The 72,089-nt window shown below is 41.8% G+C and overlaps 1 protein-coding gene across 1 annotated transcript; it reads right to left on the reverse strand.

The window, feature by feature from the left end:
• Positions 1–26,608: 26,608 nt before the first annotated feature.
• Positions 26,609–52,413, reverse strand: SLC5A7 (solute carrier family 5 member 7). The gene is made up of 9 exons (XM_074964463.1): positions 52,230–52,413; positions 50,619–50,841; positions 43,914–44,027; positions 42,007–42,162; positions 39,339–39,487; positions 36,960–37,094; positions 34,235–34,388; positions 32,585–32,802; positions 26,609–31,854 (listed from the first exon to the last, which is right to left on the reverse strand). The coding sequence occupies exons 2-9, from the start codon at positions 50,794–50,796 to the stop codon at positions 31,213–31,215; spliced, it is 1,746 nt and encodes a 581-aa protein (XP_074820564.1). The 5' UTR covers positions 50,797–50,841; positions 52,230–52,413; the 3' UTR covers positions 26,609–31,212.
• Positions 52,414–72,089: the final 19,676 nt, after the last annotated feature.

The following is a 72,089-nucleotide window of genomic DNA, read 5'->3' on the forward strand; positions in this document are numbered from 1 at the left end:
ACATGTCCAATAAAAATCCAGGCTTGGATATGTCCACACAGTCTGTCCCTAGCAATTTTCCAAGCAAACTGACTAATGCATAGATGATTGCTACTCTGCCTTCCCCGATTTATAGCACTTCTAGCAATTAAGGTTACCAATAAAGCAGTCACGGTTCCCCAGACACTCTCAACCTAACCCCAGCATTACAAAACAGCAAAGCTTTTGCCAGTAGTCCTTGCGACCTTCCCTTCCTACCCTCTCCCAAGTCCAATAAGCAAACCCTAGCTGTCACGTAACTCACTATTCAAATCACACCACTACTGTTTTGACGTGGGAGGGGTGAAACAAAACCAAAACACCCCAACAACCCACCAAACAAAAAGTCCCCCAAGATGAAAAATATCAGGGGCTCCCTTATTTACTTTAGATCAATTACACAAAAGAGAGTTAAAGTGACTTACGGCAACCTTATTATACAAGCTTGCCAGCAAATAAACAACCTCCAGTCTCCTCAGCAGTACAGAATAGTTCCACTAGAGTAAGTTGGTTTCTCATAGATTCAGTTTCTCTCAATCTACCTCCCTTTGATACTCCTGTATTATTCAAAGCAGAAAGCACATTGGACCATCACCTAATTCTCCTTCCTCAGACAATACTGCTCCTGAAACCAAGACCATAGGTTCTTACTAGTTGCTTGATCTGCAGCCCCGACTTAAGAGAGTAGTCTCAATAACGTCAGTGTCCCATTGGCTTCTTTACTCAAAGCCAGATTCTGACCATCCCATATCAGGTGTGCGTTAAAGGTGATGCCAGGAGTTCCTCCTCCTTGTGCCCCTGCTCAGGAGCTGGTCAGAATCCCATTGAGCAGCATAAGCCTTACTCCCCGTTGCTATCTCCATTATTTTCAGCTGTCTAAAAACGGACCAGGAGGGAAGAATGTGGGGCTACAGTTTTGCCCCTGCCTTTCCAATAGCCAGTTCTGTTGGCTGGCAGGAGGAATGCCACACTCTCTCTAGGGAGATTATGGATGACTCAGCCAGAATTCTTCCTGGAGATCCCATTTACAACATCGCTTCTGGACATCGTCTCCAGCACATCTGAGGGCAACTAGAGCAGAATCTCTCCATCATAGCTTAATCCTTCCTCAGGCAAAAGTCACATTAGCCAGGGAAGCTAATGATCCAACCAGCGGACTAAATTCAGTGATGAATCCTGGTCATGTGGCACCTGAGGCACATAGCGCATACGCTAAGAAGATGATCTGTGCTTTTGATTGGGGTCCATCTTAATTCTATATATTCTAACATAAATCAAGAGTAGCGGGGGTGACTAGATGAGGCAGACTCAGGGTAGATGGGAGGGAGACCCAGGCCTAGATTTTCAGAGATGCACTCCTATTTGTAGTTGCGCTTCACGAATTGCGGTTGTACAAAGTGCAACCTCAAGTATTTAGGCCACAATAGATTAGATGAGAAGAATGCATGTGGATAGGGCAGATGACTGAGTCCAGCTAGAGTGAGGTTGGGGAACACAGCTGGGTCAAGCCTGAGGCCAAGATATTAAGAGAGAACTGGCTGGTCAAGCCCATGGATGGTTGAGTCCTTTCCTTATTGTCTTGTCTTGGAAGAGCCAAGAATAAATTCAAAATTAAACTATTAGTTAAACCTAGGAAATATTGTAGTAAACGAGTGTTGAAATTTTAGGCAAACACGTAAACCTAAAAACAAGAGCATCAAGAGGTCTGAGGCACCAAGCCTCCATCTAACCTCTCTGCTTTGAATGGAAGTTTCCTGTGTGCTATTTCTGCACCTCATTTTATTGCTCAGGGAGGCAATAAGAGCTGGCAGGAAAGAGCAGTTACGCTTTTATGTGAATGTCTTATTGTTTTACAGTTATCATTGAAGGTCTCACTCTCCTGGGTGGTTTAACAAATTGCAGGATAGCAAGGAGATGGAAGGATGGGAGGCAATTTGTATTTTAGTTTAATTAAACCTGGAAGATGATGCACCTGGAAATAGCCAGTGCACACTGGCTGAAGTGTAGCCTGGAGATAAAGAGCAGAAAAAACATAGTAAATGCTATATTGGAACAGACTCTGGGTCTGTCTGGGTTATCCCGTGTCTTGCAATGCGAGGGCAGATAGTTCCTGAGGTTTTTTTATAGGCTTCTTAAGAGTAATTTTCCAGAGCCTGGAATGGAATCCACATCTCATGACTGACTCTCCATGGGTTGTCTCTTTTAAGATGCCAGAATCTGAAATAAATCCTGAAGTCCAATCACCCTTGATTTTTTTACTTGAGTATGAAAGCTAGATGACAAATTCCATTCTAATGTCACACTGCACTTTGATCGGTTCACTTCCTAGTGAAGATTAAAAGTTATTGTACTAATCATATTCATGTGTTTCAGGATATGTCCCTATTAGTCCTTTCTCTTCATGCTTCCATTAGGTTTAGTGTGTTTTTTCTAGCTCACCAAGAGACCATAAATACTCTACAGAAGCTGTACATGATGACAGCTTGCTGTATTAGGCAGCCTTGTCATTCATCTTATTCACTGTTTGCCTCGGATCCATTTTAGAAGCTAATTCTGAGTCCTGCTTGCTCTTTTAGTTAATTAAAATCCAGGAGATCTTGTAATTTTTTCCAGCAACACTTTTGGAAGGTCTATTAATACCAGTTGTGGGTAATGGATGTTGGGAGTAGACACCTATTTATACAGCAGTAAAGCGGGGGCGTCTTCGGAGCTATACCATGAGCCATGTTTTAGTATATGTGTATATTTCAATACAGCAAAAATATAGCAACTATTCAGCATTCAAAGGTACATGAGTGTAGAGATGTAATGGACTGACTTTTAAAAAGTCTAGGAATAGCTCACCCTCTGTAATAAAGATGTGATACACAGGGGTGCTAGGAAGACACTAGACTTTATTTTCTGGTCCCAATCATCCAGCCTGGGTCAGGGTTACAAAGCTTAATGCACAGAGTAGTCTACCTCTCCTTTAGCAGCTGTGAGTGAATATCTCCACTACTCTACTCATCCCTATTCCTTCACTCCAGTTCTGAACAGCGGTTCTGGAGACTGTCCCCAGACAGCAGAGTGAAATTGACTTGTCTCTTATTAGTTTCACTGCTGTTCACAGGATGCTGAATAGCACCAGCAAACACTAAAAAGACTGGTTGGTTTTCACTCTTTTGCAACTTGGGAAAGCTCTGAGCACAAGCAGCAACCCTGGAACTGTCCATCGGACACCACAATATAGGTTACATTAGGCTCATATTTGGAAGGTTGTAGTCACTACACTTTTTTTTTAAATAACATAAAAGCTTACATTTTGCAGCAGCTAATGCCACTCACATGGGAAAATTATTAAACTTATCATAGGCGAGTGGCTTTTTCAAGCCCCGTTTATCCACCACAACGCATACCAGCAATTTCACAGGTTACTATCGCAAGCTTAGATATAGGAAGTACATTACTAAAAGGAGTACAATTGCAATACTAAGAGAACTGAATACTAATAAAATATTATCTGATAAACTAACACTAAAGTCAAGTGATGGAAACATTTCATTTTTATATGGGATATTGGAGATCTGCTCTAATAAGTATTGTGTCAAGATCAAAATGGAATAATTAAAGAAATGTCTGTATAAGGCACTATAAATCATAGCAAGTGTGATGTTGTCTAATTAAAATATGAACATGCAAATCATTATTGCTATCACTGTTATATAATTGCAACAAACCTTATACAAAGTGTAACACAATGCCAGAAAGGGTTAAGCATCCTGTAGGCTAATTAACCCAGAGTCAACCTGTGGAGACGTGTTAGAAAGGGTAATTAGGGCCATTCCCTAGTAAATAGGCTAGAACTTTGAAATGCAAACCTATGTTGTTAGAAGTAATATTACTTGTATGTGTGTATTCATAAATGTTAGCCATGTAAATAGACAGCTATTGATTCAAAGATCAAAAGGGAATATTAACATTTAGATGAATCTTGGGTGCAGTAATGTCATTGTCTATATGTCTCTTTAAAGTTTGTGATAATATAATTTATCCATTGAGCAGTTTATGTTAATCCATGTAGTTAATTACCAGTGAGGTTTAGGAAACAGAAGGTTACATCAAAAGCCTATTGTTCACCCAGGACTGTGATCCTGTCATCTCAGATCTGCTTAAACTTCATCAGGGGAAGTTTGAGTCGCAAGATTGAGATCCCAGTCCTAAACTGGAACATCCTGAATATAATATTGGACATTGGACTGTAACCTATGGACTAAATTTTAAAAGAACTCTTTGCAACTATAAAGCTCACCATCTCTGCTATGAATCCGAACCTCAAGAATTGAACTCATGTCTGTATGTATACTGATCTTTTAATCAACTCTCTCTCTTTTCTTTTTTAATAAATTTTAGTTTTGTTAATAAGAATAGGCTGTAAGTGTGTATTTGGGTAATGCATGGAATATTGATTATCTGGGAAGTAATGTGTCCAATCCTTTGGGACTGGAAGAACTTTTTTGTATGATGCATATTATTTTCAGTAATCTTCATCATTTTTGACTTAGGTGTCTAGGTGGAGGCCTGAGACTGGGTTACTTTAAGGGAACTGTGTTGTTGGCTTCTGGGCAACCAGTGAGGTAATTTAGAAGCTGTTTTGTGCTGGCTTGGTAATTCTAAGTATTGGAATATCCACCAGCTTTGAGGATTGTCTGCCCCATTTGTTGCAGTTCACCCTAATTGAGTGATCTCAGTTGGCTCCCCTTGGGAATCCAGTCATAGCAAGTAGTACTTGAAATCATTCATAGGTAGGCTATTTATAAAATACTAGCCTCTTTACATTTTTGGGGAGCTATTGGCATTTGTTTTCAAATGTCATGTACAGAGCACTGCTGAAGGGTCTTACAGAGAAACTGTATTGCTGGATGGAAATAAGAGAGACACTGTAGCTAGGTTTGCACGATGGAGAAAATCTGATAATGTTGTACTTCTACCACTTATCAGAGTCTCATGTGTGCAGAATAATGGCTCAGTGAGGCATATTGCCAGCTCTGTCTCAGAAGTGCTAGATACCAGAGGCCAAGAGTTAATCTCCTTTCCCAGAAGCTCCACACACTCGAAGATTCCAAGAAAGCTCTCTCTATTGCATGCTAAACCATAGTCTCTTTCTTCAGTCTTTTTTTACTTTCTCCAATATAGGAATTTATTTTCCTGTGTTCTTCAGGCAGGGCATTATCTTAGTAGGATTCTGGGCTGAGAGGGTATCATCTGATGAGGGAAGAGATTACAATGAGCAACAGTGTAGCTTTCATTAGATTTGACATTGCAGAAATGCCCATTATGCAGAAATGCGCATCGCAGATATGGGCATTAAATTTTCTTTTTCATAGCCCAGCTAGACTGGCCTGACATTCAGGAGTTGGAGCCCTGACAACACAACAGTAATACGGATGTCTTTTATGATTACAGATTTGGACGGCTAAAATTAGGCATCCAGGTTTGTACCTCTATAAAATGTTGACTAAAATGTCCAAACACCCAACTCTGCTTCCATAAGTTAGACGTAACATCATGTGATATCACTGCTGAAACTTATGCACATGACAGAGTTAAGGACTGACGCCAAATGCTCATCTCATACACTAACTCTTCTCTACAAAATTAAGTACCTTGCACTTACACTCACTTTTAAGCCCTGTCACTTACTACTGGGTGGTGCCACCTTCTGGCTATTCTGGGGATTAGCTCCATTCAGCACCCTCTTTCTTCTCTTTAACCAGTGCTGCCTCTCCTCCTGCTTACAGGGTAGCAGTACGGCTGCTTCGTGACTCAGCCCTCCAGCCAGATCACACTGCGATTTCCCCTTTCGGGGGAGTCTTTCAAAGTTTTTCTGCACAAGTAGCATTAGGCAGTCCTCAGGCCTGTTGCCCTGACTAGGTCATTCCCATGGTGACGTAGGCAGTCTTCCTGTTCACTGCTTCCAGCAATACCACTCTGCAGTGGAGAATAGGGGAACCCAGGCCTTCCCTCTATTCTAGGTTCCAGTCCAGGGCCCTACAGCAAGCATTTAAGGTCTGCAGCTACATTTACCTTACTGCTCTCATCTCTCATACTTCCTACCATGCTTCTCTAAGCTTTTCATTCTCCAGCCCTCCTAATCAGACCCCTGTCTCTTAGGCCTACTAGGCAAACCCTTTCTCATAGGTGCCTTTCTCCCCTTCCTTCTCCCTTGCCTCAGGAAAGGAAACTGAAAGCTTTCTAGAAGCCATGCCTATTCCCTCACAGGTGAGCTTCCTTCTAATTAGTGCCTTCCGCACAGCCTAAATCTCCCCCATTTACTGGTTGATTGGGCCCACTTGGCTTAATTCAACTCCTCCAAGGCTGGTGTGGGGAGTACACCCCATAACACACCCTTTGGTAAAAAAGTGATGCATCAAAGAGTGGGGGTCGGCTTATAAACGGGTCTACACCAGAATTTGATGATTTTAAACTCTATGGAATGATTGAATTGAATATCTAATACATTGTCATTTTGTTTACCTGAAGCTTCTGCAGGCATGGAGCCCCTCAGCTCCCTGTGGCTGCGGTTCGCTGTTCTCAGCCAATGGGAGCTGTGGGAAGTGGCACGCAAACGGCAAACCGTGGCCACTGGGAGCTGAGGGGCTCCGTGCCTGTGAACGCTCCAGGTAAACAAAATGTCCCGACCCGCCAGCGGCTTACCCTGACAGGCTGGGAGCCAAAGTTTGCCAACCCCTGAAATATAGGGTCGGCTTATGAAAGGGGCATACAGTTTTTACTATTTTTACCTATCCATCTTGGGAGGTTGGCTTATAAATGAATGGGCTAATGAATGAGTATATACGGTATATCCAAAATTAACTAACTACGTTTCCTTGAGGCTTGAAAGCCTGTCAGATTATTTTTTTAATGTTAATGTTAACAGGCCACTTCACCTGGAATGGTCCCTTGAAATATGTGCTAATTACTTATGCTAAACAATCTGTTCCAGCTTGTATTTAGCAGTGACACTCTCGAGTACATTTCCCAGCCCTGAAAAAGAGCTCTGTGTAAGCTCAAAAGCTCGTCTCTCTCATTAACAGAAACTGGGCTAATAAAAGATACTACTTCACCTACATTGTCTCTCTAATATCCGGGGACTGACCCAGCTACAACAGCACTGCATGTGGATATTTTTTAATCATTATAAACGCTTTCATGACATGTGCTTTTACAAGCTTTTTTAAATAAAATTTCCAGCCCTACAAATCACTAGGGCAATAATAAGTATTCAAATACTTTGCCTAACCAGCTCTTTTTCTTTCCTGTGAAAGACACAGTGATCTGCAGAGTTGTATTTGAAAGAAGTCTGAAGTTGAGGTAAAGTGAACAAGAATACTTATCAAAAGGTGAAATCTAACCCCACATTCTGGGTTGCAGCGTCTTTGGTACATGAGAAAGGGAACATAACATGGCACTATCACTCTGATGCTATCAGATCCCCAAAGCCACTAGTTGTAAACAGTGTTTTCCATCTCTCACAATATAACATATACTAAATGTTAGAAGAAAAAGGGTTGGTGAAATTACCTTTCCCACTCAATAAATGTATTGGAGAGGAGATGTGCAGATTTGGGGACCACCAAATTACGGGTGAGGCTTTCTCAGCACACCCATTTTTTGCATGTTCTTTGTGTATATATTTATCTTCCTACTGTATTTTCCACTGCATGCATCCGATGCCCACGAAAGCTTATGCTCAGATAAATTTGTTAGTCTCTAAGGTGCCACAAGTGCTCCTCGTTCTTCAAGCAACCAAGTGATTTAGGAATGCAATTCTCATTAAAAGTCATGGTAAATTGCTCCTAAATCACTTGGACTCTTCTGAAAATCTCACCCTATTTATCTAATCTGTGGAGTGATGATTACATTTTATTATTTAGTTTTTACTTCTGTCGTAGAAGAAAGATATATTTTGCTAGGTATGTGGATCCCAGCTTTATAACTAGGTGGATTCTTTCTTTCTTAAGAGACAAAGAAAGATAAAAGGCTAGTTGTTGGTTTTGCAGCAAAATTTACATTCGGTTTTCTCCTGTTATATTCACACAAATAACTGCATAGTTGTGGTCCTATTTGTGAAAGTCCAATCCTTTTGTGGCTCATTTAATTTCTTTGGTGTCAGGGCTCTAGCCAAGGGAGGTCATGGAGCTGCTATGTATTTTCCATCACATACAATTATTATGGATATTTGTATTACAATAGCTCCCACAGGCCCCAGTTAGGATCAGAGCCCATACGCTGTACAAACAAGTGAAGACAATCCCTGCCTCAGAGAAATTAAGTTAAATGTATTGCTCATGAAAGGCGCCAGATTAGCAATACTGGATATGTCAGCCCTCTGCTCATCCCAGGAACCAGAATAACCTGGGCCTGGACAGTGAAATCTTCCTCACATTGTCCCAGCAGCTTGCCACCATTATGAACTGCAGGGACCATTCCTAAGGGCATGGTTTATCCTCTAGTCCATGGTCCTTAGCCTTTCTGCTGAGAGTGCCAACAGGGTGATGTTTTCTCATTCAAATCTTTTCCCTTTTAAGTCTTATTGAGCAGCAAATTTGGGCAGGTACTGCACAGTGTTTGTGGAATATCTGTTGGAATGTTCAAAGGAATGGACTTTGGTTGTGTTCAGACACTTTTGTGCTAGATGTCACAGTTTCAGGGCACCTACACCCGTTTTCTCCCTCTGTGGTTCACCAAGGGCACCCACTGAAAGGTTTCCAGCTCCCACCTGTCATCTTTCCTGGGGGGAGCTCTGTGCCTCACTCCCTCCTGGCTGGTGATTTTAAGGATGCACAGTTCCCTGTCCTACACTGGGTCCAGCAAGCTAGTGTGCCTAAAAAAACCCTATGCCTGCTCTATGCTTTCTTTCCAAAGGCTATGACCAGCATATTGCCTGCAGTTACAGGTTACCACACAGCTCTTTCTAAGCAAGCACATGTATTCTTAAGGTGAAAGCACTGCAGAGAAAACTTATAAAACCAGTAAGAGAACCTACACGCATGTTAAAAAGCTTTCCAGGGATCACCCCACTCCAACCTCAGTCTCTGGAAGGTGTTAGTATTTCAAAACGCCAGACTGGGTTTTCCCAGTGTTACAAGTTCATAACTGTCTCAAATTCAGAATCAGAACAATGGCTGGGCAGAGCAACCATTTCCTTATGTAGCTGGGGCCTTTGATCTTGGCTTTTGATAACAGCTTATCGTCAGACAAAGATCCTCTCCTCAGGGGAGAGGGGTAGCTTCAAAAGGCTGGGTTTTTGTATAACTGGAGTTGGATAATTTGCAGTAACCTCTCCCTAGGGAATCTCCAGGAAATCCACTGAACATTTATTGTCCAAAAAGTCCATACTTGTCTGGCACATTTTCGGTATAGTCTTTTGAACTCACAGTTCTCATATCTGTTATCACTCCCCCTCTTCCCCCCTGAGAGGTTACATGCGATCTTGGCCCACATTAATACATAAACATAATATATTGAGACCTTTCAAAGATGTTACAGGAAATTGACCTGTCTGTCACACTGGTTTTCCATAAATACTGAAGCAGTCAAGTTTTACTTGCACAGATACTCAAAAGTAGTGATTTTTTAATTCTTGGTTTGCAAACATTCAAACAAGAGATCTAATAATAAGAAATACGCTTGCCTGGTCAGGGAACAGAAATGCTACCATGTGACTTACAGTATGTGACCCACCAGTACATTGCTTGGATTCAGGTTTTGAATAGCAAAGCAGAGGAGAAATGTTTGTGGAAAATAATATAGAATACATTGAGAAAATTGCATTCTGTTCATGGTGACTAATTCTGGTGGCTTTAGGTGCTTCTCTTTAGCCACTGACTCTGCTTCCTTTTCCTGATCTGTAAAATAGGATCTCTGGGAGAGCATGAGCCAGAATGACCCCTGGCTATGCCTTTCCACAGGATATGCCACATTTTCCTCCCAGCCAAGTCATGGCCCTGGTCCCCTTTGGGAAAGCTAGTACTTCAATTAGTATTAGTTACAAGCCATCCTTAAGTACAGGGACTGGGGTTAAATCTGGCTTTTCTAGAGGGCACAAGGTGGAGAGGGTCTTGTGCACCTGCAAGGGATTATATTTTGTTTGGCCATATAGTTTGATGTATTAATGGATGGTACTAGAAGAGCTCATTAATTACCCCAAAGATCAGCCTCTCTTTCAGTTATTTACCTCAAGCTCACGTTCCGATTGCAAGAAACTAAAAGCGTGCCAGGGCTAATTGAATGGAAGTGTCAGTTTCCCGAAGCATTCATTTCAAAACCTAAATTGGAAAACAGGCATCCTGGGCAGACTTTCAGAACATTCCTTTTTGCAGTTCGCCACAAAGAGTTCCTTTCTACTGGGACCGGCACCACTGCTTAGTGCCAGTATCCTTCACAATTCATCCATCATAGTAACGACTCCACCCGGGAAAATAATATAAACCAAACCTATTTCTCCCCTTTGAGGCTCTCTCTTTCCACAATGAGTATCAAGTTTAATTCAACAAAACCCAGAAGAATAACACTGTGTTTATACAAAATTTGAGAGAGAGGCGGGAAATGAATATTTTTAGAAACGTTGTTCCTTTGGCCAATTGTATCTACAGACGTTAGTAGGTAAATAAGTAAGCAGTGATTGCCTTGGAAAGTTTAACCACTGGCAGAAACGCAATAGGATTTTTTGGCGGACATTGTTATTGCTAGAGACTAGTAGGATAAGAGGAAAAGTACCCCCAAAAGAAGCAGAAAATCTCCTTTGGAAGAGTTTGCATTCTTGTCCATTTCAAAAGTAACTACAGACTAAGATGTCATTTTGGGCTAATGTAATCTTTGTCTTACTCAGGCTTGCTTTAGTGCACATTCTATTGTGTGGTAGCAATCACAAAATGAGCTTAGCCAGAGTCTTAGAAGGATATACTTGAAGAGAAACATAACCACATGATGTCTTTCCCATTTACTTGTCTGTCCCTGGGCAAGCATTCAGCTTTTATAAGTGATGAGCTTATTAAGGTTTTGCTTCTTAAAAGCCCCCCAGGGAGACATTTGTCTCTTCGTCATTCTGTATTTACAATTTGTAACTGCAAAAATTGTAGTAATGTCCTCTTTCAGCTATAAGCATACTATCAATACCTTGGATATATACTAATATTCACAGCTTTCTGTGGACAGTTAGACCCTGGTTAATGAATCACTATTGGAAATCATACAGAAATAATTACATTTATTCTTTTATAGTATAGATGCTTTTCATTGCATAACATTTGATTTGCTTTTGAAAATACAACCATCTCTCAACTCTTCAAATGTAAGCTTTCAGAATGCACTGAGGTAAGTAGGCATATACATGGCCTAGTATTCAGAGTGGCTGAGCACCCACAACTCTCTCCGGAGTCAGTGGGAGTTGGGAGCATTCCGCACCTCTTAGAATTAAGGCCTAGTTGCCTTGGGCCAGGCACACAAAAATTAGAGCACCCAAAATCAGCAACCACTTTTGAAAATTCCATCTCCAGTTTGCTGGGCAAGAAGCTATCTAAAAGGGAGAAGCAAAGTGACTTTCAGCACCAGGTTTTGCTAGAATTGATTTTAGAATAATTCTGTTCCCTGTTCTAATTTTAGTACACTGTACTCAGCAAACCAATCCTGCGTGTACATACGACACCTGTAGCACTCCATTGCATTTGGATGTCAGAGTTCTTGGGGGGAGGAATCTCTTGTACCCTATGAGATTTCCACCAAACGTAGTTTCCTAAGAAACATAGGCAAAAACCTAGCCAAAAGCATTTCACATACAGCTCCTCCTGTCTTCCTGTTATGTTTAATAATACTGTTTTATTTGTAGAGGAATCCCAAAGTGCTTTAAAACTGACACACTTCAGCGTTCATAGGAGTCACTTCACCACAACTGAGGCACTGCAGTGGCTTACGCAGCCCAATATGCTTCAGTCTTGTAGCCATTTCAGAATATACAGATACTATACAACTACCAATACAGTGACTTATAATAAACCAGACAGTGAAAGCACACCTTCTCATCAGGAATACTAAGGGGAAAACTTAACAGGAGTTAGACTACTTACTTCTTGGAAGAGGAAGAGGCAGGAAGCCATAGCAGCTGCAAGCTGTAAAATGGCCATTTCAGGGCTGCAGCTGTGTGTCTCTGGCAAATTTAAAGGGCTAGCCTCCAGGGAGGTATCCTGGGATAAATGTTTCCATAAGTAGGCAACACTGCACTGGGAAGGGTCAGGACAGATAATGAGGTTGTGGGGAAAAGTATGCTGCTTTTGTAGATCACAAATGTATTTGTAATTTCCAGATGCAGAGCATTATAGCTCCACTATGGAATATTCCTGGTAACTTGGTAAATTCCTTTCAGCACATGAGGGTCAATTCCTTTCAACTGAGAGATCACAAAATTTCAAACCTCAGCATCAAATGAAGTTTAAAGTGTCTAACCTGATCTCCCCTCTGTCTCCTGTGAGCTGTCTGGCATGTGTAAATTTCAGCACTGCTTCTCTCCTCTAGTCCTATTTCTCCTATTGGTTAGGTCTGCTCTGTTTCTTCTCTGGGCAGGCTTAGTCCAGTTCCTTCCCCTTGGGTACATCTGGTTGGATTTTCCCCTCAGGCTTTGTCTAGTTCATATCCTCTTTTCCTTCCAGCACGGAACATTAGTATTTACTATTCACATTACAATAGTGCCTAGCAGCCCCAGCTAAAATTGGGACTTGACTGTACCACGTGCTGTTAAAACATATCATAGTTAGAAAGGGTTATAAGCAAACAAAAGTGAAAAGACACATCTAAAAGTCTAAAACTTAATCTAGCAAGATACAGGCTTTGTTCACAATGGCTTCCCACCGATAGTTTCCAGAGACTTGAACACCCTCTCCCCTTGGTTGAAGGACCCACTTTCTATCTTTGCTTATATCTTCCCAAGTTCAAATACCTTGTTTCAAGAGGCAGGATGCCATGTTGTTCTTTCCTTCCTGTGGGCCTTCCACCTCCCTTCCATTGTTTTGATTCCACCACGCTTAATTTGTATAGGAGACAGGTAAATAGCTACCTTCTATCCTGTCTGGGAGGGAACTTGTTTCTGCCAGTTTGGCCACACACTTTAAAGCATAATATTGTTAAGTATCCATATTTCCTCATATACATGATCCTGCAAATACTTACACACGTGCTTAACTTTATGCACTACGGGTAAGTGTACACTGCACACTCCTTTTGGCAGTGTGTAGGGTACATATACTGCACAGACTCCTAGCATAGGCATAAATAGCATCAACAGTGAGGCGCTGTTTAGAGTTGACTGTGATTAGAGTTAAGACGTGCCTGAGCCCTGTGAGTATGTATCCTACTTGTCCAAGCGGTGCCTCCCGCCTCTCCAGTGCTACTTTTAGCAGTATAGTGTCCCATTGCCTCCCCACTGCTGAAGTCTTTCCCTGCTGCCGGGAAAGCCCTCCTGAAAAACTTTTGTCAGTCTTCAGGCAGAAAGTGAAATTGACAAGAGCCTTCCGGGTGGATAGCTTAAGTGATCACTCTCCTTACAGTGTGTATGGTAACACCCATTGTTTCATGTTCTCTGTGTATATAAATCTCCCCACTGTATTTTCCACTGAATGCATCCGATGAAGTGAGCTGTAGCTCACAAAAGCTTATGCTCAAATAAATTGGTTAGTCTCTAAGGTGCCACAAGTCCTCCTTTTCTTTTTGCGGATACAGACTAAAACGGCTGCTACTCTGAAACCTACAGTATAGGAGAAGACTGATTGAAGACACAGAGTGGTATATAGCCATAGCTGGGATGCTTTACTAAAGTAACACATACATGACAGAAAATATATTCTACCTTCTTTATTTTTATAAGGTTGTTGCGTGTTGTTCATTTTAATTTTATGAATTAGATCCCAAATGGTAAATTACTATGATTTGTTTTAGAAGGTGTAATGGATTATTTTGTGACTACTTTGTAGGAAAAAGCTCAGTTTATATGTTAGATCTATACAAAACATGAACATCTGACACAATTGACTTACATTAATGCTGGTAAGACACTGGGGAAAGAAAACTGATAACCAAAGAAAAATCTCCTGAAGTGTTGGTGGTAGCAATTTAAAATGTTCTGCCATTCAAGGTACACTGAGAAGGCACCAATATACAGCTGGGAAGTTTATTTATTGAAAATGAGACCTTCAGTATATGAAATATCTCATTTTCCTCTCAGCATTGACCTTGCATTCGAGATTCTGACTGCCACAAGATCAGAATTGATGGAGATGACTTATATTTCCCTCTACCTTTCAGTTTCACTTGATGGCCACTGGAAATGATTGACTTGCAGAATATTTCATCTACTGATGAACATTTGGAAAGCAACAACCAGCCAGCAACATGCTCCTGCTTGAAGAGTATGAACTGTGTGCCATTCACATCACTATAGATTGCAGCAACAGGATTAGACATTTTAACTGTGTAAAATACTATATTGGCGTTTGTATCTCTTGAGTTACTATGAAGGTCTCTTTGGCACTTATGAAAGGCCATGACAGTCTTTAAGTAAAAGGCTCACTCATTGTCCTGTGGGATGAGGGAGATTTTTTTAATTTATATTGGAAGGAACCCCAATCTTTTGTTAAAATAACCGTCAAAAATGTAGATCAGTGTTTAAAAGTACATAAGAAAATTAAGGAAAATGAGCAAGAACAATGTAAAGTATTGTAATAATATCCTTATGTATGGCCAAATACAACATTTGTTCACTGCAATCACTTTTATATCTCATTATGCAGCATATGAAATATATTCCTGCCTGCATTTTAGTATATTTTCAGAATTATAGAAGGCTTTTTGATACAAGGCTATAAGGCTGATCATACTCACTGTTCAGCATAATACTAATAATGTAACTGCCCAATCCACATAATAAGTGCTAGAGTTGAAGACTGACATTGTCATGCCTAGGTGCCTAAAGTTATACTGATAGGACTGGCTTGATATGATTAATTGGACATAGGTGAGGCCTCATTTCTTGGGAGACAGGATTAAGGAGATAAAAGGATCAGCATGCTGGACACAGAATGTCTGTGCTAAAATAAGGGGGAACACCCACGGAACCACTTACAATGGACAAGATAACAATGGATAAGATAAGCCTGGAATATAAAAGGAGGTAAGGAGTGAAGCAGGTGCGAACAGTCATGGACAGAGCATGCTGTACAGGGATTGGGTCCTACAAAGTAACCAAGCCAATCCCAAAACGTGTAATGCAATGTATAGTAAATTCATTGTGATGTGTTACTGTATATAAAGAAAGAGGTTTGCTGTGTAACTTTGGACTTGCAGTATGCCCTATATCCATTCTTTGAGCTTGAGGCTGATCAACTCAGTGTAGCTTTGCTGATTGCCAAATGAAGGAACCTGAGTGACAAGACTGGGGGGTCGAACTGCGTTCTTGGAGAACTGAGTGGAAGAGTCTTGGGGGAACCCCAACAATGCTTAGCATCTTGCAAGACTGGGCCCCAATTTAGCAACTGGCATGTCTTCACCAGTCATGGGACTGGATGAAACACTGGTATTATTTCTTCCTCTCCCCTGCCCAGTATGGGAGATCAATATAAAGACAATTTTTGTTCTGAAAAGTTTACAGTCTAAGGCCCTGATTTAGAAAGGCACTTAAGCAGGTGTGTAACGAAGCATGTGAATAGTTCCATTGACTTCAAAGGGGCGACTCATTTGCTTTGAGTTACACAAATGCGTTAAGTGCCTTCCTTGGTCCGGGCCTAAAAGACCAACATAGTGAAGAAAAGATGCACTGTGTGATCCAGAGAAAGGGCAGGTTTCTAACAGAGGATTATTTTTAGCGGTTTGATACAGAAAGGGCCATACAAACTGGAAAAAAACCCATTCCAAAACGGAGTTTCAGTTCTGGTCGGTGTTGGGGTTTGTTCAAAGCTGACACACAAACCAAAACTCATTTTGGCCATGGACCTTTGTGAATTCCAACAGAACAAATGGTTTGCGCACAACCCCTTGCCATCCCTCTGCTCTCTACAGGCAGCCCTTATTTACCAGCAGTGACATCAGCTGAATGGGCGAGGTGCCTGTTATTCCTGTGTTTCTTTAGCAACATGCTTCAGAAAGAAAGGTCGATAGCATTTTAGAAAGAATATTTCTTCATTCCCAAAGCAAAGGCAATGGAGCTCAAATATTTGCAAGATTAGAAGTGCAGGGTAAAAGCCCTGGAGCTCAGCTAATGAAAATGCAGGTAAATTATAGAAACCAATAGCAAAATGCATAAAGAATTGACAGGCTAGAAAAGTGAGCACCTATACAGTGCATTGCCTGCTAACCCTACAGGCTTCAAAGACCATGACTGAAATTGGGATAGTGTGAGACATACAGGCATAGCACTGAAATTATAAAAAATTATGATGCTTATCATTTGCTTAACAAATACTAGAGAGGGTTTGCAATGTCCATGCGGGGGAAATGTTGTTCTTAAACAAAAATCCTTTTTTATTAAATTAACAATACTATAAAGTTGATGGCGAATCTCCTGATAAATCCAATGTCTGACTATGAGGGGTTGTCATTGCATAGCAGTCTGACAAATCATGTTATTTGAATAAAGATCTGTGTTATACGAAATTCCCATGCACGCTTAATTACTAGCATGTCATTGCATTCAAAAAAAGCTCATTTAAAACATGTCAGGCATTACATATAGCACAAGAGAGACAAAGAACAGCAGCAATTGGAATTAATGTTATTTGTGGTATTGTACTGGGGAAGCAACTGCCAGTGATTGCAGAAGTCCCTTGATGGAGTGACTGACCTTTCTGGTATTATTTATTATTTATGTTACAGTAGCACCTACATGCCCCAAGCAAGTTTAAGTCTCCTTGTACCAAGCACTGTACAGACACACAGTAAGAGACAGCCATTGCCCGGAAGAGCTTATAATCCAATTAGAGATGACAAACAAGGGGAAACCGAGGCATGGAAAGGTGAAGTGATTTGGCCAAGGTCAAACAGCAGGGTCGGTAGTAGAGCCATAAATAGAATCCTGTTCTCTGACACCATCCAGCCCCTTCCAGTCCAGTGCCCTGTCCACTGGACAACAAGGCCTAGCCTTACAGTGCTTTGGACGTCACTCTCCAGTGCCGTGCACACTGTATAGTCATTTACACCTGTGCAAAATTGGTAATCACTGCTAATAGACGATGCTACAAAATCAGAATGGTAGCACTGAACAACCATTTAACAGTACAGAGGTGTAAATGACATCACAAGGTGCAGGGCTGTGGGCAATTTAGGGGCAAGTGATGATTGCTGAGATTTATTACTTGATTTTAAAAACAAAGATGTAAGTGATTCAGAACCCAAAAGTAGTGTGCATGCGAGTGTAGTGAATGCATGGTTGTACCACTCTTACCTATCCTCTTGCTGCTTCATCCATCTCTCTGCATGATAAACTCACTCATGCCTTGTGTTAGACTGCAAACTCTTCGGAGCAGGTGTTTGCACAGCACCTAACACAATGGGGCTCTAATCATTTGTCCTTTGGGCATTTTAGTAATAAAATACTAATAAATAATAATAAACATAATTAATGATCTATATTCAATATGCATAAGGAGCAAGCTATAGAAAAATTCCAAGCACACTAGAAACAATAGTCCTAAGCATTGTTCACGGCTGTGCAGAAATATAAAGAATATAGATGTGATCAGAGTCTTAATATTAATTCCTCTCTTTAGCTACAGGAAGCAGTACTCCTGCAATGAGGTTGGAAGAAGTCCGTGACCCCCCTTCAACAGCCCTCTTTGTTCAGATGTGAGAGAAACATCATTGCATCCAAACCTGAGCCTCTCGATAGTTTAATAAGAGAACAGGAGGATTCATGGGAAGACACTCTCAAAGAAAATCTGCAGCAGTCACTGGACAAGGAGGATTAGTGAGAGATTCTTCACATGGACCATCAGGCAGCATTGTGAAAGTTGGAACTGGAGACTCAGATTTGCCTTTTTGTGGAAAAGATGGAGACAGTCACTTCAAGCTTCAGCGTCAGAACCTGGCTGATCCAATAGGTCTCCTTTCCTGCTGCAATCCTCTCAACCTCATCCAGTGCAATCCAGGCAGCCTCACTGAGTGACTCTGATCTTTTTTTTTGCTCCTAACTGCAAACTCTCATTACCAACTACCTGCTTATGTTGCATAAGGGCAAGGTTTAGAGAAGTAATTTCTTGACACCTTAAATGATTGACCATGACAAGGATTCTAACCCCTTCCTCTGAAGCCTCTAGTTTGATACTGACCACGGCTGGATACTGCATAGACTAGATGGGCTACTCATATGCCTTAATATGTTGTTCCTAAATACAAAACTTCTGGCAGGGCCTTCATTTAGTTCTAAAACCGGTTATTATTGCTGCTTATCATTATTTGTTGCCCTGCTCCAATTCTCTAAGTATCTATTACGTGCTTAGTAAAGAACAAAGGGATTTTTTAAAATTAAAATTTCTTTTTAATTCTTGTTACCTCAAAGACCAAAACGTGATGCAGTACGTTGAGATACATGAAAATGGTTCCAGACCATGCATTTACAATGTTGTGGTAAATTACATACCCTTCACTGACAAAATCTGTTACCATGGTTCAGTGCATGCTTAAGAGTAACATATTACCAACCTGACTTTTATTTTGAATATTGCATTGCAGTTTGTACCTTAGTTAATTACATACCTGCTATTTGTCAGCAGGATTGGTCTGGCATCTATCAGTTAGGAAGACCAAATCATTAGCTTGCATTTCTGAACTGAGTAATGAAAACATTCAAATAATCCTGAGATTGCAATGTAGGCATTCGACAGTCACATTGCCAAGTCTTCTAAGCTAAGTTAAGCGTTTTCTAGATACTATTTGTTATGACACCCTTTTCAGATTTCTTTATACATATATATTACTCATGAAGGTTAAGGGACTGGCAGCACTGGAAAGTGATCTGTTTATTGACAGTTTCTCCAGTCCCAGTGAAGACCTTTTCACTGTCCCTCAAGTCATAGGACAGTTATGTGAATTTAGCAGGAAATAGCCTGACTGAGTGGTAAACCAGTGAGCAGTGTAAGCTGAAACACCCTAGCCCCATTTTTGACAATGAAATCACATCAGCAAATGCATAAAAGATAATTTCCTATAGAATGTAACAGGCCGAGGAATGCTCATTTTGTTTCCATTTGGCCATCACTAATGGTCCATGTATGACAAGTTAAGCCATAGCTGTTAGTACAATCGTTTTAGGATATACCTTGAACACAGATTGGTTTACTCTCTTCAGCAACTTACAACTGCAAGTCACTTTCCATAGGCATCCCATGGCCAGTTTTGCAGTTTTGCTTGCTCAAGTTGCAGTTTCGCCATCAACGCTGCTAGTTGCTGGAATGTCCAAAGTTGCTAAAGTTCACACCATTTATACAAAGTCTCTCCAAATTCTCTGATGCTCCTTGAACAGTCCATTATGCAATGCAAAGTCACTTCAAGAACTGTTGTTCAGTACAGCTGTACACATTTTCCATTTCTGTTCTTGTTTTAACAGCAATGGTGGGAACTTGGTACGTATGGCTAAGCTTAGTCTGTACATTCTGACTCAAACAGTTACCTTTCTGATTATTCCACTCTGTGGTCAAGGGTCCTTATAAACACACCATTTGGTTTCAGTTCTTTTTATTTACTGCCTCTTTCAGCACAGGTGTATTTCACCAACTCGAAGGCATCAGCATGGATTGTAAACATCAGCCTCACTTCTTCACGCTATCACTTAAATGAAAAGAAATCAATATGGTATTAATTTAATTTTTAAATCATTCACAGACAGGGAAAAAGAAGAGGTCTGTGTAGCTACACCAGCAGTACCCTCCTGCGAAAGGCTGTTGCAACTCTGAGTTTTCTCAGATTATTGAAGAAATCTATCGGTTAGATTTTGGGGTTTTATCCTCTTAGCCCTCTGTCCTAGCTTTTCTAAAAGGCCTCGATGCCTGGGCATTTCTTAAATTGTAATAACTCATAACTTTGGGGCCTCAGTGACTACAGTGACATCAGCAGAAGTTAATCAGTGCTGGAATGGGAACCTGCTTGTTGGGAAAGGGTAAATTAGGATGCTGAAGGTGTTGATTTACTGGGTGCAAAACCTAAAAATAATAAAAAGAGTGCCTTATGGATCTGTTCAATATTAAATAAAACCTAACCCACAGGCAACAGAACCGCTTCCGTGGTGAGTCTGTTAGCTAACACATTTTTTAAACAGCTTTTTTCTTAGATTAGACAAGGCTCTTAAGAATCCAAAAACCGCTGGGGACATAACTCTTCTGAGATTATGAACCACTTTGGCAAGGGTGTACACACTCCACCAATAGATGGAGCAATAACAACCGTCGCCGACTGATGGAGTTGCTTCTTTCTGATAACACATCCCTCAGATCCTGAGTGAGATTCAAACAGTTCAAATCCAAGTCTCTTTCTTGGCTAGGCATTGAGAAAGAACAAAGCTGTTATATATCATCTATCTCTGAAAAAGAGGCAAACATTTACATGTTATCAGCATATTCAGAGCAATGCAGGACAAAACACCTTATAATCTTTCCATTCTGTCATCCTCTCTAGTTCAACAAGAGGCAAATAAGTTGAACGGGAGGGGATGGAAACCCAGGGACCCACGCATGAGCAGATCCTTAGAGTGAATGAACAGCCACTCAGCACAATCCTATACAATTTTCCAGAAAAGGAGGAATGCACTAATGTACACCCCCTCATTCACTCCTGCCCAATGTCACAGGAGAGTCAACACCACTTCGTAGTCACTATTATCAAAGGCTGCTGGCAGATCTAATACAACTGGGGCACTAGACCAATATCCAGCATCATCAACCAAAGATACTAGCGCAGGCCCTGTATTGTTCCCGGATCACATGGATAGGGATTGTGATAGCAGAATACTGGGAGGTAACAGAGTTGCCCCACTTGTTTGAATGACCTGTGCTTCATCTAGAGTTTCAGTTTAATTTAAATCACCACGCTCATAGCATCCTAGCCCATTGATGAATGCAAACGGCGAAGTAATACAAAATATGGTGCCAAGCTCAGAGCACTGCTACAGTTATTGAGTACATTCCATTAACAAATTGTCTGGGAATATCAAATTCCTTTTACTTAAAGGAAACGTTATTAATAGTTGGGTGAAAAGTGCCAATCCATTTCCAAAAAAGTATATGTACTTTAATGCATCAACATTATTGATACCTGCACTGTATTTTGATTTATACTTTGAAAGAGTAATAAAAACAATAAATCAGGAACTCATTCTCAGTTGGTGTTAGTTTTGTTTATACACATTTTAAGTTCCCTTTTCACAGCCAGAATGTTGTAAATCTACCTTTGTGTAAGTTAGAATCAAGCCTTCAATATACAGAAAGACGTTGATATGATTAAAACTTTGTGCTGTGCCTGAGTTTACTCCTTTTCTGAGTGGAAGTACTAGTCAGTATTTGTAGGATTATTATCCCTATACTTTGATTATACTTTGCTTAACCAATTTTCTAAGAGAGAGCTGTTTCGTTGTCTATTTTAAAAGTCCACTTGCTGCACACAACAGATGGAAAGCAATTTTTTAAAATGTTCAGTGATTAAAAAATGTTTTAATACAAAGTTATACCTCTTTTTTTAATCATTTGCCTCTCCACTGTCAGTTTTTATATCCACTATCAAAGTGTTTGCACACACTACATTCAAAAAATGAAAGGATATTGTGGTACCAGAGGGCCAGGGAGCAGTGGGAGAGTGCTAGAGGGGAAATAGATAAGCTCAAGGCTAATTAAGGCGTGGTTCCCTGTAGACTAGGGAAGGTGGCTGCAGGTTAATTGGAGCACCTGCAGTCAATTAAGGCCCTGTTAGGAACCTAATAAAACCCCCTGCTTCAGGCAGACAGAGGAAGAGGAGGAAGGAGAGAGGACTGGAGCTTGGAGGTGTGCTGTGAGACTTGGAAAATCAGAGAACTGAAATAAGGGGGACCCTGCCCAGTAGGGGAGGGAGACTCCCTTCCCCAGCATCTAAGGACTGTAGGTACCCCACCCAAGGGGAAAGAGGGTAAGAACCCGCAGGGGTTGAGAGGGGCTGGGGCTCAGAGTGAGGAGCAAACCCAGACCCCTGCCCTGCTTCCCTCCTTTACCACCTTCCTGGGCCACTAGTGGGGCCATTGATGCCCCAAGAACAGGGGCAAGGGGTGGCATCTTAACTCCCTGCCAAGAAAAGTGCAGGACCCACCAGACTAACATTGGTCATCTTGTCACATGTGGCGTCAGCAGTGGGATTTCTGCCCTGTGAACATAGTCCAAGGGGGGTCACAACCACTCTGCCTCAAAATGGAGGATGTGGTCAAGCACTGGTGCAAGTGGCTGCAGCAAGAGACCTATCGCCTGCTGATGACCCAGGCCACCCAAGATCGGGCCATGCTGCAGGAACTAGTGAACCAGGTGAAGGCCCTTATGGAGAGAAGCCACAGGTATGATGGGATGCAGACCATACAGGCCAGCTACTGTTCACAGAAAATGACCCGGGAGGATGATGTGGAGGCATACCTCCTAGCCTTCGAGAGGACAGCCCTGCGGGAGGCCTGGCCCCGAGACCAGTGGTCAGGCATCTGACCTTGCCCCATTTTTGTGTGGGGAGGCCCAGAAGGCCTACTATGATATGACCGCAGAGGAGGTGGCAGATTACCCCTGACTGAAGGCGGAGATCCTGGCCAGGGCAGGGGTAACGACGGCCCTATGAGCCTGGAGGTTCCATGAATGGCAGTACTGTGAAGACAAGACACCACGATCACAACTATTTGACCTAATTCACCTAGCCTGGAAGTGGTTACGCCCGGAGGCTCTCAGCTCAGAGAAAATGATGGAGCTCCTGGTGCTGGACCACTATATGAGGGGACTACCTTCGGGCCTCCGAGCCTGGGTAGGCCAGAATGACCCGTCCACCTATGATGAACTGGTCACCCTTGTCGAGAGACAACTGGCAGCCCATGGACTGTTCGAAACCCCAGGAGGTGGAACACGATGTTTCAGGAAACCAGTCCTGACCCCGAGGACCCGGATCATCAAGAACACCAGGAAAGCCATAGCTGGAAGAACAGGCCCCAAGGAGTGGCCTGAAGCCCCAAGAAGACCTGGGGGTCCAGGGGGAGAGAGTGGGGGAGCGAGTCAGAGGGCCTAAGACAGAGGGCAACCTCCGGGATGAGATATTGCTGTTCTGAGTGTGGAGAGTTGGGGCATTTAGCAGCCCAGTGCCCCAATAGGGAGGAGTCCATGCAATGTAATCTGGGAAATCTCAGGGACCAATGTGGACTAATCAGCCTGGTAGGGGTTGCAGCGGCCCCATATGAGTACACCAGGCTGGCAAAAATGAACGGCCTCCAGATCATAGCTTTGGTGGACTCTGGGAGTGCTGTCATATTGGTCTCAGGGAAGCGAGTAGGGCAAGAGCACTGGAGTGACGTGTCCATGGCACAGTACATTTCTACCCCACAATTCCAATACAGACTGAGATCCAGGGAAACACTACCAAGATGACTGCAGGGGTGGTCCCCAAGCTCCCCTATCCGGTCTTAATTGGCAGGGACTTTCCTGGGTTCGAGAGCTTACTCCCCCCCATCGAGTTGGGGAGGGAAGTAAACCCTGAGCAGAGTCTGAGGCGCCCATGGATGACCCTACCACAATTTTTGCTGGGTTTTCCCCTGAGTTATTTTCACCCCCCGGGTAGTCCCAGAAATCTAGATGGGAAAGGAGGGCAGATAAACAATTGGGAACCAGGATTTTGGTAGCCACCCAGAGAGCTGCCCTGGTTGGGAGGAGGCCCCATCAGGGAATCTGCAAGGTAGTACAGACCAGTGGAGACCCAGAGACGGCCGCCAGCATGAGCGGAAACACCCCCAGGGGGAAGAGGGTAAGAATCCATAGGGGTTGAGAGGGCTGGGGCTCAGAGTGAGGAGCAAACCCAGACCCCTGCCCTGCTTCCCTCCTTTACCACCTTCCTGGGCCACTAGCGGGGCCATCAATGCCCCAAGAACAGGGGCAAGGGGTGGCATCTTAGCTCCCCGCCAAGAAAAGCGTAGGACCCACCAGACTAACATCGGCCATCTTGTCACAATATTTAAATATTGTCTGCCAATCTACATTACAGCAGGTGACAGTGCTAACCTTTCCATTATGCACTACATTAGAACAAGAAAGTACTGTTTCCTTTGTACTTTATGTGCATGTGCACACACAAGCACACACTTTACTCACTCTCACACACAAACCAAGCCCACCAAACAACCAATCAAACTACTTCTTTACAGGCAGAGAAGCAAGAAAGAGTGATATATTGTCATGGACATTTCCATTTTAAGTATTTGGGAGGCCTCAGACTGCAGGGGTGGTCCCCAAGCTCCCCTATCCGGTCTTAATTGGCAGGGACTTTCCTGGGTTCGAGAGCTTACTCCCCCTCATCGAGTTGGGGAGGGAAGTAAACCCTGAGCAGAGTCTGAGGCGCCCATGGATGACCCTACCACAATTTTTGCTGGGTTTTCTCCTGAGTTATTTTCACCCCCGGGAAGATTAGATTAGACCATGTAATTTCATAAATACACAGAATTGAGTGATAATGCTGGTATTTGGATTGTGAGGTTTCAGCAAAACTTGTGCACTTTTTTGTATTCATATTTTTGTGTTTGTGTGTATGCCAAATTATCGGGGAATGTGATATACCTTCCCATGCTTGTCATGTGCGTTCTGTTATTGGTAATTAGGATCACCAGTAGTGCAATAAGACCAGTAGTGCAATAACCCCTTACAATCTCTAATTCATTCACCAAAAACTTTTAAATCACTACAAATTTAGCCAATAAAAAATAATTTTCAAAGTTTTTCCTTTAGAGAGTCTCTGGGAGTTTTCCCATAGCTGCTGCCTATCTGACTGGCACGTATATCACATTTTACTTACTACATACATATCTCATCAAAAAAATTTTTTTTTTAAAAAAGCACATCAGTCTCTTTGTTTTCTCCTACTTCTGTCTCTGTAGGTTGAGTTAATTGCTTGTATTATTGAGACATATATACAGGGTACCAACGTTCTTGTAATCCTAGCAGTTGTTTCAGCCCGTGACCCAGGTGCATTCTGTACATTTTCCAAAAGCTGGATGAACAAATCAGTGGCTTAATCTTTCAGTGTCTCTGGGCCACATTTTCAAAGGTGCCTAGAGATGCAGATTGGTGCCAACTGGGATTTTCAGAAGTGCCTAAACAGGTTAGGTTCCTAATTCCCCTTGAAATCAATAGGAGTTACTGGGATTTTTGGAAGTGCCTAAGCAGGTTAGGTCCCTAACTCCCATTGATTTCCAAGGGAGTAAGAGGCGCCTAAATGCTATTGAAAATCGGACTCTCTGTCCCTTAGTTTCTTCATATGTAAAATGGAGATACTATTGCTACCTACCTTTGTAAAGCTGAAAAAAAAATGAAAGTTTTATTCCCCCACCCTCCTTTTAAAAACCAAAAGAACCCCAACAGAATACTTTGTATTTCCACTTCATTCAGACTGTTGGGCTTTTTGCTCACCTTTCCACAAATGCGGCCCAATCCTGCAGTCCTTGCTCAGGCAAATTTCTCACTGATTCCAGCGTAAGGACAGCCGACTCAGACTCCAGATCACCAGGACTGGCTGTAGGTAATCCAGGAGTCGAGGCACACAACATGAGCCAGTGCACCCCAGTGGCTCCACCCCCAAGCTGTGGCTCTACCTGCCACATGGCGTGACAGTGGCTGGCCCATCCCTCCCTCAGTGAGGCAGAACAGTGGCATGAGATACCCCCTTTCCCCTCCGCCAACAGCAGGGGCAGTCGCAGTGACATCTGATCCTCTAGAGCAAGGGAGACAGCCGCGGGAGGATCACCTAATACTTTTTCTAGCAGTTGCGGAGTGAGGTTCTGCTTGGATGAGAAGGCCAGGCCCACTGCACTCTTCTCTTCCTGATAAAGTGGTGCTGGCAGGGCCCCACAGAGCAATGGCTCTGGGAATTAACACTGCGTTAAGATGAATGGGGCAGGTCACATGTTTCAGAGCGGTGGTTGCAGGCTGTCTGCAGAATCAGGCAGATAACACTGCATTAGTTACACTCATCGGGTTCATGTTTTCAAGCTTTCCTTCGCAACCACAAAGAATCGAAAGCAATTTAAAAAATGAAAGATTAGATTCTAGTGTAACCCCATGACTGCAGGAACCAGAGCCCTAGGCCTGGGTTTATAGTGCATATGCCTTAATCTGGCCCTGCCAAAGTAAAGTGAAATAAAGTGAGGATCAGCAGTTCCCTGGGTATTCATGAGTGTTCCAGTTGTAGGATGATTTATTTCTGTGGTACTATATTTTGTATATAAACCAAACACAATTTACTCTGCTTATAATAAAATAAATTTATATTTGTTTTTAATAGATGGACAAAAACAGAGCCAAAACTAGACAATATTTTCCTGAATTACCTGGGCACTATTTAATACAGTACTGATGCAGTTAAAACATAGACATCTACAGTATGGTTCTTGTTTGATTTGTTAGGTATAGAGTTTTAATATCATATTTCTGACACAGACAAAAATATACATTTTATAACAATAGCCACAAATACTACCCTGTTAAATAGCAGATTTACAATAACTTACTGTCTAATTGCACATTGTACTTGTTCAAATGAGATTAATGGGTAGAAGGCAAAATAAATGACCGTTTTATTTCTGTGATATTTATATTTTAAATCCTAAATTATTGTATTATATGAAAATAAAAGGCTAAATCTGACTGTTGCCATACTTGATTCTCTTAAAGTTTACATTCAGTTCAGGTTCACATAAGATTAGTTTATTTATAATACACATATTATCCTATGTGGACAGCTATAGACATAATAATAGTTCATAGATTACTTGCATTCATTTTTGACATCATGGCTATGTAATAAGCTTGATGTTATGAACAAATCTCATGCAGAAAGTTCTACAAACCTACCAAATAAGCATGTTTTCCACAGTAATTTTAAGAGTATGAAAATAAAGCATACAATCATGATAAGAATACTTGATCCACAATGGTAGGCCTAGAAATAATGACCTCAGTGTCTGAAAATGAACTTATTCCATAATTTTGCCTTATTGATTGTATAGAGGATTTAGCACTACTGTCTACAAAATGCAAAACTAGGAGAGAAACCTCAGAAGACTTGTATCAAAACCAAGTTGGCCAATGAACCATTTAGCAGTCGTAATTTGAAGAACCATATCCTATTGTCATTTTGCATGTGAAAGTCAATGGGTTTTTCTTTGTAAAAGTCAAGGTTAGGGTATGGCCCTTACTTTTATTCATATCTTTGTTCTCTAATGTTAGATAAACTGAACTAAGGCAAGAAGTCTTGGGGCTTGTCTACACTTACAGCACTGCAGTGGTGCAGCTGCACTGGAGAGCTTCTCCCATCAACACAGGTACTCCATCTCCCTGAGAGGCGGCAGCTATGTTGACAGGAGAGGCCCTGCTGTCAACATCACATTGTCTACACCAGGGGTTAGGTTGGTATACTACGTTGCTCAGGGGTGTGGATGTAGTTAGATGATGTAGTTATACCTGCCTAAGTTTGTAGTGTAGACCAAGCCTTGTAGCCAGGCATTATGCTAGAGTTCTCTGTGGGGACCTTGGAATCTTCCCCCACTTGAAAGAGCATCAGTACAGTCCCTCTGCAGTTTCTGTAACTCCCCTCTATGCAAGCATATAGGTCTGTTTTGTGGATTGGCAGAGTTGTGGAACCAATGCCCACACCCCAGACTCTCCTTCCCCCTCTGCCATAGGTGCTGGAACTAGGGGTGCTACCGCACCCCCGGGCTTGAAGTGGATTCTATTATATACAGGGTTTACAGTTTGGTTCAATGGCTCTTAGCACCCCCACTACACAAACTGTTCCAGAACCTCTGCCCTCTACTGCAATAGTGATGCCATGGAATAATGCTGCTCAGAGAGCAACAGATGTGGAATCCCCCATTTAGAACTGGTTGGGAAAACTTTGATAGAACCATTTTCCATCAGAGAATGCAGTGCTGTTGAAACTGAAACACATTTGTGTTGGTTTCAGTGAAATTTCACTTAGGAGATAAACCAGAAATAAAAAGTTTTCATAATGTTGAAACATCCTGTTTCAATATTTTTGGAATGAAACACTTTGATTTTTATTATGAAACACACTTCATTTTGAATTTTTTTAAATTCTGTATTATAATATATAATTTAAAAAGTCAAAATTGAAATAATGATTGTGACTAAGCAAAATGTTTCAATCAACCCAAACTTTTTTTTTGTAACCTCCTTTAGCTGAGAATTTAGAAGTTGCTGGGTTTCATTCCAATTTGGAATAAAACCAGTTTGTGAAATGGAATCTCCATCCTCTGCTCAGCCCTGCCCTCAGTACAGCTTCACTGCAGGTTGTCCCCATGAACTAGCCAGATCTTCAGTAGTTCTGCTATGTTCAGGCCTTCTAAGTCCATGGAAGGTATTAGTATTTAGCCTGAAGGATGAGATCCTGGCTTCCCCTATACAGAGCCAAAGTATCAAGGCTTTGCATGGTTCATTTACAAATCATTGCCAGATGGAGTCTTCATATTCATCCTTGAACTACGGCACTGCATTATGGCTGCAAGTACAGGCATGGTTCACTGTGCCATCGAATGGGGGGCTTTGGACTAGCAGTTCTAAGCTGTGCATAGACCCCTGGCCAGACTCCAGCAACTTCTCCTTCTCTTTCTATATGGTCCAATGGAGAATGCCACTGTGCATGCAGCAGGTTTTGGAGCCCCCTAAGTGGTCTGAATCTGCTCTTCCACTCACTCAGACAGTAGAAACATGGCATTTCTACTGTGTATTGGGCCATGTGTGCATTTGAAGGAGATCTAGTTTTGATCTACAGTCCTTAGAGCTTTACTTTTTTTTTTTTTTAAATCTAGTACTGCAGTTCATAAGGTGCACATTCAGAGCTGAGATGCAGTGTTATTTTTGAAATATGACTTTTGGAAAAACATTAACATTTCTAAAATGAATTTTATGTACATACATAATATACACATAGAATTAAAACTCCACAAAAGGAGCAAAAAAATTTAAGGATCAACCTTGTGAAAGTTACATTAACACTGAATGCAAAAGTTGATGGCTTCTTCCTATAGCAGCAAAACATATTCTTACATTTTCTGTTCTCTGCTATAATTCATAGTTTCATGAATGTTAATAAGAAACTGTCACCAGTAATCAAAACATAAGGAAATATGAATTTGAGTTTTACACTTTTCTGTCATCTGTTAATTTTACAAGGATCACTGGAGAATTACTGGAGTATAATTCTTCATTGTAGAGCAATTTAGTTATTAGGCCTCCCATTGGGAAGGACCAGTACCACTGACAACAGACACAGACATCTAAGATGTGGTCAAGTGGCTGCAATTTTATTTGTTCTTAGTTTTCAGTGCCAGGGGGCTGAGCAGTAAGAGGCCAAGGTCAGTCTGGTGCTGCCTTTTATGGGTGGTGATCCACCTGCTGACCAATCCTAGTGTTCCACAGAGGCATTGGGATTGACCAATAGCAGCCCTCCTAACAAAGAAGGACTCCCTTTGGCTGACAAGCATCTCTGTGCCAGCTGTTGGGTGTGTGGATTAGCTTGAAGGCTGACACTTACAGCTGCCCAAAAGTTTTCTGTCAAAACTGTTTTTCAATACAAAATTGGGTTTTCAACAAAGTGAATTTTTCCACATGTCCACTTTCCATAGAATATTTAGACTTTTCACAGCAAACCCCAAAATAAAATAGATTACATTTTTTTGTTTGAAAACATTTTGTTTTTGATGAAAAGCTGAAATTTTCTACAGAATCCGCACCCCCATCTTCCATCCAGCCCGCTTGATTCCCCCTACTATTAATGGACTGTGCACTGTTACATTTCCACACCAGCAGACTGTTTATGTCCAATATTCATTTGTACACTGAGCAAAGAAATTGTTTCTTTTCTCACAACTGCAAAACTGTATTTACCTCTACAAAGCATAAATTCCCATTACTTCACCCAGAGCTTAATTTTCAACTCAATTTATTGCTTTAATTGTTTTTTATAAACAAGTTTTTTATCCTCTATTGGTGACAGCCACTCAGAGATAGAAAGGAAAGGCGTCTGTTGTAATATACTTTGTTTAAGTTTATCTTGCATATTGCATAAGATAACACCACTTTAAAATAGTGATATCTTTTTAAAAAGAAAAGGAGGATTTGTGGCACCTTAGAGACTAACAAATTTATTTAAGCATAAGCTGTAGCTCATGAAAGCTTATGCTCAACTAAATTGGTTAGTCTCTAAGGTGCCACAAGTCCTCCTTTTCTTTTTGCGAATACAGACTAACACAGCTGCTACTCTGAAACCTGATATCTTTTTGAACCTTTTGTAAGTATAATACATTTAACCCTCCTATAAGGAACTTATTGTTAATCACACACTTAATTACTTTAGTAGAAATAATAAAATACTGGATGTATTTTTACAAAATTTGTTATAAGAAAAAGCAAGAAAGGTTGTTAATTATTACTTCTTGTTCAAGCTACCTGATAATTAGCAATGAATCACTTACAGTAGTGACCACATATTTTTCAATTAGTGCCAATATAATGCTGACTGCTCATTATTTTAGAGTGACCATATTATAATCTCACAGATGACTGAATACAAATGTCAAGTATCTTTATATACTGGCTGACCTAAATAATTTTCACTGTTTTTTGTTACTTATATTTTGTGTTGTGCATATATTTATTAAATTCTGTAGTATCAAGATCTGTTTGCATGGGGGGAGATGCGGAATTTATCCTTTGTTTGAGATTCTATAACCCAACGTAACAAGTTTGATAATAAAATACAACAGTTTATTCCCCAGGCTCCCACTCTCATAGAAGTGATTTAAAGAATTGTGCAGTGGCATTTTATTCCGGGTCCCTGTTTTTCTTCTGCTAAAATGCCTCTTACCATTCTTCATGGGATACCCTGTTGCACTGCATTTTATGTGAAAGCAGAATTTCATTTTGTGTTGGTCACTAAGTTATCTTCAGCACTGGATAGCTCTGGACTTGAATCAATGTCACTGAAGGCCTCCTTATTTGTGAAAGTTGAGTTCAGAGTCAGACTGTGCCGAGGCTTCACAGGTGCAAGCTCATTTAATATAATATTGTCACTTTTTACAAGAGTTGCTTTGTCCATGTTTTCTTGACTGTACCTCGCAACAACAGCATCAAGGAAGTCTAATTTTGGTGGCAAAGAACCACTTTCAAATAAATATTTTGCTAGGTAGGAGACTGCAATATTAGTGAAGAAGGAGGTGAGCATAGCAAGTGTTTTAAATGGGAAGCGTTGGATGTATATATGATTTTTATCTGCGTAGTAACCAGGATAGAAGATCAAGGGCTGAAGGTAAAGGTATGGTTCTCCTCCAGTAATTCTGAGAAGGAGGCCAAACAAATATCCTGCAATGGCACCATAAGTGTTGGTTCCTTTGATAAATAACACACATAAGAGTTGTGGGAAGATGATGATGTAAACGAGATCAGAACTGAGATACCAGAGTCCATAAACTGACTTAGCTAGCAGTGCCATTGCTGTTGCTGATGCTCCAAAGACAAAAATAGTGATTCGCATGACCCAAATTATTTCCCTGTCTGAAGCCTAAGAAAAAAGAAAAAAGTGTTAGTTTTCCATAGTAATGCATGTATGACTTTTATTATGAATAGATCATACATAAAACTCTGAAAAATCAGAGGATTTTGCATGATTCATAATCAGATATTGTGAAAGATTTAGCAAGATATGTAGCATGTAAGAACAAAAAAATTCAAGGGGCGTGGCTGTCTCCCCCCCAATTTTTGCAGCTTTAGGGAAATATAGTTTAATATAGTGCACAATCAAAAGAACAAGTAGACTGACAGAACTGAATTTTAAAAATAAGCACATCATGAAACAATTTGCTGATGTGAGAACATATCACTTCATTTACACTGACAGGCTTTTGAGCTACAGTTCATTCTACTCAATTTCAATTTGTCAAATGATTTCTAAACATTTTTGATGTTAATTGGTGATCTGAAAATGTCTCATAGTTAATGATTTAATAAAACTTGTGCTGACAATAATAATTAGGAATTGTTCAAGTATATTGTAACATCATGAATAGAGCTAGCTACAGTTTGAGCAGATGTTACTTTTTCACCTATGTAATTAATCATAACCACCAGGATGTCTATGATTTTTCATTTTCTTCATTTAATATACTGTAATAAGAGAAATGTTACATTTTATCTTACTAGAGATAGAAACAAATGGAGAAAATTGTCAGTGTCACTTTGAAAGTCTCCCCAAGACCTTTTCATTAAAAAAATAAATTGAAATTTAATCTCACATTTTGTCGAAATGAAAGTTGATAAATGTTTCGAGCAAACATAGAACTCGCTGATAAGATTGAAGAGTCAGCTGATGACATTACAGCAGCAGATACTGCACCAAGGCCAAAGAAAGAAATATAGACAGGACAAAGATATTGAAGCACAATTGGTAAAATCATATCTGCTTCTTGCCTCTCTGTGGGGTCTGGTAAACCATACATAGTCTTGTTCCAATCTGTAATACAAATATATATACATATATACGTAATTGATTGTATAGGATACATATTGACTTCTTTGCCTTTGTGAATAATCAGTGATCCAGTGCATATTGTCATGTTCATTCATGCTCATTGAGCCTATGCAAACCTTGCCAATTTGAGTTCTGATGGTTGCAGCAAATCTAAACCAGCTGTTCTGCTTTTCAGGGGGTTTGTACCACCTGAGGTTCTGTTGGAGGGGTGGGCTCATTTCAGCCTGAACACTCCAAATATACCTGGCTAAATTTGCTGATTTCACAATGAAACTAATGGGTTGTGCTAGCGCCTTCCCCACTAACCTCTGCACCCGAAAGGCCCCTTCCTTTTTGTTGCTATGTTCTGATCCAGTGGCCCTCAAACCTTCCCGCCTTCTTGGAATCTTTTGGGTGGCCATGTAGCCTGCTGCCCTCATCTGACTCTTTGAAATCAGCGCACGGGACTATCCCCTTCGACCATGAGGCCCAGTCTAGGAAAGGTCTTCTGCCCCAACTCCTCCTAATCATTAGCAGCATCACTGAAAACAGACTCTTGGTGCTGCAGATCACTGTTCTGCATTGACCACTCCCTGGGGCAGCACTAAGTGTCTTGTGACCAAAACTAGAACTAAAGAAACTCTGTGTTTCTCTAGCTCCTGTGCAGGACAGCATGGTGTATTAAGACATCAGACTTCCCTAGAGAGCAGTGCAACAATAGGAGCAACAACATTTCCTGTGGTTCTGTTGCTGAATTGGAGTAGAAGGAAGGAATGCCCCAGGATATATGTCAGCGATTGCTGAACACAGGGTGGCTTCACCTACATAGCCACTGCCCAGGTGTTTGGAGTATGAAATATCTTTTCGTTATGCTTGCACAATGCCTAACAAAATGGCCCGTGGTCCATGGCCCGTGGCTGGGGCTCCTTGGCAATATAAATGCAAATTATATTATTAATAATAAATAGCTAATATCAGGATGTAACTCAAACTAAAATATTGTATCAAGTTTGTGAACATCTAGGAGAGGCAAAATAACAGCAGCAACAGGGAAAAAAATCCCAGCTGCAATAGCACCAGGTTCTGCCACTTGAACAATAGTAAAATCTTTGTAAGATGGTATTTGCATAAGGTCTAAGACACACATAGTTAACTTGCTCTGATTCCATTCCATAGAAGGTAGTTTTAGACATTTACAACAGGTAGTTCATGAGTGTATTCAAAATATATTAAATATTTACATCATTAGACTGAGCTGTGGGATACTTTGAGTCAAAAGAATGTTCTGTACAATTAAATTCAGGTCTATTCTTGTGTAAAGGAAATCAGGAGAAGTTTAATGGTATTATCTAGCTGGATTATATTGAACACACACTCTATAAGGGTTTTCACACATTGATAGTCATGGTTGTATTCACTCTGTTCAGTCATTTACCTGTTGATGCTCCTATTGCACCAATGAGTATTGCAGGAAGGGCCATCACAAGACAGCCAAAAGCAGCCAGAAAGGATAATACTTGAGCATACGTGGCAGATGAAGAAGAAAGAACTCGCTGAAAATATGCTTGCCATGGGATTCCTCCCAACATCTGCAAGTACAATAAACAACATTCTATCATTTCTGGTTTACTGAGGGTTTCTTTAATATATTTATATACACTGGAACAAGCAACAGCAATAATCCACTGTTGTTACTACCTCAATTATATATACTATCAAAAATTTCAACCAGGCACAGCCCATAACAATTGAATATTTTCACTCTCTCAAGTAACACTGAAATCTTTTGATGTGTAATCACATCTCTCCTTTTCTATGCAGGCCATTCCCTTGAACAATTACTTTGCACTTCACCAGTTATCCAAAGATCTCAATGAGCATCACAAATACTAATTAAGCCTTACAACAAAGATTAGGAAATATTATCAACTAATTTCATAGATGGAGAATTGACATTCAGAGCACCCTCTTGAACCAACTAGATCTACCTTAGGCACCAGTGGAATTTGAAATGAAGATTTCTTTGTACTTGAGACAAGTTTTAGACCTCCAAACCATGCAACTATGTACTTTCAACCCAATCCTCAAATAATTCTTCTAAGCCATGCAGCCAAAGTAATATTAATGGAAAGTCTAAGAAAGCAGTGGCACAGAACTTTCAAACCATCATAATTGTAGAGAAACAATATTTTTTCTTTTAAAAATGGTGCATCTCTTCTTCTATCTTGTTGAATAACAGGAATCATGTTTGAGTAAATTTAAAAAGACACACAAAAATCTACATTACAAGTACATGACTAAGGTTGCAATGTCAAGTCTGTCTAGAGAGCAGGGTTTGAATAGTGTCCAAAATATAAGGAATGGGGCCACACATTGAACAAAGAGAAAACAAAATATTAAACGGCTGCTCATTAACTGAGCACCATTCATCCTGTGCACGGTGTGTGGCAGGGGTCCTGTGGAAAAAGTAATATGTGATCATATAGTTAATAAGAAAAGGAGTAGTTGTGGCACCTTAGAGACTAACCAATTTATTTGAGCATAAGCTTTCGTGAGCTATGAATATTCTCAAATAAATTGGTTAGTCTCTAAGGTGCCACAAGTACTCCTTTTCTTTTTGCGAATACAGACTAACACGGCTGCTACTCTGAAATCTGTCATATAGTTAATGACTGTTATTATAATACATACAAGCAAAGGGGACCAATTAAGGTTTCACAGGCAACCTAAATTCTGACATTTCTTCATTTTTGAAAGTTTGGCTTTACAGTCTTAATAGTGATTTTTTAATACAGTTTTTTTTGCGTTTATGCACGTAACTTCCTAAGTTTTTATAAAATGCATTCCATCATATGGCATCATATTGACACCCTCATGGGCCATCAACAGGGTTGGAACCTTCAGAACCACCAAACAGACCTCTTCCCCTTGAGCTAACAGAGTAACAGAGACCAGTAATATGTTCTATTCCTCTACACCAGTGGTTCCCAAACTTGTTCTGCCGCTTGTGCAGGGAAAGCCCCTGCCGGGCCGGGCCGGTTTGTTTACCTGCCGTGTCCGCAGGTTTGGCCGATTGTGGCTCCCAGTGGCCGAGGTTCGCTGCTCCAGGCCAATGGGAGCTGCTGGAAGCGGCGGCCAGTATGTCCCTCAGCCCGCACCACTTCCAGCAGCTCCCATGGGCCTGGAGCAGTGAACCGCGGCCACTGGGAGCCGCGATCGGCCGAACCTGTTGATGCAGCAGGTAAACAAACCAGCCCGGCCTGGCAGGGACTTTCCCTGCACACGCAGCAGAACAAGGTTGGGAACCACTGCTCTACACCTTCCCCAAGTTGGCCAAATTTGCCTGATTTTCAGAGGGATAGCAAAAGTTACAACCCTGGCACACAGGGCATCAAATTCCAAGTTCCTGCTCTAAAGCATGGGGGCACTTGAATTCTCAAAGGAAAGGGTGACAGAATCTTTTAACATAGGCAAAAAATATATTTTCTAGCTCCATTCTCAGAAACAGCTGAACCATTTTGGCTGAAATTTTATAAATAAATAAATTCATTCAGCCTGAGGCATTCACCTGGAATAGAAAGTTATATGTCCAAAGTTATAAGCAACTGAAAAGAAGGATGTTATAATGCAAAGTGCTGGGCAACCTTAAGAATACATGGAGTTACCAGCCGTTCCTACACTAAATGGATTTTGCAAACATTAAACTCAGTTTCACTCTGGCATGCATCTGTCTGTCCATCCATCCATCCATCCAAGGTTTTCTAACTCACCTACGACTGTGGCATCTTTAATCAGCTGTATATAGTATTTATTGCCTCCTACAATATAGTCCTCTGGCAAGAATACCATCTGTTAAATCGTATCCCTATTCTATTCCTTAACTTTAACTAGGTCAACTGTTTTAGCTAAACAATATTTAACTGCTTTGCTGATGGCCCTCCAGTTCAGCTGCTCTGCTGCCATATTCTACTGAAATTTCATTGAAATCAATTGACTATCAGGATATATCTGGTATATTCATCAGCAGTGAAGAAGTTAAAAATCTCCATGCACAGTTTACTGGCAACTTTTAATTAGCCACTTTACATTTACACATGTCACATGGCAATACACTATGAATGATTAAATGCTTTTTTTCTCTCATACAAGCCATGACTTACCAGTAAAAAGAAATTGTCAAGCCATGAGTAGACATCAAGTGATTCAATGGATCCAAGCCAAGACTCTTTCTGCCCAGCTGTGAATCCAATGTTTTTAACTGCAGGATGTGACATTGCAAAAGGAACACTGATCCACTATAACCAAAGAGTGACATTTTATTGAGCGTAACAATCTGTGCAAAAATTATGAAATTATTGTATGAAACATTTTACTCAGTATTTTTCTTCTTACTGTGTGCTTTAGCTCAAATGTCAAGTGTAATCACAAGAGAACCAAATTCTCTGTTGGTGTAAATTCACTGATGCAGAGGTGGATTAGGGGTTTGTGGGGTCCTGGGACAGAGCAAGTGGGGACCCCTCCCCATCCCTTCTGTCTGCAGCCTCCCCCAACTCCCTTCCCCCCTGCTCTGCCCGCCTGGTGGTCCTGCCAAGGAAATGGGGTTAGGGGACGGAAATGGGGTTAGGCAGGGGTTCACCCTGTTTTGCCCACTCAGCACTCCTGTGCGGGGGTGCCCATTTTTCCAGGGGCTCCCCAATTGGCGGGGCCCCTTTGCATGGGCCCCGTTGGCCCAGTGGCTAATCCGCCACTGCACTGAAGTCCACAGAGTTATACCAGTGGAAAGTTTGGCACAAAATGTAGGTACACATAAAAAGCAAATGTATATAGATAAGAGGGAATTATGCTATAAATCAATGTTTCCCAAACTTTTGAAAGCGGAGTCCCCTTCAGGAAAATGAAACCATCTACATGTCCCTGTTATTGGAGCAGTCACTTGAAATCTGGCCAGAGGGGCTGGTGTTTGCCCCAGGGATGTGCCTTGTTCATCCCCACGAAATTCTGCTCAAATTTGGTCAAGTTCTAAGCTTTAGAAAAACCACAATTTGCATATGCTCAATAACCTTTAGATTGTAGGAGCTAAAATCTGTGAAGATTTTATCCACACTGGGCATGCTCCTGCCCAGAGCTGAACAGGACTTCCCCTTCCATTGATGCTCTGGGTGCTGTGAGTTGTGCTGATTCCAGGTCTGGGCACCTGAACTGAGAACAGGGAGCCTGTCTCTCTTATGCTCTCATTGGCCTCCACTGGGACCAGGCATCTTAAAAGAGGAAGCTGCCTGATCTGACAGCAGAGGGAACAAGAGCTGGACCTACTAGGGGGTAGACACTGGGGTGAAGGCCATCAGGACGGGAGAGGGAAACGGGGACGGGGATGTGGGGTTGTGGGGAGACTGTGATTGGCTGAGCAAGGAAACTGGGACTGAGAGACAGGAACAGAAACAGGGAGAGCCGAATGAAGCAGGATTAGTGTGGGGGTAAAATAGTATGTGATTAGGTCATTAAAGACTGTGCTGCAATACATACATGTAAGGGGGCCAAATTAAAGTTGCACAGGCATCTTTAATGCTGGCATTTCCTAAGAATTGAAAGTTTGATGTTGCCATTTTAATAATGTTTGTTTAGCGTAGCTGTTGTATGTACCATACACGCATACAGTGATTAAAGGGCAGATTCTTTGCTGCGTACAGTTTATGTTGAACTGAACAGAAGGGGAGGGGTTTCTCGGTAAATTCAGTAATGGATCCATTATTCTATGCCCTAATCCCAAACACTGGCATAGTTTAGGACAGTCTAGGGACTGCTCTGAACTGTGCCTGAAGGCTATGTTTCCTTAGGGACCAGATGCCAGCTGGGGATTTCTGGAGCAGTTCCCCCTCTGGCTGCTCACCCTCTTGCACTTCTTCACCCTCTGTGCCACAGGCCGCTGGGAAGGAGGTGAAGGGGCTGGTTCCAAAAGGTATGCGTCAGCTAGGACTCCCCCATACCAGGTATGTCCCCAGCTGAGGAGTTACAAGAGGTTTGGCATTGCCTGAGTGGTTCAAAGGGATGGAATCAGCCAGAGAATAGAATCCTGTGTCCCTCCTTCAAACTCTTACACGTCATCAGTGTATGGGCTCACTGGCACAAGTGCAGCTCTGTGCTCACAGAGGTCCCTCTGGAATCAAACTGGAGCAGTTCTGCTGTGCAGGCTGGATTTGGAGGCTTTGCATGAGGAAGAGGGGGCAGGACTGGTTGGTTATGGGACAGGTGTATAGATCCACTGCTGTGAGAATCTTCCAGTCCTCCTTTGAGCAGAAGCTCTTTGGGTCTGTGGAAGGCTACTTCATACTGCCACTAGGCTGAAGTAATGTCTCTGTAGAACCACACTGCTCGGCAGCATGGTGAGGGGAAGGATTTCTTCTCCCCACTCCCAGTGACCATACTCAGTTCCCAAGCCGCAATTTAGGCTGGGCTCTGGGCCTCTGGATTAGGCCTATTTTCCAGAGCAAGACCACTATGCTTAGAAAAAACAACAACGAGATATAAATGAGAAAACTCACCAGCCCCAGGAAGATGCAGAAGAGCTGAACCACATCAGTATAGGCCACTGAGTATAGTCCACCCACCAGAGTGTACATAATTGCAATCAGGGCAGAAACAATCACTGAAATATTGACATCAATATCAATGATCACACTTATGGTGGCACCTGCAGGGGAAAACAACAGACTTTAGCTCTTCTGCTCTCTTCAGTCTCCTTTCAGAAGCCAGCTTCAAGATCTGTCACACTCTGCAAAATAAAACTGTGCTTTGCTTTCTTTGGCCTGTTTTTCACTTTTAAGATCCAGTCGATAGTAAAGAGAAGGTGTGGAGCTGCATTTTGTCTCATCCCAGGGAGACAAAAAGCCTCCTGGAGCTCCTGAGCATGCTGGGAATATGTGCTTGCAGCTACACTCCTTTCCAAGCGACAGCTTTATGGGCCAGTGCCGGGTTACAGGGCAGGTATATGGCCCTGTCTCCTCCACATCTCATTTGCAACACCATATGCCCTTGAAGGAGTAGGGAGAGAGTAGTCCCGGACCCTGTGCTCTGTTAATTGTAGAGACTGCAATTCTGCCTCTTTCTGACTCAGGCTTGGCAGAGGGAAGGAAGGCAGGCTCCTCCGTACACCCTCTCCTCACATTGTGTACCCTCACAAGGGCCAGGAGACAATGGCTTTGATTTCTCACTCTGTGCAAGCTGTGTTGGCTTCCCCAATTCACAGCTGCCCAACCTTGGCACCAGTTGGGGCTGCACAGGGATGGACCTTACTCACATCACCGGATGATGGGTACAGTGGACCTGTGCTTCTCCATGAGCCTCCCTCCCCTCCCTCTCCTGCCTACACCCCTCCCCTTAGGGTGGAGGGTAGAGGAATGGCTGGGATAAGGGGGGGCAGAGGAGACACTTCCACTGGATTTACACCAGAGGCTTATTTCCCTGCCCAGGTGGAATTCTCCATCCACCTTCTTCAATTGCTTTAACTCCACTTTGAGCTGCTGGCCTGGGGGCAAAGTGGCCAGCCCCCGGTGTTTCCAGATGTTGTGTGTATGGACATTATGCTAGAAATTAATGGCTTTTGTAGTATTGATTATATACACCTTATTTCTACAGCACAAAACTTTAACATACATTCAAACGCTGAATCTCAATAAAGCAATTAGTATATTTTCCTTAGATGAAAAAAAACCCCAGTGTCACATGAGTGCATCTTTTATCATTCATTTTAAAAATCCTTCCCCCACTAATTTCAGAATGTTTAATTTAAACCATCACAATGACTTGTAGGTGCGGCATCTCTCCTGTATGTAATCACTAAGGTCCGTGTGAATCCATAGTTGGGAAAGACCTAGCAGTATAGCTCCTGCAGAAGCTGCGTTGTCTTAGGGCGTCAGGGAGCTACTGGGAGGCATGCTGTTGCTTCACAGATGCCTTCAGAGAGCCTCCAAGATTCATGGGTTCAGGGATGGAGCCACATACCTTTCTTAGACTCCTGCAAACCTGTCCCTTTCTCCCAAGTGAAGAACTATGAGGAAATTCAGAGTCAAAACTTATTCCCCAGAGTGGACCTTCATAGGGGAGAATGGTCCAGTAAATTTGGGAGCACAAAATGGATGACTTTGTTCAAATAGTAGCTAAAATGGAGAAACCTCCCAATTTTATAGTCTTTAATTACCACTTGTTAATATAACATGCTAGAAAGACAGTCACAATACTTACTTTCTTGATTTGAAATACAACATCAAGCCTTCTCAAAAATCAATTGATCTTCATTCAAAAAGAAAGAACATTTTAAATTCTCAGAAAGTTCTTTGCGTCATTCACTTCCCATCACCTCAGCAGGCAATTTGCTCTCAGGTTCTTAAGGGTCTTGTGATGAAATTATGGAGAACAAGTTCCCCAGTGCTTTGCAGTTAATCAGAGCACAGTTGGAAAGAAGCTTTAAATTTTATTTTTTGTTTAAAAAAAGATTGCCCTGTAAAGCAGTACTATACATGTGCACTCTGTGTGTTACTTGGTCTGAGTCACTACCACGAATGGTGATTTAACTCAAGAGTTTTCTCCATTTTTGAAGGGATAACAAAATTCAGATCTCTAATAGGGATGGGAGAATGGAGGTGTGATTTTCTATATACAAATATTAGTCTTCCTTTCTGAGCCATGTTTCCATTAGTTCGCTGAATCATTTTTGAAACCTAAGAATGTTCTTTATGTTTCCAAATACAGATGCATTCTGAGTTTAACAAGATTTAGGTTCCTTGATCAGTCACAGCATTGCTTCTGTTCTATGATCCATTGAAATTGTTTTACATCTTAGGTCTCCTACAATGGTTGAATGCTAGGAATCATACCATTTATATGCACTATCAAAAATGTTGCGTGACTATCCTCTTTCTTTGATAGCTATTACTCCTGGTTGCTGTGATCTTGAGGCTGTCAACAAAAATTGTGTGACTGAAAATAACAAAATGCTTTAAAGTATACTGAGATAATCAAGGTTCTGATAATTGGGTATTTCTAGGTCAAGACAACTGTCCCTTTAAAAACTGTTTGGCCAGGGTAGTTAGCATTTTAAAGCAGTTTCTGGGTTCAAGGGTTGCTTTTGAACTGGTGCTTCTGTTATGCATTTCTGACTTTTAAAAACTCCCTCTGGACAGTGAATTAATGTTTTTACTGCTGATCCCTTACCTAACGCAGAGAAGATGGCTGCGGCCCAAAACATCTCTCCCATTAGAGCGGGTATAAACAGGAGCCCTCCCATTCTTTTTCCATAAAGCTGTTGAAATGGGTCTAACATTGTCACATAGCCTTTGGAACGCATGGGTTTTGCAAAAAATAGACCACCTAAAAATTAAACAATAGAAAACGCTAACTTTAGTGGAGAAATGCATTTACAGTCAGTAAAACACTGCTGGTTTTCACAGGTGTAATCGTGTCTGTTGGACTGTTTTTAAAATAAATTTAAAATGTAATTGTAATTAAAATATCCTCTCAACATGAAAGGAAGGTTTATTTTTCCATGTAAAGAAAGCAGTGGTTCAAAGAGCAGGATAAAAATGAATGAAAATCATTTAACACCCCCTACCCTATGCACATACACAACACTAACAAACATGGTTTGGTTATGAAAAACAAAATATGGATTTGTAAGGCTCGGTGCTTTAGTGCATTCAGCCTGCTCTGGGGGGTGCTCAGTTCATTTTCATTTACTGTAAAAACGCTTAGCTTGGGATCAACATATTGGAACAGGACTGCAAATTTTTTTTTTTGCTCTAATTTTATTTGGTGATGTACCCACAAGCCAGACACGAATGTCCAGCATGAGAAAGGAAGGAATTTACCAAGCATTATGTCTAAGAGAAGAACAGGGTTAGATGACTGGAAAGCATATCTGGGGAAGCAAGGAGCCACCTGGTAGGGGAAGGATGTATAGGTAGAGATGAGGAAAAGAGGCAGAAAAGCATCAGCAGGAGACATAGGAACAGAATAGATGGGAGGGGAAATGAAATGAAATTAAGAGCCAGACTAGACAGTGGGAAAGGACACTTAGCACATTACCAACAGATAAAAATAAATACATACATTCCTGATAGTACTTTTCCGTTCAAACAATTGCTGTAGTTGATACAGGGAGCTCATGTTAAATAATAAGATGATGACAAATCAGTCAGGAGTTAGTCTATGCTATTGTGCATGGGAAGGAAATTGGTTCACAAGACAATAGCTTTATTAAGTGGTGCTCCGCCCTATGAAGAAGGCTGAGAGCCCCTGTTCTACAATAAATTTTACTTTCTGTATTTTTTTTAAATGAAATAAAAAGGAATTGTGATGTCAGACCAACTCCCTTTTGTGCAAATAAAATATACTATGTCCATTTAAAACAACCGTAAGACTATATTTATGAAGTCAGAAGTACTGTATTTAAAAAACAAACAAACAACTACACTGTCAATACCTTACATACCAGCAGCCATTCAGTGTTAGCCTCCTAATTTTGGTATATCACTTTGGCTTTCATTCTGCATTTGAGGGGAAGGAAGGTCCCCTGTTTAGGGGACTAGCATAGGGGTAAGGAACCCTCAGTCAATCCCTTGCTGTGCCACAGGTTTCCTGTATGACCTTGGGCACATCACTTAGTCTCTCTGCCTCAGCCCTCTGCCTATAAAATGTTGATAATAGCACTTTGCTGCTTCAAAGGGGTATTGTGAGGATAAACACATTCAAGATTGTGAGGTTCTCAGATATTAGGGTGATGAGGGCCATATATAGTACCTTTCATAGGCAGATTTGAAAGAAACAAATTCTACTCAAAATAAAAGCTTTATATTACTGTAGCAGTCCTCTAATGCATTCAGAAGGGTTAACTTCTGGGTGTCAAAGGAAGTCTTGGTGATTTAAGATTTCAAATTATTTCCAATAATTAGTAATGCATTAGTTTCCTTTCTAAGGGACTGACTGAAAGCCCATTAAAGTCACTGGAAAGACCACCATTAACGTTAATGCCTTTAGCATCAGGTCCTAATTGTGGGGTTCCAATAACAATTTTAACATCTGTATATTTTAAGAAATGGAGAGACTAATTTATTTTTGCTTACCTAAAACCAGACTAAGGGAATAGCCAATGGGTGCCTGAGCCCAAGCCAGCCCATAGCCTGGGACATACACAGCTTCTGCTGTCCCATTGATATAGCCTCCTCCAACCCAGGTGGCTGAAAAAGAAGAGGAGGAAGAAATGAAAACATAAACTCTATTTTGATAGTCAACATTTATCATAACTTCTAATATAGAACTATAAGCTGAACTCAACACAGAACATTCTTAACATTTAAATTTAACAAGAGTTTAACCAATAAGGGTCCTTAAAATGTGTCTCAAGTTTCACTCTCCAGCTAAGTTAAAAAATCTATAGATTTAGCCAATTTTTAGTTCTACAAATGCCATTTAAAAAAAATTAGAGCTACGGTGGGCGTGTCCTACCGAAATTTTTAGACTTTGCCTAATCTGTATTTAAGCTTGCTAAAGATATATTCCTGAATGGAGCTGTGCTATATGTAGAGGTCCTGCTTTCATTCACATGAAGAACTGCAACATTTGTGATATCCCCAACTGCTGGAAGCTAATGCACTCATTCTGTCTCTGGTGGCAGATTGCCAGACCTTGGAGGCTGAGGATCAAGACTAAGTCTCAAATGCAGATCTCACACACTGAAGTGTATTGTAATTAGATCTGGGTAAATAATTCATGGCAAATAATTGCAGTGAATATGATTTCTTTTCCTGTTTGCAGATTGTCTGCAAATAGATCTTGATTTTCTCTAATGTATTTATACAGATACTCACTGAATAATATTTATGAATTAATATTTGTGTCTGTAGTTTGTTCATGGGCTGTTCATTACAAATATTAGATTTTTGAAATGCAAAACCCGAGTGGTTTTGATTGGACGCAGAGGTCACAAGATTTTGTTCTTATTCCCTGATTAGATGAGAAGGAATGTAACTCTTAGAATCATACTTCCAGAGTAAAAGCTTGTGATTCGAAATTCACTTTCTATGAGTATTCTGCAATATGCTGTCAGCAGTCACTGTTTCTACAAACATTCGTGCCAATAAACAAGTGGGGGGTGACCACAGATGAAACAAATTTATTTAAATATTTAAAAATTTCAATAAACTTTTATGGGAGATTGTTTACAGTATTCTCCCCACACTTTCTGTAATAATATCACTCAACCACTGAGCAGGTACAAAATGTGGGTTTGTGTGTTTTTTAATTTTGAAGCTAAATCTTGTACTTTTCCAGAGGCTAAGGAACAAAGCTAACAGTGGGGTTCTGACTACAAATCGAAATAAGGAATATCTTCTACTCTGCATTCTGAATCATAGCCCTGGTCCAGTGTGCAGCTGCAAATGTTTGTAGGAGATGTATCTGGGACAGCAGTGGAAGATCTGCTCCTGGTAAGAGTGGCCAAATCCTTCTGCCTGTGATCCTGGTGTTGTCAGTGGACATCTTGGTAGCTTTCCAAGATTTATTGGACAATACACAGACACTGGCAATGATAATACTGCATGCCCAGATATCAAGAGATAGAAGGAGCACACTCACCCCATTACTGATCCCTGGCACCAGGACCCAATATTACAGAATCACTGACATACTGCTTATACTATAGGCTTTTGTATCCACGGACAGGGATGGGTGGAAAAGCTGGAGAAAACATGGTCCAGTCTAGTTTGGTTCTCCAGTGTCCCGACATGCCTGTGATATGTATTGCTAGCTGTACGTTAAAGAGTATAGAGTAGTGGGATTGAAGTGCCTAGATACTACGATTGTCATTGAAAATGCTTAGGTGGATGGATGGATGTTTTACCTTCTTCACTTGGGAAGGTGGACATAGAATCTGTAGAGTGGTGCCCAGTACTCAAAGTCCAAGGCTGGAATAACTTATTGCCTGAGTCAGATCAATTGCACAAAGCATTGGTTGCATTTGAGATGGGGAGTAACAGGTCAGGACCCCGGACTTTCTCATTCCAGTCCACCCACTTTTCTTCCTATGCTGCTTAGGCATTTTATACCTGCTATAAATCATATCGGAGTATGGATATCAGGGTTCTGAATGCACAGAAGGGATTATTTTGTCCAGCACAGCCCTTTTCACCCAGAAATACTGACCAGCTTCCTTAGTACCGGACCAAACTCTTATTTTTTTTATTTTATCATATACTATATGAATAAGACAAAAATTCTGAGGTGCTGTTGCTAATGTATTAGCACATTTCTAATGGGATAATCTCTCATTTTAGGAAAGAATTGCTGGGCTTCACTTCATGGTCATTTCGGTTTCCTTCCCTCACAAAACTGCTCATGCAGTAATACTCATGTTCATACATGGTTGCATATATAAGATAACCGATCATTGTGTTGTTCTTTCTGATAGTTAGAATGTTCTGACAATGGCCCAGAGCATCTCCTGGCCTGGTTATACCCAAGGATCTCTTAATAGACCTTTTCCTGAACCATTCCGTGGGGGTCGTGTTAGCTCTCACCACCTCCCCGCATGAACAGGGAGTTCTGCCCTCAGAATCAGATCTCTGAGATCAGTGCAGACCGCAGGAAATCTATTTCATACCCACTTAGGATATTGCCTCTCTCATTGCCATAGCTATGATCAAGGGAGGTGCTGGGGCAGGAGCAAGATCAGTCTGTAAGAGAGAGAGGCTGCCGATAGGACATTCTCCATGGAAGCACCATGACTTTCCACTCTTATCACAAATAGCCCAAATTGGTTAATCTTCATTGGACATTGCAGAGCTCATCTATTTTCCCAGGCTTTCAGGAGAAAGGGCTGGTATTTGAGGATAGGGTGGAATATTGTTCAGTATTAATTTTTTGGTTGGTCAGTTTCTGGATTTGGGGGTGAGGAGTAGATTCTAATTACATTTTAATTTGCAAGACTGTCTTTTAAACATCCGTTGAAAGAACCTAGAACATTGGGAAGGTGCTCTTTTGGGAATGCATACATCATAATAAATAAGTAAATAAGAGCCGTAATGGCTGGGATAACATAAGGATAAAGTTTCATTCTTAGATGTATACTTTCTGATACTTAGCTTTGCTAAGCCTCACTTTTAAAGTTATTTTAATATAGTTATTGTGTGAGCTCCCTTTTTTAAACAAGCCAGCCACAGGGAATAAAAAAACTAGTAATCTGCAGAGTCAGTCACATATGGGAGACTACTTTAATCTTTTATCTGCCTACACTTCAGATGAAATACAGACAACACTAACTTTCCATTTTAAACGTACACTATGAGAAATGTTATAGATTATAATGTTATAGATTATGATGTGGAGTCAAATTCTGCTTTTAGTTCAGCTGAGAAACACAGAAATTCATATTAAATGATCCTTCCACTTCAACATGTATCACAATATTGGATTTTTCTAGTAGTTACGCAGATAGAAAACCAGCTAGCATATCTTTATAAAACAATCTGCTAACTGATCACTCAAATTGTTATCAAGCTAATGAGATTTTGTAAAACAAAGTTACTAATCACACAAGCATCATATTGATAATTTTTCATTGTGTAAGAAAATGTAGTGCTCTCTCTGACTAAAATGAAGAACAGTGTCCAAGGATCGTTATTATCGTGGCTCCGTTTGGAGCATTATTGTTAGGCTGTGGCAGCATTTTGATTAAACAACTTCCAGTGTTTTCCCCAGGGTTTAATCACAAACATAAACGTTTATGGTGGGCTGAAATTTGCCACGGTTCTCATCTCTGAGGTAATTTTTTTTTTACTAAATAAAAGGCTAATAATTTGTTCATATTCATATTTATACATGTAAAATGATATATGAATTAAAGGCATAATTTGTTCTTCAATACATCTTAAACAATTTCAGGTTTAAAATGAAATTTTGTGATTTGTCCATAATTCAGTCTTCTAACTCTTTGTATTTTGAGAACAGCAGATATGTTCAGCTTTGAACCGTTTTGTGTTAAAACATATTATTTACTTTTTAATACAGCTGTTTCTTAAGAAACATAAACATCCATTTAGCTTTTCCCCATTGACATTATTCATTGGGTGTATACATTTTATAAACTGTCTAAATGCTTATTTACAAAATAAACTTTAATGAATCTAAGGGCCTGATCCTACTCCCATTGAACTCAATCCAAAAATTCCAATGGACTCCAGGACTGGGCCATAAATTTGATATTGAAAGCTGCGTACTCAGTTCTGCCACCCTCGTGTTGAGTAACACCTTACCCTTTGATTTCAGTGGTACTACTTGTGGAGTAAGGCACTGCTCAGCAGGAGTCAAGGTAGCAGAATTGGGCCCTATTCTAATAAATACAATTTTAAAAAGGAAGTTTTAAAATTTTAAAGTTTTTTTTTTGTTCCCACATGCTTGTACTATGGGTGTGCTGTGATGCTCAATAAGCAGTTTTTCATTTACATTCTCATTTACGTGACATTTCTCATTTTTGAATTAGCATTTAAACAATTAAGGGAATTAATGGTATATATTTATGTTAGAATACTATTCCTGTAACTCAGGATTTTCAAAACTCAACCTAAAATATTTCCCTTTAGCTCATTCTGCCTGGATATCACAAGATACTATCCAAATATCAAAATCCCCTATTGTTCAGAGACATCAAAATACCAAGGCGTAACACGGCAGTTTCGTGGATATTATGGTTGATTATCATCATCTTACATTTAAAAATTGCCTTTCATTCCTGCTTTACAAACTGTGTGGCCCAATCATCCCTACTCAAACAAGACTTAGGCCCTGATTCTGCATAAATGTGTGAATACATGTACGTTTGAGCACTGTGCGAAGTGCCATTGAACTTAGCATGGGACTAACTTTATGCATGGTTGGTAGTCCCACATTAACTTCAGTGGGGCTACTCACAGCATGTAAAATTAAGCATGTGCATCAGTTTTTGGATGATCAAGACTTACACCTTAAAGTACATGGGATTTTTACCTGAGCAAAGACATCAGGGCTGGACCCTGTGTGAATACAGGAAACATCACCAGCACAGATGATCATAGGATGACAATTCTGTTTTGCGGCAACTTCTGAGGTTTCAAAAAAATTTGCTTTTGTTCTTCCTTTGTTTTGGGAGAAAAAACTTAGGAATGTTTTCAAGATAATGGCATTGTGTCAGGAGGATGTGTGTGTCCTGGTGGTTAGGACTCGGATGTGATAGACCTAGCGTCAAGTCCCTGCTCTGCCTGATTCAGAGCAGAGTTTTTCATCCCAAATCAGGCAGAGCAGGGATTTGTACCTGGGTCTCCCACAGCCAAGGCCTAACCCTAACCACGAGCCTCCCCACACCCTCCTTTCATGAAAATGTTTGAGAGGTTTTGTTTTCATTCCAAGGTGGAAGTAAAACAAATTTTGAAACTTCAGAAATTGCCACAAAATGGAATCATCATCTTCCAGTCACTTCTACTGGTGATGTGCCTCATTTTGGCGAATAAATTCTAACCAGAGTTCGTCACCGGTGATCATTGAGCTCCCTTTGCATGGAGAAGTGGCAGTTCAGCAGGCAACAGGAACACACTACACTACACAACAGTGGAGGGAGGGAAGTAGAGTTTTAGCCTTGATTCAGAATCTATTGGCTTTAAACAACATCCTGAACAATTTTCCTGCCCTACCACCAAATCTGCAGTCCTTAAGTGAGCAAAATTCCTATTGCAGTCAGTGGGAATTCTGCTTGATTAAGGACCACAGAATTTTGCTCTTAGTTTTTATGAGCCTCTTCCTTAACTCTGAAGCTGGAAAGACAGCAGAAGAAAGAAATTTCAATAGAATCTGATCAATCTAAATTGGAGGTGTAAGGGCTTCATGTTGGAATTGCATTAAGAATATCACAAATGTGAACGATTCTAAAACAAAATGACATATGTTTAAATAAAAAGATGACCTCAGTTCAGTTTGTATACAATGTAATTTTGTACAAATTAGATAGACTATCTGAAAACACTTCCAATTTAGGGCCAGATTGTGATGCTTTTACTCATACTACTGAAGAGTTACTCACACAAGTAGCCCCATTGTCTTCCCTTAGCCCAATGGCTCTCTCAGACACTCCAGTGCACCCCTCTGAGTCGCAGAGGTTGCGCTGGTATGATTGAAAGTAGAACTCAAATCTTCTCCTAATCTTTGTCCGCTAATATGAATACGCACAGTACAATATTAAATCATTTTGCCAAACTATGGCAAAATAGGCCAAATAATCCCTTGTGTAATTCTATTGAAATCAGTGGAGTTAAATTTGGCCCAGTGCAGAAAAATGGTCTTTGCTGCAGCATATTTTTCCATTTCTTTCTGAATTTAAAGTTTTTTTCTCTCCTAAAACACATCACTAACCCACAGGTTTGGGATGCTATAATAAAAGTAAACTGTATATTCACTCCACTGAAAAATTCTGATGACTCAGTCTTCTAACGAAAATCATTACTGCCCCAAATGTCTCTATTTTACTGATTAATACGGCACCAGTATAAAATAAATAGAGTTAATTCTTCCTTTACAATATAATAATGACTATTTAAATGAGTGGCATATTTACTTATTCATTAAACAAATACAGTATCAAACAATCAAAAAAATCATCCATCTTAAATCATGACTGTGCACTGAAATTAAGATTTCTTTTCTCCACTTTGCATTATTCAAAACACAATATTGCCTATATCTTTTATTCACATGAAAGAAAGAATGAGATGCTATGTTTCAGGTATAAAAAAGAGGGTTTATCATACCGGTCATCGTAAATCCACCAACTAGCAAGCCTATATCTCTTCCACCGACTATGATAGCTTCTCTGCGATCTCCATCGCTGCCACTATTTTTGGTTTTCCAGGCAGCCCATATTCCAACAAACAGGATTGCCAGATAGAATACAATTATAGCTACCAGCCCCTCCACATGGAAAGGCATGTCGAAATCACGACTGTTCCCTGGATTGCTATTTCATTAAGACCTCTGGAGAGAATGCAATAATACATTATACACTATACATTTGATAAAAGCAAACCAAATAAATCAGACATGTCATGAGACCAATTAGAACCAGAATATAAAGAAAACTCAGCGGTTCATCAAAGAGAGTATATAGATTATTTTATTAAATGGTTATTTCAGATGTAACCAGCAGTAATATGAGTTGTGTTTAAAACAATCCAGGTTACACCAATATTTCACAAACTTCTGACAAACCCTTGAAACTAAAAGCAAATGGTTACTTAAATTTTTTAAATTTGTTTCAGGAACAGAAAACTAGCATTACCTGAGTTAAACAAAACAATCTTGCTAAAAACTAGGGCCCTGCAAGAAATCACTTCTAATTCCAATTGTTTAATATACTCCTTGATATAGTAGAACTCTCTACTCAAGAAATACTTTCGCTTACAGCCTCCAGAATAGAAGATATTAATAATATGAGCTGTTCATTTTTACAAAGGGTCTTTAATGAGTTTAAATCCATGCTACAAAATTATATTAAGGAATATCAAAAGCTGTGGACAAATAATAACCACACTAGAAAATTTAAGTCTTGGAATCTATCCCCATTTCCTCCCCACATTAACTCCCCATTCATCTCCTGTACTTATACATCTGTATTTTCCTGCTCTTGCACATCTGTATTTGCTTTTTGATAAGAAAAATTCCCTGCACACCACAAAAATCTCTTCAATTTTGTCATTCATTTTATAAATAAAAAACTCCGTACATTTAAAAAAGTCAGAACAGTGCAACATGCCAAATAGAAGACAAGTGTAACTGAAATAATCTGAGATAAACAAACTCTGGAGGATTGATACTATTAAGAAATATACATATTCAGTACACCTTTGCCATCCTTTCTCACAGTTTCTTTGAACTCACTCTCAGTTACACAAAGAAATGAACCCTGTATTTTTATGTACTAGTTATTGACACAAAATATACAATCTTTAACGTATACTGTGGATCTCTACATAAAAAAAGTATTTAAGTTTGCATACAGGTCTATAAGTGAAGTTTAACTCCCCTTCTCCCCCACAGGAATTGCCAATACTACTGTCATCTAGATAGCGTGTAGCAAATTCTTCCAATCTTCCACATATCACCATCCAATACCTTTGACATACATAATCAGCCTTTACATTCAAGCAAAGCAGGTAGCTTGTGGTTTCTGAGTTTGCACAGGCAAACCCTGAGCTTGCCTACTAGCTACAGTAGCAAGTTAGAGTTATTACTCCCATTCAGCAAAAATAGGATCCAGACACACACAGTTCCCTGCATCTTCAGCATCACTCAGCCAAAGCTTTTCCCCCTCCAAAGCTTTTCCCTCCCCAGTGTCAATAATTCCAATCCCTGCCCCCATTCACCTCTTTTGTGGTAGGGTCTCCTCTTTCCCCTTCTTTCTGTGCTCTCTGTCTCCCTGTCTCTTGAACTGGAGTCAAGCAGTCAGATCCCAGCGCCTTTTGTCCAGAGGTAGATTGTGAGAAGCTTTCTCCTTTTTTAAAGGGACAGTTACATTGCAAAGAGCTCCAGCCCTGCAGGAGCATCACATCTACTAGAGCAAATGCACATAGTGTCCTGTACAACACGGCACACTACTGACGCAAGGGCAGTCACACGCCATGCCAGCTAAGAGGCTCACTGTGTTCCCCTCTTCTGTGTGGGGAGTGCATCTGTCAGAGCTTGGGGGGGGGGAAGATATCAGAGTGCAAGGGGGGACTGAGGAGAGAGATGACTCAAAGGAGAATGTCTGTAGGAGCCATGCATTGGGAACGGAGGGAGGGAATGATGAGGGGGGAGAAGAGGGAGGAAGAAAAAAATAAAAGAAAGGGTCAGAGAGGAGCAGGGAAGGAGGAAGAGAAGGAACTAAAAAGATTGGGGATGAGAACAGGTGAGTGGAAATGATAGGAGGAAGGGAACAAGAGAAAGAAGGGGCTGATTAAACTATCCATGCACTGGGCAAAGGGAACGAGGGGGAGTAGGTATTAGGTGGGAAGGCTGGATAAGGATGAATGAGAGACAAAGGGAAAGAGAGAGAGAGAGAAGGTTCGATTTAGATAGTATTAGCGAGTGCACAAGTGGTACAATAAAAATGGAAAAAAGTTCAAAATCCAAAATATAAAGTAGGGAGATAAAAGAGAGATGTATACATTAAAAAAAATCAAAAGGGCTTAAGAAGGCATCACACATTTTAGTCATTCAGTAGCCCCAGGATCAGCAGTGTGGAGTCTGGAAAGTCCTCCTGATAGAACAGGACAAAATGATCAGCCATTCAGTAGGTGTTCAGCATCCTCAACTACACCGCAACTGCACTGATGGCTGTTCCTGAAACCCCAGCTGTGGTCATTTGCCACACACCTCCCCACCCGACATCTGATATGCTTGAGCTTGCACTAGAGATAGCATGGCTGCTTGAAGCCTGGCAGTCTCTCCTCAAGCTGAGTGATGAGGAAGGAGTTTCTTACAGAGGCAGCAGCTCATTGCCGTTCTACTCACCACAATATGACAGCATCTACCGTAGACGCGATCGGTCACATAGTCCAGATTGGTCCGTGGTAAGGCACTTCCAACATATCTTTTGGAAAGTGACAGTTGTGGCGTCTCCTGGAATTTGTCAAGGAGGTTCTTTGTTGCAATATAATGCCTGATTTTAGGAGGAGGCATATTAGAGAGGACTGGTAGCCATCATGGTTTGTTGGTCTCATAGCTGCTGTTATTCTCATCATTTGATTCAGTTGTACGTCAACTAGCTTTGTATGGGAAGAGGTTAATCACAGAGAAGCACAGTATTTTCCATCTGAGTATCAGAGAGCTAGTGCTCTGTTTGCATGTTAGCTGCTTAAGTTGAGCCCACCTGTTTATTTAGGAGGCCATTTCTGTTCTTTGTCTTTTGAGCCACCTTGGTGAGGTGGTCCTTGTAGGTAAGTGTGTGAGTTAGAGTTACTCCTACTTACTCCTAGTGGCTTTGGGCCATGTGCTACTTGTTCTCCATTCAAGAAGATGTTGAGCTCTTGTGAAGTGTTGGTGTGGCTGAGATGGAAACATGACAACACTGTCTTTGACACACTGGGCTTAAGTCTCCACTTCTTGCAATAGCTACTGATGGCTGACATTACTGGTGCAGGTCATCCTCAGGTTTTTTTGAAGTCTCTGTCTCCTGAAGCTAGGCAGAGGTCATCTGCATACTTGAATGGCCTTGAAATTGTTGGAGGTAGATAATCTTTAAATATGTTTAAAAATGTTTGAGCAAGAACACATCCATAGGGGAATCATTTCTGCTGAGTCCTCCAAATGTTCAATTAATCAACTAGTATTTCTTGGAATTGTCTGTTTCAAAGCATCGTTTCTGTAGCCATAACAACACATGGAGGTAAATCACTGACCTCTTGACCAGCACAGCTGTGTGCCAGGTGGTAGCATATGCTCCCATCAAGTCAACAAACACGGCCCCTGTCTTCTCTTTCTGTTGGAAACTACTTTATTTATGGGTGCTAAGAGCAAGAACTTGGTCACAAGTGCTCCTATAAGATCTGAAGCCTGCCTGGTCATCAGTCAGAGCCTGCTCTACTGTGGGCATGATTCTTTTCAGAATTAGTCACTCTAGAATTTGTAAATACAGCTCAGAAGTGATATTGGCTAGGAGCTATATGGAAGAGAATGGCCTTTTCTTGGTGTTGGTATAGCTACCACCTTAACTTTCTGCCACATCTTAGACCTCTTGTTCTCTTGGATATGAAAATTGACAGCCATTTTATGTTCTTCTTACCAAGGTGTGGTAGCATTTCTGGTGATATGTTGTCAAGACCATCTGCTTGTAGACAGTGCCTGCTGGGGAAGGTGGGAGCCATTCGCTACCCTCCTTTGCATCCTCACTATCACTTAAAATGGGCGCCAATGCAGGGCAGAAGTCAAAGTGAAGAAATGGTTCCCGGCTGCTGTTCAGGACTATTGTTCCCATGGTTAAACTCCCATCCCAGGCAGACCTGCTCAGAGCCTCATGTCCCACTCACAGTGCTACCAACTCTTCTGATTTTTTTTCATAAGTCTAGTAAATTTGTATTTGTCTTAAAGCCTCAGCTCGTGGCTCGTCCTGTGAATTCATTAGAATCTCAGATTTCATTAAAAAAAGTTTCTAGCCCTCATGCTTGTGGAGAAAAGCTTAAAAACATGTCACTTAAATGCTCAAACCCCAAATATATGTACTCGGGTGGGGGAGGTGTCTCCATGCCATTCAGATTTGGCCCAGCTGCCCCTCCATCATGAGCTAGAGTTAGAGCAGTATCTGCTCAGATTAAAGTCATGGCATCCCATGAAAATTCACAAACCCTGTCATAGGGCTCCACTGTAGTCAATGACAAAACTCCTGTTGAATTCAGTGGAACCAAAATGTTACCCCTAAAGTTTAAGATTAAACAAGACAGCTTTTCTCAGGTTATAGGCCTTAGGGAAAAAAGTACCTCTTCTCATTCCTGAAAATTGTCCTAACTCATTTAGTCCATTTGAAACTGAAAAATGGACTAACACCTTCACAATTATTTATCTCCAGTGAAAACTAGGTCATAGGTCTACTTTTCCAGTGTACATAAGCCTAATTCTTTACTTAGCTATTTTCCCCCAAAACGTGTTAAATTATGCATTTTCCTCTAAGGAGTTAATCAGATCTGTAGGTTCACTGAGCTCTGATATGGGATTGGATCCCCAGACTCCCTTTGCTGCTTCTAAGTGGTCTCACTCCACTGCCCGAGAAGAGACTGTGGTAGCAGTTTTGTCCTGGATTGGAGCCATATAAACCATCAGCATTAACTACTTAGCACCACCCCCCGCCCCCAAAGTACACAGTCAGCAGCATACCAGTTCATATGTTGGATTTACAGTGGGAATCCCAACACATTCCTCTTGTACCCTCCAAAGTCCTTCATTCTATTAGCTGGAGAGGGGCTCTGCTAGTACTTCAGTCAGGATCAGTGTAATACAGCAGCACCCAATAGCATTCATTACCCATAACTGCACCTTGAGCAATTATTTCTATATTATTACATGTAAAAAACTATGTTAAAAGAACACTATTAAGGTTGCAAAATCAAGCTCTTAAAAATTAGGAAGTGCCAGAATCAAGGTTTGCCTGTGCAACCTTAATTCAGCCCCCTTGTTGCTATGCATTATGATTCAGTCTTTCATTATATGACCACCTATTATTTTCCACGTTGCCCCTGGGATGAATCAGGGTTGTACCTTGAAGGAGGCTATATAGGACCTTATTTGCTGCAGAAGTTGGAAGGTGTGTAGTATTTGTAGTACTGGGACAGGTGGGTCTTTAGCCATAGGCAGGCCTCAATAAAGGGGGAAGAACCACTAAATCTAGGCTACAGTTGATTGCTGGGGACAAAAGGAGAAAACAGGAATGGGAGTGATGTTACAGACTGAAAATCAGGGAACCAGAAGGGGACACTTAAGCAGAGAACCCTCGACATTGCCCACCAGTCCACAAAGGCATCTAAGGAGTCAGTGGACACAGCCCAGGGGAACTCTGCCCAGAGTTGTGATCAGATAAGGGACTATAATTAGGCCCCACAATCACAGAGTACCCCCCATCCATTCAGCTTCTTCCTCCTGGTATGATGGCTGGCTGTCCTGGCTAGTGCTAGGAGGAGGTTGACGAGGAGATCTTGCGACTTTGTGGGGTCACAGATTAGGTGTGCATAAATCAGGAGGTGTGGGGAGAAGTGCAGCCAGAACCTCAGTAGGAGGCTCTGGAGGAACCGGAAGATGGGCTGCAACCTGATGCATCTTATCTCGATGTGCACCAGGGTCTCTCTCATGCTGCCAAAAGGACAGGTGTCAAGAACACGTCCATGTTCATGGCTCTATGGAGGAGCTGCCACCTGATATCCTTAGCAGGCTCTGGAACCACAGTGGGATACAGGCTGGTCCACTGCAGTTCCTTGCCCTCCTCAGGTGGCAGCAGGTCCTGCCACTTGGTATCAGGGTGGGACATGAAAGCAAAGAAGTGGATGGTATGAAGCACGAGGGTGTGCGGGTGTTTTTTGGGTATGGTTCACAGAAGGAATGACTGGATGGCATTCAGCTGACTCATGTGGTGTGTCGGGGGTGGTCAGGGAGGCTCACTGGGCAGGGGCCTGATGACGTGTTCCGGAGGGGTGAGCTGGGGGCGGGGAGCACCTTTCCACCTTGAGAAAAGCAAGTGAAGCTGGAGGCCAGGTGGCCCTCACCTCCTAGAGCACACAACAAGGACATGGAGGGTGGGCAGCCCCATGTGCTGGCCATGCGCTGTAGGGTCCACCCAGTCCCTGTGATCATGATGCAGAAGGTCTCCAATTCTGTTGACACCAGCCAGGTCCATCCTTTGGCGCACGAAGTGGGGCTCCACCACTTGCACATGGGATGGGAGTTGTGTAGTAGGGGTTCTGTGAAGAGGTCCTCCCCCTTGGTGGGCACTACAGACCTGGTTGCAGATACTAGCTTCCAGGTCCTGAGGAGGTCCTGGTAAAAGACTGGCATCTCAGAGGTCATGGGGAAGACCTCTCAGGTGGAGATAAAAGAGCTGCCAGTTGTATCAGAGCTCTCAGAGGCAGCTCCATGCCTGACTACCTGCACTGTAAAGGAATCTCGGCAAGGCCTGAAGATGGGAGACCAGGACCTGTCTTCCCTCCCCCAGGAGGAGGCTCAGGACACTCACAGAGAGCCCGTGCAGCCCCAGCCAGAAGAACTCCAGAATCTTTTTCTGGAGGCTGGCCAGGGTCCTTAACAGCTGGCTCAGGGTGTTGAACCAGTGTCAGAGCACAGACAGAACTAGTTGGTTGAGCACCAGCATCTTCTCCCAAAGGAAAAGGCACCAAAGTAGCCACTTCCACCTCCACAGCTGGTCAGATACCCTGGCCTCTACATCATCCCAATTCTCCAGTGGGGAGGGATTGGTGGCAGAAAGGTAGACACCCAAATAGAGCAGTAGACAAGCAAATAGAACAGTAGACCAGATGGCACAGAGTGTGGGTGGGAGCCCACCTGCCACTTGTCCCAAACCATCAGGCCAAAGCTGGGCAGAGAAGGCTGCTGAATAAATGGATTGGCAAGCCTCTTCCTGCACCTTAGCTCTCCCATGTCCTGGGCACAAGGAGCATGCTGTTGGCATATGCCGACAGGACTATCCTCAAGGCTGGCTCTTGAAGCACCAACCCTGTCATCCTCTTGTGGAAGAGATGGTGGAAGGTCTTGATAACAGGGGTATACAACTGGCTGGAAAATGGGCAGCCCTGACGTACTTACCCTGGACCGAAGGTGACAGGTGTGGGCATTTGAGCTCATCCAGCCATTCCATAGCACCAGAGATACCCCATGAATCTGGACCCAAAGCTAAATGTTCACAAAGTGCCCATGAGATACCCAAGATCCACCCTGTCAAATGCCTGCTCCTGGTCCAGGGACAGGAGAGCAAGTGAAAGACCATCCCTACACATTAGGTGGTCCTAATGGTAGGTAGATTCCAGACCAGATAGAGGTTATCGAAGATGGTCCAGCCAGGATGGTGTAGATCTAGTCAGGGTGGATCATGTCCACCAACACAGACCCCAGCTGCGGCGAGATGGCTTATCCTGTGACCTTGTAGTCCAGGCTGAGCAGCAAAACTGGCCACCAATTCCTTAGGTTGCGGAGGTCCCCCTTCTTAGGCAGCATGGCATGGGGAGCACCTCACTTCCAAAGGACTCAGCCCACATGGTGGCAAGGTTCAGGCTGAGGACATCCCAGAATGCACAATAGAGATCCACGGTCAGCTCTTCGATGCCTGGAGATTTGTTGGTGGGCATCCGATAGAGGTTTTCCTAGAACTTGGGCAGAGGGAGAGGTTGCTCTAGACAGTCCCAGTTGCCAGTGCTGTCTGTAGGGAGTGATCCCACAGGACTCTGTAGGTATTGGTGTTGGTTGGATCTGAAGGGAAGAGGCTGGTGTAGAAGGCCCTGGCTCTTCCCTGCATCTCCACTGGATCTGTGAGAAGGGTCCGTCCTCCACCAGGAGACAGGTGATTTGCTTTTTGGCATCCCTCATTTTTGCCAGCGTGTAGAAGAACAGGGAGCTGTGATCCAAGATAATGCAGGATTGAATGAAGGTGCCCGGGCCCAATGGTCATCAAAAGTCCAGAGCTCACTCTGCTTCTCCTGATACTTTCTGCAGAGGGATGGATCCCCAGGGAGAGTGCCCAGGTACCCCTCCAGCTCCAAAACATCTCACGCCAACTGCTCTATCGCCTTGTCCCTTCTCCAACTAGCCCCACGGGTATAGTCATGGAAAGACAGCCAGGCACTTACCTTCCCCACAACCCATCGCCTCTTTGCTGAGGGAAAGGCATGCCTCTGCCAGGCCAGCCAGAACTCCCAGGTAGATGCCGTGAGGCCCATATCCTCCAACAGGCTGTTATTGATGTGCCAGTGTCAGTGATGAGCCTGATAAGTACTGCTGTGTCATCCATCAGTTGAACCTGATGAGTCATCTCTGAGCCAGTGGTGTAGCCACAGGTGGGCTGGGGTGGGCCGTGGCCACCCACTTAGCATCCAGGCCCACCCAAATCAGGGCTGGAGCCCCAGGAATCCACAGGCTGGGACTCCTGACCCTGGCTTGGTGTCCATCCGACGTCCGGCCGGCCACGTCTCTCTCCTGCTGGCACCGTGTGCTGCTGTCCTGGTCTCCGGCCCCAGTGCCTGGGGTGTGCCTCGGGGTGGGATGGAGGTCTGGGTGGGGCTAGCACTGTGGCCAGAGACTGGGGCAGCTGCACGCTGCGCCTGCAGGAGAGGGATGCAGCTGGGTGGTCGGACACCAAGCCGGGGTCGGGAGGCATAGGCTGAGCTTGAGCCTTGGTGGGGCCCCACTCTGCCCCATGGGTGTGCCCCAGAGCCTGTGTGCCCCAGGCAGTCGCATCTTCGGGTGCCTGCTGAGCAGTAAGGGCCAGCTGTATGGGGTGGGGGGATATGCCCCCCCCTTCCTCCTGCTTGCCCTCCCCCTGCTCCTCCTCCTCTCTCCCCCGTCATTGCCTGCCCACCTGAAAATCGGGGCCCATCCAGTTTTCCTGTCCTAGCTATGCTACTGCTCTGAGCCTGATTACCTGAGGGCTCCACATCAATCAACAAGGGCTCAAGCAATCCCCAGGCCCAGTTCTAACCTGGTGACCCCCAAGGCCAGGGATATAGGCTCCCAATAAGAGCAGTCACTCCAGTCTGCTCAATGTCATTACCTTGTTGGGAGTACCCCCTGCCTCTTGGTTAGGATTGCCAATTTTGGTTGGATGTATTCCTGGCGGTTCCATTACATGACATAATCTTTAATTAAAGAGTAATCTTTAATTCCTGGAGACACCAGGACAATCCTGGAGGGTTGGCAACCCTGCTCTTAGTGTTTCTGACAGACTGCTCCTGCTCCATTCCAGCCACAGCCTCTTTCTGCTCCTGCCTTTGCCTTTTTCCATTCCTATTCTTGATTCCTGCTCTGACCCCTGGCTCCAATCCCCAGCCTGACTAATATGCTTGACCACCGCTGCTTCAGCCACTAGGCCTGACCAACCACATCTCAGTTTCTGACAGCCAGCCCCAGCAGCCCTGGTGCTCCCCCAAGGATTGTCAGCTGGTGGAGGAGGAGGGGAACTGGGCACATAGGGTCACAAGCAAAGACAGGGCCAGCTCTCCCCTGAGCTTCGGGGGCACCTGGCATCCTTCCTTGCTGGGCCAAGGGACAGTGCCTGTGGATGTGCACCAAAGCCCGGCAGAAGAAGCATCTAGCCTCCCCCAACAAATAATGGAACCGGCATAGGGTGTGCTGGTAAGATACCAGGATAGACAAGCTCACCCCACCATGCTCTGCTGCTGGCAACTGGATGTAACTTGCTGGTGGAACAAGAGGATGTGATGGGGGAGGGATCCTTTTAGCCCAATGGTAGAGGGCTGATGGTGGATCCCAGCTTTCCCAAGATGGAGAGAGAAAGGAGAAGGGCAGAGATGGGGCGGATGAACGGGACAGAGGTCAAACCACCCATATGCCCAGGGGCTCAAAGGGGACAAAGAGCCCCCACCGAGATACATTTCTCCTCTGCCTCTTGGGTGGCAGCCTCAGATGGTAAGAAGAAGACAACCTTCCCATATCTCTTGGAGGTTGCTAAGATGGCTGAGGACCCCACTATCTGTGCCAGCACCCACATATAGGTTTTGACATGGAATGAGGCAACCACCAGGAGGCAATGGACTGGTCAGGGGTGGGTATGGGCCCACTTTCACCCCTGCCTCCGGCCCAGTGCAAACTGGGGGAACGGTAGAGAACGTCCAAGGAGGCCACATGCACCCACATGTGTTTGCGAAAGTTATGAGGGAAGTCCTCTTCTTGCTCCCTTGGGATTGTGTAAGCTCACCTATTGGGCTCAACGACGTCTGTAAGGTTGGGAAGTGAGGCATTGATCTACCCAATTTAGGCTTAATCAAATGTTGCCTTTATTTATACATTTTCAGATGGAATCATTGGCACTTATAGTGTCTGATCATAACATACGACAGATAATAAATAGACAAGGCAGCACAGGCAGGGGCCCATGTTACTGAGTTCCAGGGTCCTGGGGAGCTCTTCTGGTCATGATGGTCCTCTCCAGCTCTGGCCTGGTCTTCTCCAGCTTGTGCCCCTTGTTCACTTGGTTTCTTATACCTTTCCACATTACATACTCATTAGCTTTCCTCTAGTCAACATTATTTAACGTAACACATACCCAGTGATACATTTATCCAAACGTTCATAAATTTGTTTTTCATTTTCCATTCTATGCTATTATAAATCGTTAACATCACATCAACATTAAACAAGTAAAATGTAACCCTTATTTTCTACCATTCAGCAATTTTCTTCATTTATTAATATCATAGTTCAGCATATGTGCATCATCCTAAAACATTCATTAATATAGCCTTTAAAGTGATGGGGAACAACATGACTTATGTCAGCATATTCTTATCTTTTCCAAACATGGGTTTTCAGGAGGCTTTTTGCTCAAAATTTAGCATCATGCTTGTCACTCATTAAAAAGCCTTATCAGTAATTTTGCCTGTTGCATTTTGAGGTGCTTTATTCAGCTTAGGGCCTAGGTATTTTATTGTTCCCCAACACACCTACTGTATCAGACCTTGCAGGTGAGTTAGGCAGAGGAACAACAATTGTCCCCTGGTTCATGTATTGCTCTGAAGCTTAGGTTTCCAGATGCCTGACATGAGGCTGTGGTGTCCATGCAGAAACATAGGCACCTAGGAACTTTTATTGCAAAAATGTAGGTACTGAATGATTTTAGGCACCTACGGGAGTCAGTAGCAGCTGAGCAGGGACTTTGTGAATCCCAATGGGGCCTGATTCTGGGATTTAGGTGCCTAAGTCCTTTTGTGAATCCAGCCCCAATAGTCTAGAAGGTGGCAAGCCACGAATGGTAATGGGAGAAGACAGAATAAAATGATCTGAGCCATGATTGCCTGGCAGCGTACTGTCTTGTGTACATCTTCCTTGCTTGTGTAGCCAGATTGGGGTTTAAAATCCCCAGTACTAGTGGATACTGTGCTCCTGCCTAGGAACCTATGCTCCTCTTGTCCATTAGGACTCACTCCTTGTTATTTACTATATGCAGAAGACATTCACAGTTGCCTGCTGTGCAGATGAACTTTTCTGGGGACCGCTTCCAACCTGGTGGTACTTAGTTTCTGTCACCAGTGTCTCACCTCTGAATGACAGTCATCTGGCTGCAGCACCTAAAATGGATATACTTTAAAAGTTCCTTCAGGATTTAGATATAGTAAATTTTCTGGAGATATGTGCTCAGTTTAACATGGGGAATAACTGGTAACATCTCAAAATTCCTTCTGATTCTGTTCTGTGTGACCTCTGCACCTGAACTCTTATATGGGCTTTCTCTTGCTCCATCTGAGCAGATGCTACACAGCTGTCTTGGCAGGGGATTCAGTTTGTGGAAGTGATGTTTGTCAAGACACCAGCATCCACTGGATTACTCTTCATTGGTAGCCCCTGGCCAATGTCCAGGAAGAGCAGGCCACTCTTAGCAGCTGCAAGATTCTTCCATGACCTTCCCCCAAGCCCCATTCTACACTAGGCTATGCAGCAGTCAATTGTACCTTGGAACACTTTCTTAAAGCAGGGTGAGAGCCAAATTCTGTTCTCATTTACAACAGTGCAAGTCCGGAGTAATTCAGCTGAAGTTAATGGAATCACTTTCAATTTACATTGGTTTAGGTGAGAGTATAATCTGGCCTTAAACCTCACTTTTACTACCCTTTGAGCCTATCACTACTCCTTTCTCTAGGCAAAGGTGCCAAGCTGTGTTTTACTGAATTCATGTGTAATAATTTACAACCTTAACTTGATCTTAATAAAGATTTTTGTCTTTGAATTAATTTTTCAGTCACCAAAGCTTTGTGTATAGAATAGTCACAGGGGATACCTCTCATGGAACTGATCAAAGTATTTGAGGGTAGGGGACAAGTAATAATTCATCTCAATGTGTTTTAAAAATACAGGACTTTTAACAAGGTTTTCTCTTGTTAAAATGCTTTTATTGCAGCTTAGTTTAAAGTCTGTAGTAAAAACTTTCCTGAGGCAGATGCTAAAGAAAGGTTTAATGGCAGAATTATTTAAAAACAAGGTCTTTAGACCAGTTTGTGGCTTTCAGGATATCATTCATCTTAGATTCCCACTGCAATTTCTTTATTAGTCATGGAGTCCCTAAAGAAAATTATCCATCCATTTGCTCTACAACTCAGCAAAACCATCTGGATGCAGTAGGAAAAATATTGGAAGATATAGCTGAAAGAAATTAACACTTGCTGATTACCTTGAGGAAAGATAAAATTACAGTTACAGTTCTATGCTCTCAAGTCTCCAGACAGTGTGCATCACAAACATGAACTTCTTGATTATAAACTGTATAAAACGTTGAAGTAGCTGCTGTCTTTGTCTCTCTGGCAAATACTGTATATGGCACATTATTTAATATTGTACTGCATAATATCCTTTAGCCTGTAGTATATTACATCCAAAAAAACCCCATGCTAAAAGAATGTTAAGGTTGTAAAATCAAGCACTCAAAAGTTAGGAAAAGCCACAACTAAGGTAGCCCGTGCAACCTTAGTTCGGCCCCTTTGTGCATATTCATTATAAAATGGTCTTTAATTACATGATCACATATTATTTTTTCCCCATAAGACCCCAGGGTCATTCAGTGAATGAAGAGTTCGTTAATATTTCTTCTTATCCTCCTCATTCAGTGTATGTCCCTGGGCCTTATTTTATTACACAGCATTCAAATCCTGCATTGAATACAAGGTTACTAATTTCTCTTTGGGTATTTCTACGGTGCTGTCACCTTAGTATCCAAACACATAAACATTAATTAATTTACCTTCACAACATCTGGTGATAATAGGTGGCATTATCATCCCCATCTTGTAAATGGGGAACTGAGTCATGGAGAGACTAAGGCTAAAATTGTCAAGATGCCATTAATTTTGGGTGCCCAGCTCGAAACTCCCAAGCCCTGATTTTTCCAGCGTATTTAACATTTTTATACCACATTATATCCTCAAAACACAGCTCTAGTTGACATTGTGACTACTCAGTCATGAGTGCTCAGCACTTCTGCAACGTTCAGAAATAGCTAAACCTTAAACCTTAAAACCTGAAATTTAAAAAATAACAATTCAGCCTTAGTCAGACACCTGCCTTGGAAAATTTCAGCCTGAACAGCTAAAATATGGCAAAGCTATAAGTGACTGAATACAATCTGATAATAGGGAGATTCAGGTAACATTAAGTATAGGTATTGTTACCTGCGAATAATTAGCAAGCAGTAAGCACACTTTTTTTATCTGTCACACCTCTTACCATTGTTAGTCCACCAAGAGATTCATTTTCTCCTTCCACTATTTCATCTTCTGTATTTAAAAAGTTGTGAAAATAAAAAGTTAAAACAAAAATCAAAAGACGAAAAAGAAATGGCTCTGCTTTTCCACTCTTACTCTAGTTTGACGCCAGTCTAACCCTAGCGAATTTAGTAGAATTACTCCTACTTTACTTCAGTGTAAATGAGAGAAGAATCAAATCCATAATATTTGCACCATGTTATAATGTGGGTGCTCACCCCCCAGAGTGACCCCTTGTGTCAATGTTGGCATCAGCTTTTGGTGGCCCAGTGCAGACCAGCAGGCCTCTGCCTCATTTTCCCCTTTGGGGCTATCAATAAGTTTAATGAGGCTTGTATATAGTGAGAAGTGCCCCATCGGGGTCTAATTTATTTAACTGGAGGCCAAACAGACATTCAAGCAAGTCTTCGCCCCCCAGTGCCTTGGGAGGGGATGTGGGTGGGGAGTTAATATTAGTTTGTCTTTTCCACTTGGGTCCATCTGTCTCCTCTCTCCAGGCTCTGTGCCAGTAAGGCCCTCTCGACCTGGAACCCCCTTCTGGAGTCAGGCCTCCTGCCATCACCTCAGGAAGGGTTCCTTCTCTGGGGCCAGTGTCCCTGCAAAAGTTAAATCACTGAAGCTCTTCTCCAGAGTGGTGTGTAATTCCTCAGTGACCTGGACCTCTTGCCACTGTCTGATAAGGTCCTTCACTGGGACCAGGCCTTTGCCACTCATAGCCTTTTCAGAATCTGCTCCCTCCAGAAGCACCTTTCCTAGGTCTCCTTTCCTGCTGAACTCCAATCAGCTCCCCTGAGAAGCCCTTTCCCCAGGAACTTCCTCTCTATGTTCTGGGGCCCCCTGACTGAGCCCTCATAAGCATTCATTGGGTCCAGGTGTTCCCAACTAATTAACTGCCATCCAGCCAACTAGGTAATTTTTTGCCTTCCTCTGCAGTGTGGGGCATGGGTCACTTGCTGGAGGATTCTCTGCACCTTTAAGTCTTTAAACCACAATTTGAGGACTTCAATAGCTCAGACATAAGTTAGGGGTTTGTTACAGGAGCTGCTGGGTGAAATTCCATGGCCTGCGTTGTGCAGGACGTCAGACTAGATGATCATAATAGTCCCTTCTGACCTTAAAGTCTATGATTCTATGATACTTAAAGGTGGATCTGGGTTGGCTCATTCTCGTTAGCAGAGCCTGTCACAGGTAGACTGTCCCTGACTCTTATGAAAGGACCAGCTCCTGTGACACCACTTAAGAGAGGACAATCATCTGGTGAACTGTTTTTGAATTTTGTTTGTCAGGGACTAACATTTATATTGTGGTAGTTTCCAGAAGCCAACCAGATTGAGGACCCACTGTGTTAGGTGCTATACAAACATATAATATGATAGACCTTGTCCCAGAGACCTTATGCTTTCCTCTAGGTTTTGTACAGTGCTGAACATACTAATAGCATTAAAATAATGAATAGAAATGTTAATAAAATCAATATAGGACATAGCTAAGGCTCTTAAGAAGAAGCAAATTGCACTCCAGAGGGCCATCTTGGCAAACAATACTTTGAAGGGCCTATCGTTCTTTTATTAACCTATGAAAAAGCCAGAGTTTAGTACAAACAAGGAGAGGTAGAGAAATTTAGGATCCAGCTTTTGTTGGGCTCAAGATGATGAAAGATATTGCCAGCCAAGATCAAGCTGATTGATATGCTTAGTGGACTTCTGGGGAAATCTCTCCCTAAGCAGTAAATCTCTCTGAACACAGACTCACCATTAGTCAAGCTTAAATAATATCTTTTGAATTGGTAAACTATTAATATAGTTTATATATATTGTCTCTGAGGAACTGGTTTGGCTACTTCTCACACTTATCTGGAAAACGTATTTTAGTAATGATTTCAGCTTATGTTTATAATTACACATATAATGCTGCTACATGAATTTTGCCATGATATTATTGACCAGCAAATTATGAGTTTTTAAATGATACCTCACAAGGCATACCTTGTGCAAACATTATTACAGAAGAGTGTACCGTGTGAACACAGAGGTATATTCTGTCACATTCTGATAGATAGGCACTTTGTTCTCAATGTGAATTTCACATCAGTCTCTGAACATTTCTCAAACAATCCTTGAAAACAGCCTTCTTTCAGAACAACCAAAGCAAAGCAGAAAACAAACAAAACTAACCCAGAAACTGTAGCTCATAGGCTAGAATCAGGATAATTATGTGATTTATTACAAATTCTATTTGATTTAAACATTGCAATTACCAGTAGGTGCAGTACTAAAGACTGTACTTAGTACTTATTCAAGCACAGTTCCCAATGTCTTGAGCCAGAATTTTGCTTGAGTGGTGGATTAACTGGAGAAAATCCATGCATGAATCTGAAGATCCTGTGATTCTCAACCTGTGGAGTTTTCTTGGAACCATCCCACTAGGGGTGGAGTGAGATTAATTTCTCTCTCAAATGGACAAGGGTCCACAAGGGGCAGAGTACACCTCAGGATTTGGGTCAGGGTCCCCGCCTCTTTCTCAGGTATAAAAAGACCACATTCTGACTTTGCTTTAATTATAGGGGGACTCTCATTGCAAAAGACCCCTAATCATTCTCATATCAGTGGCCCTTGTAATGCCGTTGGACTTTATTGCTGCCACCACCAAGCATCTAACAAATATATAACAGGGAAAGAGCCCGCTTGGAAACATCTTTCCCCACAAAATCCTCCCCAAACCCTACACCCCCTTTCCTGGGGAAGGCTTGATAAAAATCCTCACCAATTTGCATAGGTGAACACAGACCCAAACCCTTGGATCTTAAGAACAATGAAAAAGCAATCAGGTTCTTAAAAGAAGAATTTTAATTGAAGAAAAAGTAAAAAGAATCACCTCTGTAAAATCAGGATGGTAAATACCTTACAGGGTAATCAGATTCAAAACATAGAGAATCCCTCTAGGCAAAACCTTAAGTTACAAAAAGACACAAAAACAGGAATATACATTCCATTCAGCACAGCTTATTTTATCAGCCATTTAAACAAAACAGAATCTAATGCATATCTAGCTAGATTACTTACTAAGTTCTAAGACTCCATTCCTTTTTCGTTCCTGGCAAAAGCAACACACAGACAGAGAGAACATTTGTTTCTCCCCCCGTCCAGCTTTGAAAGTATCTTGACTCCTCATTGGTCATTTTGGTCAGGTGCCAGCGAGGTTATCCTAGCTTCTTAACCCTTTACAGGTGAAAGGGTTTTTCCTCTGGCCAGGAGGGATTTTAAAGGTGTTTACCCTTCCCTTTATATTTATGACACCTGCTGAGATCAAAAGATCCACAGGAAAATGCCACTGATTTGGGGGCATTCACCAAAGTGTGGGGGCAGGCACATAGGCTCTAGAGACCCAGTGCCTCAATATTGCTTCCTTCAAATCTCTCTTGCCTCTGTGGCAATATTAGTTGAATAGCTGCTGAGCCAACCTACTTACCAGCAACTGACACCAAACAGAATGGAAACATTTTCTTCAAACCATGGAGACCCAATTGAACAGAGATCCTGGACAGTAGCTTCTATGGAGTTGGATGATGAATTACAAGATGATATCATTAATGCTCATTTTCCTGTCACCCCCATCTACATAAGTCATCTGAAATAATATTGAACCACTTCTGAGAGCTTTCATCCCCCTTGGGGAAAATAATGAAGGAACTGATCTGATCCTTTGTCAGGAGTTCAGGATTAGCTATACTTAAGATTTTTGACAGCGCTGAACTTTTCTTGGGAACTATAATTGACAAATCCATATACCATACATCAGATGTCCATGACATTTCATTGGTTTCTATGATCATGGGCTGTAATGATGAAAAAGTTGGATATCAGAGTTCAGTTCAGGTAATGTTAAGTTCTTGATGGAGAACAAAAAACATGTGCCAGAATTTCTTAATGGAAATCTTGCCAGAATTCTTTACAATGTTCCTGTATCTACACAAATCACAACACATTTCTTTGCACTGGGAGCATCTACTCAAATTGAATTACTTTCATTGAATCATAGAAATGTATGCCTGGAAGGGACCTTGAGAAGTCATCAAATCCAGCTAACTGTGCTGAGGCAGAACCAAGTAAACCTAGACTATCCCTGACAGGTGTTTGCCCAACCTGTTCCTAAAAAACTCCAATGATGGGGATTCCACAACTTACTTTGCAATGCTATTCCGGAGCTTAACTACACTTAGTTAAAAAGTTTTCCCTAATATCTAACCTAAATCTTTCTTGCTGCAGTTGAAGCCCATTACTTCTTGTCCTGCCTTCACTGGACATTGTGGAAAAGTTGATTACAGTGCCTTTTATAACTGCCCTTAACAATCTGAAGACTGTTATCAGATCCCCTTCCCCAGTCTTCTTTTCTCAAGATTAAACATGCCCAGTTGTTTAACCTTTCCTTGTAGGTCAGATTTTCTAAACCTTCTATCATTTTTGTTGTTCTCCTCTGGACTCTCTCCAAATTGTTCACATCCTTCCTAAAGCATGGCACCCAGAACTGGATGCAGTAAACCAGCTGCGGCCTTACCAGTGCTGAGTAAAGCAGGAAAATTATCTCTCATGTCTTACATATGACACTTCTATTAGTACAGCTCAGAATGATATTAGCCTTTTTCACAGCTGCAATCACATTGTTGCCTCATATTTAATTTGTGGTCCACTATAACCCCCAGACCCTTTTCAGCAGTACTACCACCTAGCCAGTTATTACCCATTTTGTAGTTGTGTATTTGATTTTTAGTTTCCTAAGTGAAGTACTTTGCACTTATCTTTATTGAATTTAATCTTGTTGATTTCAAACCAATTCTTTTATTTGTCAAGGTTCTTTTGACTTCTAATCCAAACCTCCATAGTGCTTGCAACCCCTCCCATCTTGGTGTCATCTGCAAATGTTATAAGTGTACTCTCCACTCCATTACCTAAGTCCCTAATGAAAATACTGAATAGTACTGGACCCAGGACTGACCTCTGCAGGACACCACTAGATATGCCCTCCCAGTTTGATGGTGAACCATTGATGGCCACACTTTGAGTACGGACTTTCAACCAGTTATGTACCCACCACATTTCCCTAGTTTTCTTATGAGAAAGTCATGTGGGTCTGTGTCAAAAACCTTACTGAAATCAAGGTATATTACGGCTACTGTTTCCCCGCATCCGTTAGGCCAGTAAGATTGCCAAAGATGGCTTTGTATAATCCTGGTGATGTATCTGATAAATATAAAACTCAACATTCAATTGTGCATATTTTTGACTTCCTTTGTATTTTGGACTGAGATAAAGGAGAGATTTTACTTTCTCTCTCTTTCTGATTTGTCTCATCCTATAGTTGCTGTCAAGTTTCACCTGTGTGAAATTCACCACAATCAAAATAAGTATGATGAAAATTCTTAGGCCAGTTATTCATTTAAAAACATATACAACAATATTAGGGCATAACATCACATACTTATAGTTTTCTTAATTCATCTGACTTAATGGGATTAAGGGAGGGGTTGGGTTTCTCATTGGGGTGCAGGGGAAGGTCATAGAAAAACTTTGCTTTATTTAAAAAGATTTAGAAGAGGGGAAAACCACTAAAATAAATTTTAAAAAAGGCGATACAACTACCCAAGATGACATATCTGTGTGTAGTATCAAAAGCACTCAGGAAAGCTGGGATCCTAAAACTCACAAATGGGGCCAGGCTTCTGACTACTGTCGTGCTTTCTCCAACAGGGCCTAAGAGAGACCCACTGGACTGTCATATACATGCCTCTTGATGCATGAAATTCACCTCTGCTGAGAAGGCTAGCACAAGCCATATACACTATTTAAATCCTATTTAAGTTTCAGAATAAACATTACACGTGTCCTCTGCTGAGGGATGAATTTCACCCTCTAGGAATACATTGCCCCAAGTCTCTCCCCATCCCTCCACAGACAAATTTAAATATTACCAAAAAAAATATATCTTAAACTCACACTCTGTAATGTACCCAGACACAAACAAAAACACATGCACTTAAATGGCCATCTACCTACTGGTATTCTGGTTTCCCAGAACACCACAGGACATGGTTCAGGGTTCCCACCTCTTTCAGGTATAAAAAACCCACACCCTGGCTTCGCTTTAATCAGAGATGGACACTATTGGTAAAAGACAACCAATCATTCTCATATGTACCAGTGTTCCAGCTCCTCACTGGTTATTCTGGTGCATAAACAAATATATCGTAAACTAACAACAAAATTAATTATCTTTTAACCATCGGTGAATAGTTCATTATTTTCTGGATTATATGGTATGATTTATAAACAACCTCTTCAGAGATATGATCAATTCTTTTCATATTAAATAAATTTGGCAAGATAAAAAATATGAATATTCAAAATACGTTTCATCATCATTAGGACAGACAAAACCCAAAACAACAGGAAAACAAAAATGAAAGAGCTCCATTTCATCCTTTAGAAGACACTTTTTTAACTAACTTCACCAGATAGGCCTGCTTACAACATAAGCCCCAATTTCTACAAGGTGTAAGCAAACTAGTTAAACTTATTTTGGAGTAGAAAATCAGGGTAAAGATATTCTTGGAGGAATGTGATGGAAATTATATACATCTTTTTCATTTCACACACAGTATCTAATAGTCTATTTAATCAAATCCTTGTTCAATAATTATCAACCAAATACATGTAATTTTCAAACTGAAATACTTGCCTTGTGGTACACTTAATGGCAATGTGCATAGAGCCAGCACTTCTAGCTTGGGATACAGTCTAATCTCTCCCAAATATTTGAGCAGGAAATTCTGTTAGATCTGCAACACTATGACTACCTAGTGACTCAATCTTCAAAGGACAAAGGCATCAGCTTTTCTTCTGTATTTACTAATGCAGGCTCACAAATGTTCCCTGGTAGTTTGATAACAGAGGCCGTTGCTGAATAGACAACTTGGTTGAACTTGATTGGAGAAGTTTTATTTCCTCTGACACAAATTGGATGAGATTCAGCCTAGGTGTAAAGCCATGTTTAGTCTCCATCAGAGACTAAGATGTTTCTTTCCAAATGGGACAATAATTCTGAATCCTCTAGAACAGAATGGGAAGAAAATGTGACTAATTTGACTTAGTTTTTTTTTTAAATAGATAAATATAAAGCCTCTTACTTAGAGTCTGAGGGCTTAAGTGGGTTTTATGTGCTGCACAGACCTTTTGTAGGCCCTCTGCACATGGGTGAATTTCACCTACAACTGAG

Source organism: Natator depressus, chromosome 1 (genome assembly GCF_965152275.1).
Source record: "Natator depressus isolate rNatDep1 chromosome 1, rNatDep2.hap1, whole genome shotgun sequence".
NCBI lineage: Eukaryota > Metazoa > Chordata > Testudines > Cheloniidae > Natator > Natator depressus.

Coding starts and splice junctions, on each gene's coding strand:
- SLC5A7 (XM_074964463.1), bottom strand. CDS start 50,796: ATGCCTTTCCATGTGGAGGGGCTGGTAGCTATAATTGTATTCTATCTG. Junction 39,488..42,006: donor AGCCATCTTCTCTGCGTTAG/GTAAGGGATCAG, acceptor TTTCCCCTGCAG/GTGCCACCATAAGTGTGATC. Junction 34,389..36,959: donor TTGACAATTTCTTTTTACTG/GTAAGTCATGGC, acceptor TTGTACTTGCAG/ATGTTGGGAGGAATCCCATG.